Source organism: Crocodylus siamensis, chromosome 6 (assembly GCF_052110815.1).
Source record: "Crocodylus siamensis isolate JL-2025a chromosome 6, ASM5211081v1, whole genome shotgun sequence".
In the NCBI taxonomy this organism is placed as follows: domain Eukaryota; kingdom Metazoa; phylum Chordata; order Crocodylia; family Crocodylidae; genus Crocodylus; species Crocodylus siamensis.
Window position 1 is genome coordinate 42,695,984 of NC_143400.1, and position 71,450 is coordinate 42,767,433.

The 71,450-nt window shown below is 52.4% G+C and overlaps 1 protein-coding gene and 1 pseudogene across 1 annotated transcript; both read left to right on the forward strand.

Annotated features, from left to right (window-relative positions):
• The first annotated feature begins 442 nt into the window (after window positions 1-442).
• LOC149862393 (uncharacterized) lies at window positions 443-29,902 on the forward strand. Its single transcript, XM_090053917.1, has 6 exons — window positions 443-488; window positions 578-893; window positions 929-957; window positions 5,917-5,922; window positions 14,373-14,638; window positions 29,753-29,902. Exons 1-6 carry the CDS (start codon window positions 443-445, stop codon window positions 29,900-29,902), a joined length of 813 nt encoding a protein of 270 aa, XP_089910043.1.
• Window positions 29,903-59,456: 29,554 nt separating this feature from the next.
• On the forward strand, window positions 59,457-59,957 carry LOC149862394 (Ig heavy chain V region C3 pseudogene; annotated as a pseudogene).
• Window positions 59,958-71,450: the final 11,493 nt, after the last annotated feature.

Sequence of the window (71,450 nt, forward strand, 5' to 3'; positions counted from 1 at the left end):
GCTCTGTTGAAAACTGAGGCATAACTTACAGAGAAGAGAGACAAGTTATTTTCTCCACTGAGACTGTCATAGCTGAGACTTTATCTTCTCTAACCATATTTATCTTGAGGAATTCACAGGCCTAATGGAGTTCAGTGCTCAGTTCCCATGGTCTATTATGGACTTGGGTGTCTGAATCCCTTTGGTAGCCTCAGCAATCCCTTCCCATGCTGACCTCCCTGCCCTGCCTCATGGGGGTGTTTCTCCTTGCACAGACCTCCCAGTCTAGGCAAAAGTCAAATGCTTTCACCTCTCATTCCTGCAGGTGAGCCCACATGCAAATCCCTATCCCCAGGCTTCTGGTTAAATACAGACCCTGGCTCCAGGAGCCTCAGTCCCTGCCCAGACCCCTCCTGCCCCCTCCAGCTTCTTGGGGCATCTCACCCATCCCATGGCACTAGGAATGGAATTGCTTGGGCTTCTCCTACTTCTGGTTTCTGCCCCCACCTGTGAGTGCTGAGGGATCAGGGTGTGAAAGACGGGCAAAGAGATTGGTATAGTAGATAATGATTCCCTGACTTTGTTTTCCTGTTCACAGGTGTTCTCTCTGAAATTCAGCTGGTGGAATCTGGCCCAGGGGTGATGAAGCCTGGAGATACCCTCACCCTGACCTGCACTATTTCTGGTTACACCATCACTGGTGGTATCCCCTGGAACTGGATACGGAAGGCTCCTGGGAAAGGCCTGGAGTGGATGGAACGGAAATACTACAGCAACTCCACCTGGAAAACAGATTATGCCTCTTCTCTGAAAAGCCGAATCAGCATCTCTGCTGATTTCTCCAAGAATCAGGTCTCCCTACAGCTGCACTCCCTGACCGCCTCAGACACTGCTATATATTACTGTGCCAGGGGATACACAACGACACAGAGCAAACAAAGAGCTGGACAAAAAGGGGAAGCTCTTTCCACACTGACAGTCAGGGACTTTTCCCACTCTTCTTCTTGTGAATTAGTGTGAGCCCATCGCTCACAGAGTGGGAATTCAGGATTGGGAAAGGAGGGAAGAGAAAAGCACCTACCTCCCAGGGCTCTGCACAGAAATATGAAGAAACAACCTGGTCAGGTCTAATTCAAACAGGTGCAAGAAGAGAAGTGATGCCTGTGCATCACTGCCCATAACCACAGAGACATATATACACATGTACAGGTCTCTAAAACCTGGAGGCCTCAGGGTCCTCTAGTCTCACTTGCTCCTAACTAAAAGGCCAAAGAAGTGGAAAGCTTTAGTGCACTCTTACAGGGGAGCCTACCCACAGTGCAACAGACAGATCTTCAGCCTTAATGACACCAAGTCATTCAATGCCAGGAAGGAGGGGCACTTGGGTGGAAACCTTCATCACAGTATGTCCCCTGCCAGGTAATAAGGGAGACACCTATGAGTGACAGGGGATGGTGCACTGGCTAAGCTGGGTTAAAGGAGTCAGAGGCCCTAGTGTGGTGACTCAGAATGAGGTAATGGATTAAAGCAACCCTAACATGCAGGGGCACATCCAGCATTTCCCAAAGTGGGGTGCAGAAACAGCCTGCAGGGGCGTCTGTACCCCTTGATCCCAGCTTCCTCGGCCCCAGCAGTTCAGGCACACCAGGTTGAGGGAAACTGGGGTTTTTTTCACATGCTGAAGCAGGAAAAATACCCCCACCTTTCCCTTGCTGCACAGAGGTGGCCCTTTCCCTTCCACCCACCGCCCACTCCCCTGCATGCCCCTGTTGCATTCCCCATAGTTGGGGGGCAGAGAACTTTGGGGCAGAGATCAAGGGGGGCAGGGTGGGGGGCTGAGCTCAGCTGGGGAGGGGAAAGTAGCAGCAAGGCAATTGAAGTGTTCCCCCCCACCCTGCCCATCACAGCACAGGGAAGGGGAGCCCCTGCAACCCTCTGCCCTTGCCCCCAGCCTCAGCTGAGTCCAGCACCTGTGCAGCATACAGAAATGGTTCCAATGCTTCTATGCCCTCACAGGAGGGAGAGGCAGGTAGGAGATGGGAAGGAAGGGTGAAGATGCAGCCTTTCTTTGAGCAGGACAGGGAAGCAAGAGAGGATTTTCAACAGCTTCAGGAATTTAAGAAGACAAGGTCTTTTCTCCATTGCTAACAATTTCTTCCTTATGATAGCAATTATCTTGAGAAATTCACATACCTTTCAAGGAGATGGTGCACCATTTCCATATTTCATGATGGGTTTGGAGTGTCTGAATCCTTTGGGCAGTCTCAGCAATCCCCTCCCCCTGCTGAGCTCCCTGCCCTGCTCAGGAGAACATGCCTTATTCTCTCAAATTCCCCACTGCCATTTTTAGCCACATCTGATAGAAGTAGATGCAAGGACTTTGGACACAGGTAGAGAGACAAGTGCTGTGAGAACTCAGACCAATTACATCACCTGAAAAACCTGCCTGGGGCATTACGGAAAGACAGAGAGACAGACTCACACCCTGAAAAATTAGTTTCATGCAGGCATTTCAAACACATGGGTAGAGACACAGGAAGTGATGGGAGAGGTCAAATGGTGGAGCCTTTCCTGTGCCCACTCCAGATTTGCAGATATAATCATAGAACCAATGAGTCGGAAGGGACCAGACAGATCATCTAGTCTGACCCCCTGCCATGGGCAGGAAGGAGCACTGGGGGTGGGAGGGGTCATAAGACTCCAGCCAGGTACCTATCCAATCTCCTCTTGAAGATCCCCAGGGACGGTGAGAGCACCACCTCTCTGGGAAGCCTATTCCAGGCTCTGGCCACCCTTACCGTGAAGTAGTTCTTCCTAATATCTAACCTAAATCTGTCCTCCCTCAGCTTGTGGCCATTGTTCCTGGTGACTCCAAGGGGGGCCCTGGTGAACAGACTTTCCCTGAGTCCCTGCTGGTGGCCCCTGATAAGGTTGTAGCAGCCACAAGATCCCCCCTCAGTCTCCTCTTGTGGAGACTGAAGAGATTCAGGTCCCTCAGCCTCTCTTCACAGGGCTGGCCATGGAGGCCCTCAACCATATAAGCAGCCTCCTCTGAACCTTCTCCAGGCTCTCCACATCCCTCTTGAAGTGCAGCACCCAGAACTGGACACAGTACTCCAGCTGTGGCCTGACCAGCGCCACATAGAGGGGCAGCAAGACCTCTCTGGACCTGTGAGTGATGCCCCTGTTGATGCAGGACAGAGTGTGGTTGGCTCTGCCTATAGCTTCATCGCATTGGCAACTCGTATCCATCCTGGAGTCAATCCTGACTCCAAGATCCCTCTCTGCCTCTGTGCTGCTGTGAGGGTCAGCCCCTAACCTATAAGCATAATGCTGGTTCCCTCTCCCCAGGTGCAGCACCCTGCACTTCTCCTTGTTGAACTGCATCCTGTTCAGATCCGCCCACTTCTCCAACCTATCCAGGTCTGCCTGAATGCGGTCCCTGCCTGCCGGTGTATTCACTTTGCCCCACAGCTTGGTGTCATCAGTGAACTTGAACAGGGTGCTCTCCACCCCGTCATCCAGGCTGCTAATGAAGATGTTCAACAGCACCGGCCCAAGGACCGAGCCCTGGGGGACTCCGCTGCCCACAGCCTCCCACATCAACATCGACCCGTCCACTACCACCCACTGGGTGCGCCCTTGGAGCCAGTTTGCCACCAATGTGACCATGCATTCGTCAATGCCGCAGTCCCTCAGCTTGCTCACCAGAATTGGGTGGGACACTGTGTCGAAGGCCTTCTGGAAGTCCAAGAAGATGACATTGACTTCCTCCTTCCCATCTAAGCTGTTACCTGTCATAGAAAGAGACCAGGTTAGTCAGGCAGGATCAACCTGGCACAAACCCATGTTGGTTACCCCTCAGCATCACTTCCCCTGCAGGGCTCTCACAAATGTGGCCCTTGATAATTTTTTCAAAGACCTTCCCCAGGATAGAAGTGATGCTGACTGGCCTGTAGTTGCCAGGCTCTTCCTTCCACCCCTTCGTGAAAATAGGGACCACATTGGCCCTTTTCCAGTCCTCAGGGACTTGGCCCAAGCACCAGGAGTCCTTGAACAGCCGTGCCAATGGCTCCGCAATGACACCAGCCAATTCCCTCAGCACCCGTGGATGAAGGTCATCCGGGCCCGCTGACTTGGACACATCTAAGCCCTCCAGGTAGTCCTTAACTAGGTCTGAACTAACAGTCGGGGGACTCGCATCCTCCCCGGGCCTCTCTACGCTGTCACCCAAGAGCACCCCATTGTCAGCGGACAGGGACATGGAGGCAAAGATCTTGTTGAAGAGTTCTGCCTTCTCTCGCGTGTCTGTCACTAACTGCCCTGCCTCGTAGAGGTCCAGTGTTACCCTGAGACGACTTCTTGCTACCTATATACTTGAAGAAGGACTTTTTGTTATCCTTAATCCCAGAAGCTAATCTAAGCTCCAGTGCTGCTTTCGCCTTCCTCACTAAATCCCTACAAGCTTGGGTCAGGGAGGTGTACTCCTCCTTTGTCCCTGCCCCCTGCTTCCACTGCCAGTACACTTTTTTCTTTGCGCTCAGGCCAGCCTGGATATCTGCACTCAGCCATGAAGGTTTCTTGGACCCTTTTCCCGCCTTCCTGCTCAGAGGAATTGCATCCTGCTGCGCCCCAAGGATAGCCTCCTTGAGGAAGGACCACCTTTCCTGGACCCCCATACTAGCTACCCCCTGGGCTCCGAGTGCCTCCCTGACTACTGCCCTGAGCACATCGAAGTTCCCTTTCCTAAAGTCAAGCATTTGCGCTGTGCTAGTTACCCTCCCCACATTTCTCTGAATAGCAAACTGAATCTTTTCATGATCATAGAATCATAGAATCATAGAAGCGGGGTTGGAAGGAAACTTATAAATCTTCAAGTCCGACCCCCTGCCTGGGCAGGAGAAAAAACTGGGCTCAAATGATCCCAGCTAGGTAGGCATCAAGCCTCCTCTTAAAGACCCTCAGAGTAGGAGCCAGCACCACTTCCCTTGGAAGTTGGTTCCAGATCCTAGCCGCCCTGACAGTGAAGTAGTTCTTGCAGATATCAAATCTAAACCTACTTTCCAACAACTTGTGGCCGTTATTCCTTGTTACACCAGGGGGCACTAGGGGAAACAAGGTCTCTCCCAAACCCTTCTGGTCCCCCGTAGTGAGTTTATAGACAGTCACCAGGTCCCCCCTCAGCCTTCTCTTGTGAAGGCTGAACAGTTTCAGGTCCCGCAGTCTCTCATTGTAGGGTCTGCCCTGTTGTCCCCGGATCATGCGGGTGGCCCTCCTCTGGACCCTTTCAATGTTGTCCACATTCCTCCTGAAGTGGGGCGCACAGAACTAGATGCAGTACTCCAGCTGTGGCCTGACCAGTGTTGCATAGAGGGGGAGGATCATCTCCTTGGCCCTACTTGAGATGCACCTGTGGATGCACGACAAGGTCCAGTTAGCCCTGCCAACCGTGACCTCTCATTGTCAGCCCATGTTCATCTTGGAGTCAATAATGACTCCAATATCCCTTTCTGCCTCCCTGCTCTCAAGAAGGGAGTTTCCCATCTTATAAGCATGCTGCTGGTTACTACTGCCCAAGTGCAGCACCCTGCACTTGTCAGTACTGAAATGCATCCTGTTTTTGCTAGACCATCCCTGTAACCTATCCAAGTATTGCTGCAGTCTTTCCCTCCCAACTAGTGTGCTCACCTCATCCCAAATTTTGATATCATCAGCAAATTAAAACAGGATGCTTTTCACCCCATCGGCCAAATTGCTGATAAAGAGATAGAACAGCGTGGGCCCAAGGACCGAGCCCTGGGGGACTCCGCTGCCCACTTCTCTCCAGGTTGAATACGACCTGTCCACCACCATCCTCTGAGCACAACCCTTCAGCCAATATGCAATCCATCTGACTGTGTAGGCATCAGTGCCACAGTCACCCAGTTTCTTAATGAGGATGGGGTGGGAGACAATGTCAAAGGCCTTGCTGAAGGCCAGAAAGTCTACATCCACAGCAACATCTGCATCCAAGGCTTTTGTGATCTGGTCATAAAAGGCAATCAGGTTGGCCTGACATGACTTGCCCCTAATGAAACCGTGCTGGTTGCTCTTGAGCATCATCTCTGAGGCCGGCCCACCACAGATGTGCTCCATGATGATCTTCTTAAAGAGTTTCCCTAGGACTGAGGTAAGACTGATGGGCCTATAGTTGCCTGACTCCTCCCTCCTCCCTTTTTTAAAGATGGGGACCACGTTGGCTACCTTCCAATCATCTGGCACCTGGCCCGAGCACCATGAGTGCTCATAAAGCCATGCCAAGGGCCCTGCAATAACCCCTGCTAGCTCCCTCAACACCCTGGGGTGGAGAGCATCTGGACCCGCTGATTTGAACATGTCCAGCCCCTCCAGAAGCTCTCTAACCCGGTCCTCCCCAACTTGAGGTCTGGAGGAGTTCCCCTCGAGTCCGTCTTGCATCACGGTGGGGAAGTCCTGGTCCCTGCACAAGAAAACGGAGGTGAAGAATTGGTTAAAGAGGTCTGCTTTCTCCTCTGGCACAACCACCATATTGCCCAGAGGATCTTGCAAGGGCCCCACATTTCCCGGTGCTTTCTTCGTCTTCCCTATATATTTGAAAAAGGACTTTTTGTTATCTTTGATTTTGGACGCAAGTCCTAGCTCTATGTCTGCCTTAGCTTTCCTGATCACTATCCCCTAGCTTCCCTTGTACTAGCACCTCCCCCGCCGGGTCGTCCCCAGAGGCTAACACCAGATTCAGTATGGCATTTCCCCTAGTGGGGACAAGTACCTCCTGTATGAGGTTTAGGTCCGGTATGCACATCAGGAACCTTCGTGAGTGGCTAGACCTGGCCGACTGCTCCTCCCAGTTGATGTCAGGGTAATTCATATCCCCCATGACCACAACATCCTTTGCATGCTCGGCCTCCCCCAGCTGCCTGGAGAATTCCAGATCCAGCTCTTCCTCCTGATGTGGTGGCCTGTAGTAAACCCCTACCACCAGATCCCTCTCCCCCCTGCCCTCATTGGAGCTTGACCCACAGGGTCTCAGTTGAGCCTTCCTCTGGTCCCATCTGGCAGGTAGAACTGGTATACTGTTCCCTAACATAGAGCACAACCCCCCAGCTTTTTTCCCTTTCCTATCTCTTCTAAACAACCTATAGCCCTCTATGTCTATTGCCCAGTCAAAAGTTTTATCCCACCATGTCTCCACTAGGCCAACCAGGTCGATTTTACTACTTGCAAGCAGGAGAGCAAGCTCCTCCTGCTTGTTCCCCGTGCTTCTTGCATTAGTGAAGAGACACCTTAATCCCCCCATGGGAGCCCTGGGCACCCCCCTTCCTGAGAGACAGCTGGTCCTTTAGTATATACCTGAGCTCTTACCTGGGCAGGTCCTACACCTGGTTGAGTTATCTCTTGCACCTGTGGATCCCCATCCCCCGATGAACTTAATTTAAAGCCCGTCGGAGGAGGTCAACTAGCCTGTAAGAAAACAAACTCTTACCTTTGGGGGAGAGATGGAGACCATCATGCCCCAGGATGCCCTCTGCTCTGAAGTGTGGGTCGTGGTCCAGGAAGCCAAATCTGGCGTGATGACACCAACTCTGGAGGTGCTGGTGCTAAACAACAGCTCCCTGCAACTTGCTGCTGAATAGTGCAAGGCAGAGGCACCCTGGTTTTCCTTCCTAGGGGAAAGCATCACCCACAGAGGACACAAAGAAGTGGAGACAGCACAGGAAATGCCCATTGATGAACAGCTCCAGGCTGTACCCATAAGGCAAGGAGGTCACACCAGCCCCAGAACCATATGGCCATGACCGTATATCCCCTGTGGCCTCCCCCAGCTTCTCAGCCTGCACTTTCCCTCTTCCTGCTCACACCACTGTTCAGAGGGAACTTGGCCTGAGCCCTATGGACCTCCAGTCAACCAGGCCCCTTCTGGGATACAATCATTCTCTCTGGCTGTGCAGAGACACCGAGAAGCTTCTAATGAGTGGACCTCCATAGTGCTGTGGTGTCATAGCGCAGGGAAGGCATGGGAACACCTAAGTCTCCCATGAACAGGAACTCTGATCGGGTTGAGCCCCAGCCAAGGGCTCAAGTGACCATCCTTGCTGCTGAACAAAGGCCAGGGGGCTGCCACGCACACACATACACCCCACCATGTATTATTGCTCTGAGCACACAGTTACATGGAGCAGAGCAGAGACAGCCTAAAATGTAAAAACAGAGTCTGAAAAGATATGCAACAAGCATTTCAGCCTCCTTCCCTGCACTTTCTCCCTGTTCACCATTAACAAAGGGCAGGAGCTGAGCCCAGCCCAGGCCCCAACCCCCACAGGCCCGGCTGTCCCTCCAGTGCTGCACAGCTCCAACTCCAAGCGGACAGCCCAAGCTTGTGACCCATCCCCACAACCATCCTGGCTGGGAAAGGGCGGGGAGAAAGTCCCCTGGAGTCAGCAGACAAGACCCCTTAACATGAAGCCCATCAGGGCTCAGCTGCTAGGGCCTCTTATTGCCCCAGGGGGAGAACAATGCCCCTGCCCAGTGCTCAGGAAGGACAAACAGGGGGAACCTCCAGTCTCAGGCAGAGGGTGCCTGGCTCCTCCACAAGGCTTTACCTCTGAGGCCCTAACCTGAAGTCCAGGGCAGGGAGTGCAGGCACTTCTCCCTTCAGCTTCCTCTCCCAACTGCAGGGCAGGAGCCTGCCAGGAGCAGCCAACAACCTCTCTGCAGCCTGCTGCAGCAGCTGGGGCTGATGGGGCTGAGTGCAGCTGGGGAGCAGATTTGGGCCTTTGTCAATGATTCCTGGGCTCCTGCCCTCTACCCTGCCCCTTTCCTATCACAGATAGACCTGGATGGGGAAGGTTTCTCCATACAAGCTACTTCCCTACATCTCTCCAGCACCCAGACAACACCTTGCAGCCCTGCCTAGCCTGCTCTGGAGGATTAGATCTATAACTGCTCTATGTCCTGGTTCTCCTGCCACTTATGGACCTACCTAACTTGTGGAAGAAGTTTGTGGCGCAGCAGTGCCTTTAATCTCACTCTTTGTTTCACACCCCCACCCCGCACTGCCACTGAGTAGCCAAGAGTCAAATAATGCTGCAGTTAGAGGGGCACAGTGAAAAGAGTGAGATTTAAGGCAATGCTGTACCACAAATTTATCCCTTCATATGGGTAGACCCTTCCTGCCAGGAAGATGCCTGATGTGAATGGACTGGGGACAGCTGCCCTGCACCCAAATGGACACGAGGCTGACATTTCTCCCCAACAGGGAGTGTTGAATGGGGCCATTCTGAGCTCCATGTACTAGGTAAAATTCCCTAGGGCCAGTCATAACAGGATACTTGAATTTAAGACTGATCAATAACACCTGCTATGATGATAATTATACTAGTGAAGAGTCAAGTGTCCGTGTATTTGACTTTAACAGCAAGGAAGAGAAGGATGTCTAATAAGAGCAGGAAGCTTGAATGAACATGGAACCAGAAGTGATTGCAGTCAATGGGATTGCTCTCCACAAAGTGAAATTTGTGAGGGCCAAATGGAGTTGGGACTTGGCACTTCTTGGCACTTCTACATCAATGCTTATGTTCAATAATCTCATTCATCTGCCCTCACACAAGTTGGGGTCACCAATCTAACTGAACCCATAACTGAACTGGTATCACCTCAGTGCTTTTGGAAACCCACCCAGGAGAACTCAGGCCCAGGATTGTGGCTGGGTGCCTCCCAGCAGGGGCTCAGCATATTCAGCAACCATAGAATCATAGAAGTGGGGTCAGAAGGGACCTTGTAAATCTTCAAGTCTGACCCCCTGCCTGGGCAGGAGAAAAACTGGGCTCAAATGATTCCAATCAGGTAGGCATCAAGCCTCTTCTTAAAGACCCCCAGGGTAGGAGCCAGCGCCACTTCCCTTGGAAGTTGGTTCCAGATCCTAGCCGTCCTAACTGTGAAATAGTTCTTGCAGATGTCTAATCTAAACCTACTTTCCAACAACTTGCGGCCGTTATTCCTTGTTATGCTAGGGGGTACTAGGGGAAACAAGGTCTCTCCCAAACCCTTCTGGTCCCCTGTAGTGAGTTTATAGACAGTCACCAGGTCCCCCCTCAGCCTTCTCTTGTGAAGGCTGAACAGTTTCAGGTCCCGCAGTCTCTCATTGTAGGGTCTGCCCTGTTGTCCCCGGATCATGCGGGTGGCCCTCCTCTGGACCCTTTCAATGTTGTCCACATCCCTCCTGAAGTGGGGCACACAGAACTGGACACACTACTCCAGCTGTGGCCTGACCAGTGTTGCATAGAGGGGGAGGATCACTTCCTTGGCCCTACTTCAGATGCACCTGTGGATGCACGACAAGGTCCAGTTAGCCCTGCCAACCGTGACCTCTCATTGTCGGCCCATGTTCATCTTAGAGTCAATAATGACTCCAATATCCCTTTCTGCCTCCCTGCTCACAAGAAGGGAGTTTCCCATCTTATAAGCGTGCTGCTGGTTACTACTGCCCAAGTATATCACCGTGCACTTGTCAGTGTTGAAACGCATCCTGTTTTTGTTAGCCCACCCCTGTAACCTATCCACGTCTTGCTGCAGTTTTTCCCTCCCTACTAGCGTGCTCACCTCACCTCGCCTCAAATTTTGGTATCATCAGCGAATTTAAACAGGTTGCTTTTCACCCCATTGTCCAAATCACTGATAAAGAAATTGAACAGCACGGGCCCAAGAACCATGCCCTGGGGGACTCCACTGCCCACTTCTCCCCAGGTCAAATATGACCCATCCACCACCACCCTCTGAGTATGACCCTTCAGCCAATCTCCAATCCATCTGACTGTGTAGGCATCAATCATGGCAGATCTTCTCTGTTCAAGACAGCCTGCAGCAGTTGGAAGCATCTCGATTTCATAAGGGAATCAAAAGAGACAGAAATTTATAGAAAAGCATTAAATATCTACCTGCAGGGTCACAGAGACAAGAACATATGAGTACTTGGCAATATAGAAATAATTTAAATAGATGAAGGATACATACAGGATGTGTCAGGAGGAGGAAGAAAGACAAGAGAGACAAGACAGAAGGAGGGAAGGAGAAGAGGCTGTATGGCAGAAATGCCACCATATGTGTCTCTCACTAGGAATATGTCTCTCTCAGCTTGGGATACTGGGGTCAAATTCCTAAGGGAGGGGGGATTTTCCTCCCTACCTATGGTGACAAAAGCCTGGTGCCTAGGGTGTGGTCCCTCTGGTCACCTGAGTGGGGGGAGGGAGAAGCCCCTGCTCATCTGCCCAGTTAACCAGTGATGTTTTTTAAATTGGTTGGCTAGTTGCCAACACTGCTGGCTTCTATTGGACTGGGATGCTGAGGTCAGAAAGGTGATACAAGGACCTGGTTCAAGAAGAAAAAGGAGAGAAGCCATTTTACCAACATGGCACAAGCATCAGGAAACAGGGAGAGAGTCTGATCCATCTGAAACGCCCTCTCTGGAAATCTCTGAGCCAGATCTCTACCATCTTCTGAATGATACTTGTAAGTGTTTCTAGACAGCTAGTCAGCTCACAGTGATGCACTGGCATATCAAACGGCTACCTCAGCCAGATTGTTTTGCTCAATGATAATCCCTTGATAGTGCTCTATCTCTTACCTGATTCTACCTCATCCTGTCAGGAGCAATAAAATTCTCCTTTGTGACTGGTGTAGGAGACTTATTGAGGGGTGAGTTTAAATATGCCTAGGAGGCCCCCTGGGTCTGCAGACTAAGGGAGACTTTCTTATTTTTTTGCCCCCGACTTGGGGAGGTGCCCCAAGTTCTAATATTGGGTCGAGTACCCATAGGACTATTAGGCCTGTGTTTCCCCAAGGAAACAGAACCTAGCCAGTCCCTTTTCGGGGTGGTGGCAGCATGCATTACCCCGGACTCTGTGGTGGGGCTCAAAAGCGGGTCTGCCATGGCTTAGGCACCCCTGGAGAGATACGTGGAGTCTGGAAGGTGGATGGGCATAGTGAGTTGGGACGCTTAATGTAGGAGCTCCCCCTACTGGCCTGCCACAGGCTGCACAGGTCAGAAGCAGCAGAGAGCAGACTATGTGACCCTGAGTCCCCAGGTCTCTACTCCATGCTTTATCAGGTCAGAGAAACCCCAGGCCAGCTCCCCCTGAGTTCAACAGAGGAGCCTGGTCATGAACAGACCTCTGGGAATTTCCTCCCTGCTACACAAGCCATCTTGGTCCCAAGGTGACTTCCCTCAATAGGTTGACTCCTCCCTGCCAGCAGCGCTCATCCACCTCTTGTACCTGCCCTGAGATACATGACAGCCTGTGACAAAACTACACGGCCCATTGCCCCAAAATACCAGGAGCATCCAGTTACCACAGGTAAAATTGTGGAACAAGGGCTGGCACTGTTCCACCATGGCAAGGGCTGTTAAAATGGCCTTGAGAGATGCAGGGCAGAGGCTGTGCTCCCTGCTACAGAACCAGGGAGAAAAGGAGTTTGTACCAAATGAACCGTGGAGTAAACTTCCTTCTGGACCCCAACCTAAGGATCAGTCTGACCCTGGCCAGAGGGGCAGAACCACTAGCCAGGAACCGCTTGTCCCAACGAGAATAATGGCAAGGCCCAGTCACAATCTGCAGCCATCATTACAGGGCTGACCTGGATGGGGAAGGTTTCTCCATACAAGCTACTTCCCTACATCTCTCCAGCACCCAGACAACACCTTGCAGCCCTGCCTAGCCTGCTCTGGAGGATTAGGAGATCTGTAACCGCTCTATGTCCTGGTTCTCCTGCCACTTATGGACCTACCTAACTTGTGGAAGAAGTTTGTGGTGCAGCAGTGCCCTTTTCTCACTCTTTGTTTTACATCCCCACCCCCGCACTGCCACTGAGTAGCCGAGAGTCAAATAATGCTGCAGTTAGAGGGGCACAGTGAAAGAGTGAGATTTAAGGCAATGCTGTATCACAAACGTATCCCTTTATATGGATACGTCCTTCCTGACAAGCAGATGTGTGATGTGGATGGACAGGGGACAGCTGCCCTGCACCCAAATGGACACGATGCTGACATTTCTCCCCAACAGGGAGTGTTGAATGGGGCCATTCTGAGCTCCATGTACTAGGTAAAATACCCTAGGTCCAGTTGAAATAGGATACTTTAATTTAAGACTGACCAGTAACACCTGCTATGATGATAATTATGCCAGTGAAGGGTCAAGCATCCAGGTATTTGACTGTAACAGCAAGGAAGAGAAAGATGTATAACAAGAGCAGGAAGCAGGAATGAAAATTGACTGCAACCAGAAGTGATTGCAGTCAATGGAACTGCTCCCCACAAGGTGAAATCTGTGAGGGCCAAATGGAGTTGGGCACACAGCTGACTTGGCACTTCTATATCAAAGCTCTTGTTCCTGTACCCTTCTGTGCTCAATAATCTCATTCCTCTGCCCTCACACAAGCTGGGGTCACCAATCTAACTGAACCCATAACTGAACTGGTATCACCTCAGTGCTTTTGGAAACCCACCCAGGAGAACTCAGGCCCAGGATTGTGGCTGGGTGCCTCCCAGCAGGGGCTCAGCATATTCAGCAAGCACTGTCTTCTCTGTCCAAGACAGTGTGCACCAGTTGCAAGCATCTCAATTTCATAAGGGAATCTAAAAGAGACAGAAATTTATAGAAAAGCATTAAATATATACCTGCAGGGCCTGAGAGACAAGAAAATATGAGCACTTGGCAATACAGGAATAATTTAAATAGATGAGGAAAAATACAGGACATGTCAGTTGGAGAAAGAAAGACAAGAGAGACAAGGCAGGAGGGAAGGAGAAGAGGCTGAACAGGTCAGGAGCAGCTGAGAGCAGCTGATGTGACCCTGAGTCCCCAGGTCTCTACTCCATGCTGTATCAGGTCACAGTAACCCCAGGCCAGCTCTCCCTGAGCTCAACAGAGGAGCCTGGTCATGAACAGACCTCTGGGAATTTCCTCCCTGCTACACAAGCCATCTCGTTCCCAGGGTGACTTCCCTCAATATGTCGACTCCTCCCTGCCAGCCCCGCTCATCCTCCTCTTGTACCCGCCTTGAGACACCCCATGGAAATCCTGCTTGAGGGTCCCTTGTTAAATACCAGCCTATGAACTGCTCCACTCTCAGGCCCAGGGCTGGCAGTGGCATCTGACTAAATCCTGTCCAAGATGCCATGAAGCTCCTGTTGACCTTTGGGTTCCTGCTCTCTGCCGTGCCTGGTAAGGAAGTTTGGGGCTTGTAAGGACAAACACTCAGCCTGAATCCAAAGCAGGAAAGCCTGTGGGGAGACCACAGCCTGTAACAATGTTACCTCTTCCCAGGTGCCTTCTGCCAGCTGCAGCTGGCGACATCAGGCCCAGGGGTGGTAAAGTCTGGAGAGACCCTCACCCTGACCTGCACCATGACTGGTGATTCTGACAAGATCATCTCCAGTGGCTGTTGCTGGTGGGATTGGATCTGGCAGAGCCCTGGCAAAGGCCTGGAGTGGATGGGAGATATGAATAATGGTGGGAGTGCATCCTATCCCCCATCCCTGGAAAGCAGGATCTCCTTCACAATGGATTCCTCTGGGAACCAGTACACCCTGCAGCTGCACTCCTTGACAGCCACCAACACTGCCACGTATTACTTTGCCAGGTGCACAGTGACACACAGCAGGACAGGGGCAGTGCAAAAAGGGGAAGCAGGCTGAGTAGCACAGAGAGAGCAATGCATCTCACAAACAAGCCCTCTCTGACAGAAACCTGTATAAATGGGGATACAATTGAAAGAGGAGCATGGGGGCAGAAGGGGAGAAGGTAATGTGTGACCTGTAGAGGCTGGGCACTGAGGTTCCCAACAAAGGAGGAGTATACCTCCCTGATCCAAGATTGTAAGGATTTGGTGAGGAAGACTAAAGCAGCACTAGAGCTTAGATTAGCTTCTGGGATTAAGGATAACAAAAAGTCCTTCTTCAAGTATATAGCTAGCAAGAAAAAGTCTCAGGGTAACATTGGACCCCTACGAGGCAGGGCAGGGCAGTTGGTGATGGACGCGCGAGAGAAGGCAGAACTCTTCAACAAGTTCCTTGCCTCCGTGTCCCTGTCTGCTGACAATGGGGCACTCCCAGGTGATAGTGTAGAGAGGCCCGGGAAGGATGCAAGTCCCCTGACTGTTAGTTCAGACCTAGTTAAGGACTACCTGGAGGGCTTAGATGTGTCCAAGTCGGCAGGCCCGGATGACCTTCATCCGCAGGTGCTGAGGGAATTGGCTGGTGTCATCATGGAGCCATTGGCATGGCTGTTCGAGGACTCCTGGTGCTCGGGCCAAATCCCTGAGGACTGGAAAAGGGCTAATGTGGTCTCTATTTTCACGAAGGGGAGGAAGGAAGAGCCTGGCAACTACAGGTCAGTCAGCCTCACTTCTATCCTGGGGAGGGTCTTTGAAAAAATGATCAAGGGCCACATTTGTGAGAGCCCTGCAGGGGAAGCGATGTTGAGGGGTAACCAACATGGGTTCATGCCAGGCTGATCCTGCCTGACTAACCTGGTCTATTTCTATGACAGGTAACAAAGAGCTTAGATGGGAAGGAGGAAGTCGATGTCATCTTCTTGGACTTCCAGAAGGCCTTTGACACAGTGTCCCACCCAATTCTGGTGAGCAAGCTGAGGGATGGCGGCATTGATGAATGCACAGTTACATGGGTGGCAAACTGGCTTCAGGGGCGCACCCAGTGGGTGGTGGTGGATGGGTCAATGTTGACCTGGGAGGCTGTGGGCAGCGGAGTCCCCCAGGGCTCGGTCCTTGGGCCGGTGCTGTTCAACATCTTCATTAGCGACCTGGACGAGGGTGTGGAGAGCACCCTGTTCAAGTTCACTGATGACACCAAGCTGTGGGGCAAAGTGAATACACCGACAGGCAGGGACCACATCCAGGCAGACCTGGATAGGTTGGAGAAGTGGGCGGATCTGAACAGGATGCGGTTCAACAAGGACAAGTGCAGGGTGCTGCACTTGGGGAGAAGGAACCAGCATTAAGGTTATAGGTTGGGGCTGACCCTCTCAGCAGCACAGAGGCAGAGAGGGATCTTGGAGTCAGGATTGACTCCAGGATGAATACAAGTTGCCAATGCGACGAAGCAATAGGCAGAGCCAACCGCACCCTGTCCTGCATCAACAGGGGCATCACTCACAGGTCCAGAGAGGTCTTGCTGCCCCTCTATGAGGCTCTGGTCAGGCCACAGCTGGAGTACTGTGTCCAGTTCTGGGCACCGCACTTCAAGAGGGACGTGGAGAGCCTGGAGAGAGTCCAGAGGAGGCCGCTTATATGGCTGGGGGCCTCCATGGCCAGTTCTATGAGGAGAGGCTGAGGGACCTGAATCTCTTCAGTATCCGCAAGAGGAGACTGAGGCGGGGATCTTGTGGCTGCCTACAACCTTATCAGGGGCCACCAGCAGGGACTCAGGGAAAGTCTGTTCACCAGGGCCCCCCTTGGAGTCACCAGGAACAATGGCCACAAGCTGAGGGAGGACAGATTTAGGTTAGATATTAGGAAGAACTACTTCACGGTAAGGGTGGCCAGAGCCTGGAATAGGCTTCCCAGAGAGGTGGTGCTCTCACCGTCCCTGGGGATCTTCAAGAGGAGACTGGATAGGTACCTGGCTGGGGTCTTATGACCCCTCCCACCCCCAGTGCTCCTTCCTGCCCATGGCAGGGGGTCAGACTAGATGATCTGTCTGGTCCCTTCCGACTCATTGAATCTATGATTCTATGACAGAGAAGAGGGGAAGACACCAGAAAAGAAGAGAGGTGTAATAAAGACTGAGCGGATGCATGGGGATAAATGAATACAAGGGGCATGAGGACAGGCAGGAAGGAACAAGGAGTAATAAGGGCACGTGCTTATCTTCAAATTCTCCCAGAAGCAGTTCTGGAAACACCAGCTGTAACTGCTGACCTCTGAAGAGGCACACTTACCCCAAACCAGATCCCTATGCCAAGCCCTGCCCATAACTACAAGGCCCATTGCCTCAAAATACCAGAAGCACCCAGAGTTACCACAGGTAAAATTGTGGAACAAGGGCTGGCAGTATCTCACCACGGCAAGGGCTGTTAAAATATCCTTGAGAGATGCAAGACAGAGGCTGTGCTCCCTGCTACAGAACCAGGGAGAAAAGGAGTTCGTACCAAATGAACCGTGGAGTAAACTTCCTTCTGGACCCCAACCTAAGGATCAGTCTGACCCTGGCGAGAGGGGCAGGACCGCTAGCCAGGAACCGCTTGCCCAACGAGAATAATGGCAAGGCCCAGTCACAATCCGCAGCCATCGTTACAGCCTGTGTGTCTGAGGAAGGTGTAATAAATAAATGATCCTGGCACTGTGGCAGAAAGCCACCTTGGTTTCTCCCCAAAAATCTCTGCCCTGTGACACTGTGACTAAAATCTCTGGGCTGCAACCATTTGATTAGGGTGGGCCCTGCACACAGGGGACCGCACCCTCAGCCTGTCTATTTAGGTAACTTAAGCTGGCTGCATTCATGAGGGAGGGGGGAAACCTATCCCTATCTGTAAGAGATAGGGGCCAGGGTAATGCTGGGACTAGGGGGTCAGTACACACACCCACAGGAGGCCTCAAATGCCTCTACACAAACGCTCGTAGTATGGGCAACAAGCAGGAGGAACTCACCCTCCTGCTAGCTGACACCAGCCCAGACATAGTAGGGATTAGGGAAACGTGGTGGGATGCAATGCATGATTGGGCGGTGAATGTCAAGCTATAGGCTGTACAGGAGGGACAGGATAGGTAAGAGAGGTGGGGGCATGGCGCTCTATATTAAGGAGGAATACACATCCTCATTAATTAGCAAGGAGTCAGGGGAGGGGCACTCTGAAGAGCTTTGGGTTAGAGTACAAGGCAGTCGAGGGGAAAGGGACTTAACGGTGGGAGTCTACTACAGACCTCCCAACCAGGGAGAAGAGCTTGATGAGGAATTTTTGGGTCAGCTCACAGAGCTAGTGAAGACTAAGGACGTGGTAGTCATGGGGGACCTGAACTTCCCAGACATCTTCTGGGAGGAGCAGTCAGCCAGGTCTGAAAACTCACGTAGGTTCTTGGCCAGAGTGCAGGACCTCCATCTAACCCAGGAGGTGCATAGCCCCACCAGGGGAGACGCCTTGTTGGACCTAGTGCTGGCCACAGGTGATGACCTGGTGAGGGGGCTGCGGGTGCTCGACGGCCTGGGCGACAGCGATCATCACCTGCTGGAATTCACTATCCAGCGCAAGGTGGCAAAGGCAGGCAGTAAGGCAGCGGCCCTAGATTTTAGGAGGGCAGACTTCAACGAGCTAAGGAGGATAGTTGGAGAAGCGCTGAGGTCCCAGAGGGGAGGGGAGCCAGGTGTCCAAGGAGAGTGGTCGCTCCTTAAGGAAACGATCCTCCAAGCCCAAAGGAAGGTAATCCCAATGAGGAACAAGGGAAGCAGGAGAGCACACAAGCCTCCGTGGCTCACCAAAAGCATCCGGGAATGTCTCCTTGCTAAAAAGGAGGCTTACACCCAATGGAAAGAAGGGGTCATTACCAGGGAGGACTATTCTGTAGTTGCTCGGGGATGTAGGGGGGTAGTTAGGAAAGCCAAGGCACAGATGGAACTCGGGCTAGCTTCCCAGTTTAAGGACAATAAGAAGTCCTTTTTTAAATATGTAGGGTGTAAAAAGAAGGTCCCGGGTAATGTGGGGCCCTTGCAGGACGCGATGGGAAACTTGGTTGTCACACCAGACGGCAAAGCTAACATGTTTAACGATTTCTTTGCCTCCGTCTTCCTAAGTAGGGACCAGAACAGCCACCTCCCTGCTGGGCCCCCCTCGGGCCCCAGGGAAGGCACACCTGGGCCACAGGTTAGCAAGGATTTAGTTAGGTAGCTTCTGGAGGGGTTGGACGTATTCAAGTCAACCGGCCCGGATGATCTCCACCCTAGAGTTCTAAAGGAACTGGCCGAGGTCATTGCAGGACCCCTGGCACAACTTTACAAGCACTCGTGGTGCTCTGGTGAGGTACTGGAGGACTAGAAGAGGGCCAACGTGGTCCCATTCTTCAAAAAAGTGAGGAAGGAGGACCCGGGAAACTATAGGCTGGTTAGTCTTACCTCGAACCTAGGCAAGCTGTTCGAGAAAATTATGCTGGCACACATCCAGGAGGGGCCAGCAAGGGACTGCATGCTTAGGGGCAACCAACATGGGTTCATCAGTGGCAGGTCCTGTCAGACCAGCTTGGTGGCCTTTTACGATCACATCACCAGATCATTAGATGCAGGGGTAGCAGCGGACATAGTCTTCCTGGACTTCCGGAAGGCTTTTGACACTGTCTCTCACCCCATTCTCATTAAGAAACTGGGGGACTGTGGTGTTGACGCCCACACAGTCAATTGGGTGGCCAACTGGCTGGTGGGCCACACCCAGAGGGTGGTAGTGGATGGGTCCTTCTCAACTTGGAAGGACTTTGGCAGTGGGGTCCCCCAAGGCTCGGTCCTCGGGCCCGCACTGTTCAACATCTTCATCAGTGATTTGGATGAGGGGGTAAAAAGCACCCTGTTCAAATTTGCTGATGACACTAAGATGTGGGGGGACGTGGGCAAACGTAAAGGATGCAACAGGCTACAATCAGACCTCGACAGGTTACAAGGGTGGGCGGATGAGAATAGGATGGGTTTCAACACAGACAAGTGCAAGGTGATGCACCTCGGGAGGAACAACCGACACCATATCTACAGGTTAGGGAACTCCCCTCTTGTCAGCATGGAGGCGGAAAGGGATCTGGGGTTCATCATTGACTCCAAGACAAACATGGGCCGGCAGTGTGGGGATGCAGTTAGGAAGGCCAACCACACCTTGGCATGCATCCACAGATGTATCTCGAGCAGGTCCAAAGAGGTGATCCTCCCCCTCTATGTGGCACTGGTCAGGCCACAGCTGGAGTATTGCATCCAGTTCTGGGTGCCACACTTCAAGAGGGATGTCGACAGCATGGAGAGGGTCCAGATGAGGCCACTCGTATGATCAGGGGACAACAGGGCAAGCCCTATGAGGAGAGGCTGTGGGACCTGAATTTGTTCAGCCTCCAAAAGAGAAGGCTGAGCAGGGGGATCTTGTGACCTGTTATAAACTAGTCAGGGGGGACCAGCAGGCATTGGGGGAGTCCCTGTTCCCCCGAGCACTGCCTGGAGTGACCAGGAATAACAGTCACAAGCTGGGAGAGGGTAGGTCTAGGTTAGATATCAGGAGGCGCTACTTCCCGGTCAGGGTGGCTAGGATCTGGAACCAACTTCCAAGCGAAGTGGTGCTGACTCCTTCCCTGGGGGTCTTTAAGAGGAGGTTAGATGAACATCTTGCTGGGGTCATTTGACCCCAGTATTCTTTCCTGCCATGGCAGGGGGTCGGACTAGGTGATCTGCTCAGGTCCCTTCCGACCCTAGAAACTACAAAACCTACTCCCTCTGCCTACGTGACTTGCATCAGTTACCTGGGTAAGGGGCTTCTACCTGGGGAGTTGGAATCTGTCCGGTAACAGGTGATGTATTTCAAATTGGTTGGCTGACAGCCAACTGGGGCTGACCTCCACTGGACCAGTTGAATGAGGTCACAGGGGCTATATAAGTTATGGGGGGAAAGAGGCGGGCTCTCTCTCCGGCCATGAGGTGAAGCAGCAGCCGTGCTGGGGGACACAGAGAAGCCTTACCATCTGAAACTGCCTCTCTCTCACCCCAAAACTCATGAGCAAGGAACTGCCTGCCTCCAAAGGGAAACTTCACCAGCCTTTGGAAGATGCTTGTGAGTAAGCTACTCAATCTGATTAGATATCTAGCTGGCAGTAACACAGATGCATAATCAAAAGCCTACCTCAGCCACACTGTTTGCTCTTTAGGATTTCTAAGATATTGCTCAATCCTGGACCCTAGTTTCCCCTACCCCTTGTAATCAATAAAGTTCTCCTTTTTGACTGGTGTGGGAGACTTATTGAGGGGTGGGTCTAAATTATGCCTAAGAGACCCCTTAGGTCTGCGGACTAAGGGAGACTTTACTTTTTGCCCCCTTGACTTGGGGAAGTGCCCCAAGTGCCTGTACTGGGTCGAGTACCCATCGGACTATTAGGCCTGTGTTTCCTCAAGGACACAGGGCCAAGACAGTCCCTTCTAGGGGTGGTGGCACGACGTTACCCCCAGACTAGCGAGTGTGCTCCAGGAGAAGGGTCGGCCGAGCATAAGGCGCCCCTAGGGAGGCATTCAGAGCCTGGAAGGTGGTCAGGCGAAGGGAGGTGGGTGGCTCAACACAGGAACGCCCCCTACTGGCCCGCCACAGGCACCTGTAGCCAGAGGATTGGGAAAATCCCTTTCCACCCCACACAGCCACCACCAAGCCCAGAAGTCCGGGAAAACCAGATACACTTCATTGTGCCCTGCAACCAGGGGACAGCGAACAAGTCCACGTCTCACACCCACTTTCTGTCACAGGAGCTCACAATCAGTCCAGGCCCCTGCCTGCAGGAGGATCAGACCCATCCAAAATATGTCAGACACGTCTTTGTCTAACCAATTCCTGAAACTACACACTGACCCAGTCACACAGCTATGGGTCTGGTTGCCCAAAGACACCAAGAGCCCTCAACCTGCCCCAGGTTCACCAGGGGAATGTGGGCTGCTGGTGTTCTGCTGCTACTAGGGATGGTAAATGCACTAGAGAGACCCAAGGCAGAGGCTATGCTCCCCCCATGTCTCATTTTCAACAAAAGCATCATTTCTCCAAGCGATTTGGGTTGGAGAAATCCCTCATACCCCCAGTCCTGTCTTTATAACTCACCCCAGGACCAGCAAGGCTGTCTGGCACCCAAAGCCAAGAGCTCTGGGAGTGCATCTCAAGAGACTCCTTGCAGACTCTCTACACATCACTAAAGATATGTTTCAGGGAACTGGCATCAGAACCTGTTCAGTTACTTTAAACCATGTCATTGCCCAAAGGCTCCACTCCTCCACAGACCACACTTCCACCAAACCAGCAGTGATGAGGAGCCCTGGCACAGATAATGCAACCCATGCCTGGCTCCTACCGCACCGAGGCACCTGGTCTGGTTCTTCTTTTTTAGATACAGACCCATCACACATCAGGGCTGCATACACGAGTGCTCCTTACACTTGGCTCTGGGGCCTAGATTTCAGTCACTCTCTGTCCTGGGCCCCTGAGGATGCAGGCAGGAACCAGAAGAGGTTTCAGAAAAGCCAGGGATCCACCTGCTCCAATTTGAAGGAGGTGTGGGTGAGGGTCTCCCCTGACCTGCCTGCACCTGGCCCTCATGCCAGTGACCTATCTCCGGTGTGGTTTTCATTGACAACAACTCTAGTCATCTCAGAGCCTGACTAGGACCTGGGAAGTGGCTAAATGAGACTGAATGAATGGGAATGTATCTTGGATCATCAGCCCCCAACCCATTATTCCTGAGACAAAGCACCATCTCTGCAGGTACCTCCCAGAACCAGCTCAGCCCAGGGACCATGCCCTGGTTTAATTCCCATGGACAGTAAGGTCAGCTCCATGGCCTGGACACATGTGAAGACTGAAGGAGGATGGCAGCAGCTCACCAAGTCATAGTGGACCAACGGAGGGGCTGGGGGGGCATGGTCCCCCGGGGCACAGCCCCCCGGGGCACCCTCATGGGGGGGTGCTGACTGTGCCCTTCAGAGCTCTTATCACATGGGTCATGGCCGTGTTTGTTGTTTAACTCACCAACCTGTTCTGTGGGTTGGCATTTTATGACCTGTTCCAGCCAGGAATACCAGTCACCACTCCTCCCCCGATGTCCAGTGTGCTGGGTCTTTCATTTCCTTCCCAGCCAAAACAGGTAACTAACAGGGCCGGGGTGCCGGGAATGGCAAGGCCAGGAATTTCCCAGGGCAAAGGACAGGGGCAGGATGCAAATGGCCCCAGGTGCCAGAGACCCATGGTATGTGACTGTTACCAACCTTCCTTGGCATTTTTTGTGCCAGGAGGGATTCAACCTTGAGCCAAGAGCAATGCACTGGATCAGCCCAGGTAAGCACTAAGGTGAGCACTAAGGGGCCTGATAGACATCAGGCTGGGGGGCCCTTTTGAGGCAAGGGCACCTATGGTAGTGCTTAAATGCCTGTAAACTATTGCTGGGAACATGGGGAACAAGCAGGAGGAACTTGTACTCCTGCTTGCAAGCAAAAACTTTGAACTGGTTGGACTAACTGAAACCTGGTGGGGCCCTGCTCACGATTGGGCAGTGGGCATGGAGGGTTACAGGTTGTACAGATGGGATAGAGTGAGGAAAAAGGGTGGTAACGTTGGTCTCTATGTTAAGGAACAATATACATCCTCTCTAATCAAGATGGGATCAGAGGAGGGCCCAACCAAGGTACTGTGTGTCAGGATACAAGGGACTTGGGCAGGGGTGGGACTTGGTAGTGGGGGACTACTATAGAAAACTCTGGACAAAATCATTAAGGGTCACATTTGGGAAATAATGCTGAAAGGAAATCAGCATGGATTCAGTGCAGACCCTGCCTGACTAACCTTGTTTCTTTTTATGACCAGGTCACAAAATGATTAGATGCAGGAGGTGAGGTAGATGTCATCTACGTAGATTTTAAGGCCATTGATATGGTATCTCATTCTGTTCTCATAAATAAACTGACAAGCTGTGATATAGACAATTACATGGTGAGGCGGGTGCAACACTGTGCCCCCTCCAAAAGGGATGGGGGGCAGCAGCGGGGGAGACTTCTATGGAGTCAGCACCTACGAACCTGCAGGCACTGACTGCATAGCACCAGACACCAACAGTGACTGTCTAGATGCTGGGACCAACACCTGGACAACCGATCCCACACATCCCTGTCTCCTTCCTGCCAGCAAAGGCAGCATCAGACACGCTAGCGTCCTCCTCCTTATAAACCCTGAAGGTGCTTGACCCATTGCAAAATCATGGGGTGCTTCCTTTAACCTAAAGCACAGAAAGTAGCTTCCCTTAGTCAGCTGAACAAAGAGAGCATAAAGGCATGCCCAATCCCTCCCAAGCATGTACCACAAAGCTTGTTTAGCATATAGCTTTATTGGGTAGAGAGGATAGGCATGGGGAGGGATATAAATCAGAGAAAGATTAAAAGAATAGGCTTGAGCAGAATTGGACTGGCATCCATTTAATGCACTTCTAAATTACTGTAAGCTACCTTTCTAGTTAAGTTTCTAGTAATTTACTCACTTCAGCATCCTGGAAGAGAGCGAGTTGCAGAGGTTCCCAACCCTTCTTCCTGGAGAGCCTCTCTCTTAAATAGCCCTCCTGACCTCACCTTCTAGACCCAATCAGGGACAGGTGTTGTTTGAAGCTGAGCAACCAGTTTGAAAAGCATCACAGTTACCTACAGGAATGTATTGGGCTTAAGCCCCTGCCCCCAGGTCGTGAGGTCACAGCTGCAGAAAACAGAGAGGTTAAAGTCACACCGTCTTATCTGAAGTCCCATACACAGTAACCTGGAATAACCATGTTGACAGACATGTAAGAGGACAAAGGAAGAGGAAAGGAAAGAAACAAAAACCAAAAGAGGAAGCTGGGAATGGAGTTCTTTCACACTGTAACAGGGGCATCATTGTTCCTGCTCTGGCTTTGCTGTCCCTGCTGGCAGCCTCCCCCCCCGCACCCCGCAGGTGAGTGTCTCTTTGGGTTGCAGAGCAGGGAGGAGGCCTCCACTAGCTAACACCATGTCCCATTTCTTCCCTAGGTTCGTTGTCCCAGTTCACCCTGTAGCAGCCCATCTTGGAGCTGGGGAGGGCTGGACAGATCCTTATGCTGACCTGTGCTGACTCCGCAGATGCCATCACTAACAACTATTGGCAGTGGGTGCAGCAGGCTCCGGCAAAAAGGGCTGGAGTGGGTGGGGCAGATTAACTAGAGCAGCTCCAACTGGTGCAGGCACTATGGGCAGCCTTTCCAGAGCTGCACCACCTTCTCTGCAGACCCCACCAGGAACCAGTTCTCCCTGCAGCTGCACTCCCTGACAGCCACAGACACCGCCACATAACTGCTTAGGATACAGACACATCCAGTGCCACAGAACAAGGCAGGGGATGTGCATAAAGAGGAAGTGCAGGCTGAGCAGCTGTAAAGCCCATTGATCCTGGTCCCCTCCACAAGGCAGAGGAAGGAGAAGAAAGAAGAGAAAGCAGTAGGTGGGGGTCAAACTGCAAGGACATTTTGCCTACTTCAGCAGTGTCAAACATACTGCCCATGGGTGGATCCAGACCACGGAGTCACTTTATCCAGCCCACTCCACTAAGTGCAAGCCCCCAGGGTGTGGCCAAGGAGAGTGGCCTGCTGGAATGAATGTAGTGATCAGAAGCAGGAAGGAGAACAAGGCTTGACACAGCCTTCTTCACTCTCCAGCATCTTTGCCTGTCATTAATGCTGCAGCTCTTCCTGCCCAGCTGCTGCCCCACTGTGTCCCCCATGCTGGAGCTGGAGGTGCTGCTGTAGCACCAGAGGCATAGCGACAGCTCCTCTGGCTCCTGCACAGGACATGTGGTAGTGGTAGCAATGAGTGCAGCACAGAGTTAGGGTCATAGTGGTTGCTACTTCCACCTGTCCAGACACACCATGAAAGGGCAGAAAGTGAGTTTGCATCCCCAGGTTAAATGATAAGAGACAAGGCCACCTGGTTTCCATCCATCCACACTCACCCATGTGAATCTAGGAAAACGTACATTTAAATTAGCACTTACCACCTCTATCTTACTCTGAACAGAGGCTGCTTCCCAGGAGACTTGCTGTTATCAGGAGATTCTTATAGCTCTGGGGGTCATAGGGGCAAATTCCCTGGTGACCCATGGGCACCATGTGGCACATGACCTGCCTGAGCAAGAGATGGGAAACCTGTCAGCACATCCCCACTGCCCACAACCAGCCCCTCACAGCCACTACCAGAGCCCATGGAGCAGATGTCTAAGTGTTAGGAAGTGGGGTCCTCAGACTGTGGTATCTCCCCTACACTGCACCAAAAGCTCCCATGGAAACCGTCTAGGGGAAACTGGACTGAGGCCTGTCAGCACCAGAATGAACCAGCACAGGCAAGAGTTAAAGGTCAGAGACCCCCAAACCCGGGCAGGAGAACACTTAGCACAGAGCAGCCACTGCCTTCCCGATCTCACTGCTCCGGCTGCAGGGCAACTCTACAGAGCCTGCAGCAAACGGCACTGGGGGCAGAAATCCATCACTTTGCTGGGCACAGAACACCAGGGACTGAACACAGACACTGGCTTTAGGGCTCATTACATCCACCTGCTCCCTCTGCACTGCCCAGGCAATCAGGCTCCTGTTCCCCTGTGAAGGGCCTCACTCTTCCACAGACTTTCATTCTTGTCTTACAGATATTCCTTATCACCTCTCTCTGCTCCAGCTTCACATCCATCCTCTATTTTAAATGACTTTTTATATGCATGGAGTTAAACAAACTATGTATCTTTACAGGCAGATGTATCCTCACACTGACAGTCCCAGCTCATCTCTCCTCTTTCTCCAGTGTCCTGCACTCTGGGTTTCACTGTGAGATCACCCTGGTGTCTTAGCCAGAACCAGGCCACGCATTGAAGACCTGACACTGCAGCCTGGGCTGGGCTGTCTGGATCCTCCTACATCCCCAGACCAGGCCCTTCCAGTCCCAACACTCCCCTTACTGCTCCAAGAGGCCCCTCCCAAAGATTTCCAGGACAAAGGGCTCCATGCAGGGAGCATTCCCAGCCCAGGAAGGGGAGAGGATGAATGGTAGTGCCCGCATTGGCTTCTCCATAACCCTCAGTACCAGGCAGGGCCAGGAGTTGGTAACTTTGGCTCTGTGTCCTACAGCCAGACACTGGGCATGATCTTCCTGGGAGCAAGACAGGGCATCCAGCCCTGAGCCTGGGAATGCTCCCTGACCCCCACAGCCTGGATAGAAGCAGGCCAGAGTCCAGTTGTAGGGTCTGGAGGGAACAGGACTCCCAGAGGCTGGGGGAAGCAGACATACAGGAGAGAGAGAGCGAGAGAGAAAGGGCTGGTTACAAAACAGAATGGGAAACTGAGAGGAAGTAGGGAGGCAATAGGGTGCAACCACAGCATATAGAGTATAGCAGAAAGCCACCTTTGTTTCTCCCCAAAATCTCTGCTCTGTGACAATTTGATTAGTATGGGCCCAGCAGAGGAGATGCACCCTTACCATATCTCTTTAGGTAATCTGAGCTGGCTACATTCCTGAGGGAGGGGAGAAACCTGCTCCCTCTGCCTACACAACTGGTATCTGCTACCTGGGTGGGGGGCATCTACCTGGGGGGCTAGTCTGCCCAGCAACTAGTGATGTATTTCAAATTGGTTGGCTGACAGCCAACTGGAGCTGGCCTCCACTGGACCAGGTGAATGAGGTCACAGGAGCTATACAAGTTAAGATTGCCCAGGAAGAGGGCAGCAGCCATGCGGAGGACTCAGAGGAGCTTTACCATCTGAAACTGCCTCTCTCCCCCAAAACCCATGAGGCAGGAACGGCCTGCCTCTAGAGGGGATCTCCACCACCTCTGGATGATGCTTGTGAGTAAGCTACTCGAGATCTGGTTAAATATCTAGCTGGTGGTAACTTAGATGCATGATCAAAAGGCTACCTCAGCCAGACTGTTTGCTCTTTAGGATTTCTATTATATTCTCAACCTTGTACCCTATTTTCACCCTACCCCTGTAATCAATAAAGTTCTCCTTTGTGACCGGTGTAGGAGATTTATTGAGGGGTGGATCTAAATTATGCCCAAGAGGCCCCTTAGGTCTGTGGACTAAGGGAGACTTACATTTTTGGCCCCCAACTTGGGGAAGTGCCCCAAGTGCCTGTATTGAGTCAAGTACCCGTAGGACTTTAGGCCTGTGTTTCCCCAAGGACACAGGGCTGAGACAGTCCCTTCTCGGGGTGGTGGCAGTTACGTTACCCCCAGGCTAGCGAGTGTGCTCCAGGAAGGGGGTCAGCCAGACGTGCGGCACCCCTAGGGAGGCACTCGGAGCCTGGAAGGTGGTTGGGGGCAGGGAGGTGGGCAGCTCAATGCAGGAGCGTCCCCTACTGGCCTGCCACATAGACCAGGTCTCCTTGGCAGCCCTGGGCATGACTGTGTTCATGAGTGGCAGCACTGATGCAAATCCTAGCCTCCAGCTTCCTAATTAAATCCTGGCTCCTGTAGGATTTTGGCACCAGCCCAAGGAGACCATTACAGGCTTTGCACCATATGGCTAAGCAGCAGCTCTTCAGAAAAGGACCCAGGATTACATTGGGCAATACGCTCAATGAGTCAGCAGTGTGCCTTTATTGCTAAGAAAACTAATGGCAGAAGGGGAGGGGAAGCAAACTGCAGAGGCCTGTTGTCTACTTCAGCAGCCAATCTGGCCCAGGGGTGGTGAAGCCTGAAGAGACCCTCACCCTGACCTGCACCATCACTGGAGAATTCATCACTACAAGCAGCAGATGGTAGCACTGGATCCGGCAGCCTCAAGCAACAGGGCTGGAGTGGATGGGGATTATTAGCTACAGTGATGGCACCAACTACAGTCCTTCCCTGCAGAGCTGAATCTCCATCTCCAGAGACACTTCTAAGAACCAGTTCTCCCTGCAGCTGCGTTCCCTGACAGCTGCAGACACTGCCATGTATTACTATACCAGAGAGTCACAGTGACTTAGAGCAGGGCAGGGCCTGTGCAAAAAGGGGAAGTGGATTCTGTACAGCAAATCAAGCCAGCTTTGGGCTAACAAGTCCCTTCACACACACACATCCCTTCTGAAGGCTCCCCCATTTCCGTGCCCACCATTTACATCTGGACTCTCCACCAGAAGCCTCTCACCCACCCAGAGTTGCTGAAAGAGGGACAGACTCTCACTTTGCATTTCATAGTCACTGGTGTCCCTTTTACTAGCAAAACGGGCTGATTCTGACAGGTGCCTTGGAAGGAGCTGGGGTGGATGAAGCTTCAATATACAAAGACCAGCATCACACATTATGCCCCTTCTCTGCGGAGCCTGATCACCTTCCCCACAGGCTCCTTCAGCAACCAAGTCCCCCTGGAGCTGCACTCCCCAATGACCACAAAAACCATCATGTAGCACTGGGTCTATGACAGTGTCATGGGGACACAGAGCAGAATCAGGCTTAGCACAAAGGGAAGGGGAACTGGCATGATCAGATTTCTCTCTGAGTAGATACCTGGACAAGGCTAGGTGCCATTCCCTGCTCCTCCATCCTGCCACAGCCCCTCCCAGGGGAAGGTCAGGGCCATGCCAGGGCAGACTGGAGCCACCACACCTGGGTCTGAGCCACATCTGGGGGAGGTAATTCATCCTTTTATTAACCCTCCATGACCTGCTCCCAGTGGGGTGGGCCTGCCACATCTCAGCCTGCAATGGGCAGGACTGGTTTAAACATGGGAGGAGGACAAAGTGCTTTGCCTCCTGCATTTCCAAGGTCCAACCCCCAGCTCTGCAGATATGTTCCAGGATGGGGCAGAGGCTGCCAAATGGGACTGGGGTAGGTCACAGTCCAGCAGGGACTCAGAGCTGGAACCACTTTCCCTGAAGTTCTTCACTGCAAGAGGCAGCCCCCTCCCTCCCAGTGTGAGATTATCTGCTCCCACATGTCCATCCTTCTCCATGTTTCTTTCCTGGCTTTGTTTCTCCATGTCTGACTCTCTCATAGAATCACTCTTCCCACATGTCCTCTTTCAGGTGCAGATGATCAAGCCTGGCCAAGGTGTGGTGAACCCTGAAGACGTCTTCATCCTAACCAGTGCTGTATCTGGTTACTCCACCATCCGTAGTTTGGATTCGTTCTGGATTCGTCAGCCTTCTCTGAAGTGGCCAGAGGATAATGATTAATTATACAGCTCTGCTGAGAGCCCTGTTTCTCTAAGTTCACCCTACCATCACCAAGGATGACTCCAGGAACCAACTCTCCCTGCAGCTGCACTCCCTGACAGCCACAAACACCACAACATATTACTGTACCACAGGCAACACAGTGACACAGATAAGGGCAGAGGACCTGCCATGAGCCCTTCAAGCGTGGTGGGGGCTGGTCTCCATGGCAACCCCAAGACTTGCAAGTGCAGCCAGGGTCTCCTTGGGAACCAGCCCCAGCCATACGGGTAGGGGCTGCTGGAAAATAGAGTCCAACTGCCACTCTGATCTTCCATTTTTCCCACCCCTGCCCTAATCCATGGCAGGCATCCTTATGTGCAATCCCCAAGCCTCGAGGCCTTAGGGTTCAGATGCCCCCTAGTCTCACTTCTGCCAACCAAAGGCCATGGGAGTAACCTACAGGAAAAGCCCAAGAATAATCTGCCATTGCCATAAAATGTGTAACCAAGATCCCTGCATTGGGAAGCTATACTGGACTCTTATCAGGGTGTCTGCCCACGATGCAGTGGACAGGTCTCCACCCTTAACTACACCAAGCCATTCAAGGCTGGAAAGAAGGGGATCTTCCCTTCCAGGTACAGTATAACCACCTTTGCCAACACCATCATCATGGTGTCAACACTGTATGGGATAACCACTGCAGTTATCGTGGCATTTCCCTTGCCAGGTAAAAAAAGGCAGATCCTTGCCAGCATATTCCCTGGCTGGCCTAAGTGAGGCAAGAGGGACAGCAATGAAGTCCTTTGATTACCCCAGGCTCTTGCCACTCACTGAAATACCCCAAACTCCAGGCTGCTTCCCAGGCTCACCAGACAGCCCCAGCACTGGCCCTGCTGGGCTCCAAGCTCTCTCTCACCTCCTGCATGGCCTCCCCTTTGACTTGTGCTGCACACAGCAATGCCTGATGCCACTGACCCTCCTCACACAGCAGATGCTCCTTGGGGAAGGACTGGGCTGTCTGCTCTGGGCTTAAGCAACACCATGCACAGCAGGGGCTGGGCCAGAGCTGGAGCTACTCAGGGCTACAAAGGCAAGGGAGGAGGCAGCATCAGAAGGAGGATAACCCTGAGAGCAGGGACTGACAAGGGCCACTGCACTGGACTTGGAGGACAAACACACACACATGCATAGACACCCTCATACATGCACACATTGGCTGATTCCCCTGAACTGTTACCTCTCAGCTCCATGTTCTTGGGGAACCCTGACACAGGACGCAGACTGTCTGACTCACAAAGAATCACCCTTCTTCCCTCCTCTACCTAAACAGAAACTGATTAAGATGCAGTTGGAGATACACCTAAAACCCTCCAGATAAGGGTGACAGGAGTGAAACAACTGCCGTAGGTCTCATTTGCATCTGAGATGGAACCAGATGACCATTCATTTACATGAGAGATGGAGAACAGGAAGCCTGAAGCAGAGACCGCAGTGAATTCTGGGATCAGAGAAGCAGGGAAGCACTGCATGATGGGGAATCTGTGCTCCAAATGCTAATCAAGCCACATTTACACACACCCAGCTCAGCATTTATCAGACCAGTTCTAACCTTGATTTACAAAGGACTTCCCCCCACCACACACACACACCTCAAAGCAGAAGTAAAGTTTACTAGACATCTCGGACCATACATTCCCCAGTCCCACTATGGGAGGCCTATTTAAACTTGATTGACTAAAACTTGGTTGCCAGGTTAGTGAATGCTGAGGCAAGAGACTGAGTCAGAGGGGGTATGGGCAACATTTGAACAATGGTAAAGGGTTCATTACAGCGTCCAGCCCGGTGGAGCCCTGACCACAAGAGTTGTCATACTTTTCCCGGGACAACTGGTGGAAGTCCACTCCCCGCAAAGGTTATGAACACTCCAATAATTGCCTTAAGTCTGTTAAAAGACTATAGTAAGATCTGGAAAAGTTATGCTAAGCTGAGGCTTGTTCACAAGTAAAAAATCCATAACCTTGATGCTGCAAGCTATCTATTGTTTCTGAAGAAACCAGGAGATATCCCATCAGTATAGCTGCTGTCCACAGGAATTTCAAGCTGGCTCCCAATTGTCTGGTTACTCCTTATCCTTATGTGTTTCCTGATTATCAGTTTCCTGAGATGATCCAAACCAGATAACCCCTTGTCAATAGAAAAGACTTTTTTTTTTTATACTATTGAGAATGCTTGAAAGAAGCTGAACTGAGGGTATAAAAATCTGCAAAAAGCAGCAGTGTGTGTGCTGACACCACCCACTTTCTTCTCAAGAGGCCAAAGGAAGCAGATCATCTCCCTTCAAGGATTGTGCTGAGAACTTTAACCTGTCAGCATTGCAACCCCAGTGCCTTGGACTGCTGAAATCCCAGCTCTCTTTCTCTTTAGGCATAAATTTCTAAACCTGAACTGTATTAGTTAAGCTTGAGTTAAGTTTCCCCAAATACTTAGTGAAACCAGGGTAATACTGTAATTGTTTGTTTTTACTTTTTCTTTGCATGTCTATTACTACTAGTGCCATTATACACTTCATATACTTAGCAATAAATAACTTTTGACACACTCAGGTAGGCTCTGGAGCAGTGAGACATGTGCGGGTGAAGCCCGCTGCACCCCGACTCCCCCGAAGCCCCCCAGACACCCCCTCAGCAGCCGCCGAGCCCCCTGCCGACCCCCAGCACAGCTGGAGGTAAGCGGGCTCGTGGTGGAAAGGGGTTAACTCCTTGCTTGCTGGGAGGAGGCCGCTGCCTGGTGCCGGGTCGGGTCAAGCCCCCGCCCAGGACCCTACTTGGCCCAGCCCCCCCAGGGAGCCACGCCACCGGAGCCGCGCGAACAGGCTGCGTAAACAGGCGCTTGAGTTAGCGCGGAGTTTGCGGAGGGGAGGGCGTGGGAGGGCACGAGACCCTGCCTGCGACCCCCCCAGAGTAGCCAGCCCCAGCCGTAGCCAGCCTACCAGAGGCATGACACGGATGGGCACGCGCCGCACCCCAAGGGTCCCCTCGGGCTCTACGGCCCCTCCACTGGGCACCTTAGAGACGGCCGCCCAGACGGAGCCCATGGTTCCGGGCTCCACGCAGACAGAGCCCCTGGCTCTTGGCTGCGGGGGCTGCCTGTCCCTTTTTCAGGCTCTGGGGCCCGGGAGCATGGCCCCCTCCCCTTGCGGGGTCTGCTCCCTACTGGGGTCTCTGGCGCGCCAGCTGGAGGAGCTCCAGGCCACAGTCCAGAGACTGCGTGCCATCAGGGACTGTGAGCAGGAGATAGACTCCTACTGCCAGGCCCTTCTCCCCCGGGAGCCGCAGGGGAGAGCTCCGTCTCCCTCCGTGACTAAGGAGGACTCTGGGACCTCCCGCTCTGCCCAGTCAGGGGCAAGGACCAAGGTGGTCAAGGGCCCTAAGGCCCGCCGCACCAAGGCCCCTGCCCCGCCGGAGCTTAGCAACAGGTTCGCACCTCTTGCAGCCCCAGCAGAGCCCACGCAGTTGCCAGCTCCCGCAGGCAACCCAGGCTCAACCGCAGCTACTGGCCCCGCTCTCCCCAAGACAACGCGTAAGGTGTTTGTTGTGGGAGACTCCATCCTGCGGGGCACTGAGGGGGCAATCTGCCGCCCCGACCCCTTAGCCCAGAAAGTCTGCTGCTTCCCGGGGGCCCGCATCCGAGACATTGCGGAGAGGATCCCGCAGCTCCTCCGGCCCACAGACCACTACCCCATGGTCCTCATTCATGTGGGCACCAATGACACGGCTCAGAGCACCCCCAGCCAGGTCATGAGGCGCTACATGGAGTTGGGAGCGGGGCTTAGGGGTCTGGGAGCTCAGGTGGTGTTTTTGTCGATCCTCCCAGTCTCGGGCTATGGGCTGAGGAGGGAGAGGAGGATCCACGCAGTGAACCAAAGACTGTGGCGCTGGTGTTATCGGGAAGGCTTTGGCTTCCATGACCACAGCCCGCTCTTTGGAGAGAGAGGCAGCGAGCTGCTGGGAAGAGATGGCCTCCACCTCTCTCCCCTGGGGAGGAGGCTCTTCTCAGCCAGGCTGGCTGACCTGCTCCACTGGGCTTTAAACTAAGCCTGCTGGGGGATGGGGGGACTACTGCCCCTGCTGGCCCGCTGAACGGCCCTTGCAAAGCCAGCGGACCAAGGCACTTAAAGGGGCACTTAAGGGAGCCCACCCCTGCCCCAGCCCTGGCACAATCTGTGGGCAAGGCAAGAGCCCCCAAGGGCACACTTGCCTGCCTGTACACTAATGCCAGGAGCCTGGGCAACAAGCAGGATGAGCTCATCCTCCTGCTCAGTGCAAAGAAATATGATGTCATTGGGATAACGGAGACCTGGTGGGACTCCACCCATGACTGGACCACGGGTATAGAGGGCTATACCCTGTACAAGAGGGATCGTGTTGACAAAAGGGGTGGGGGTGTAGCTCTCTATGTGAAGGAAAGCTGCATGTCCCTGCAAGCTGATGTTGGTGACCAGCACGGACAGCTAGAGACCCTCTGGGTAAAAATTCGTGGGGAATTCGGCACAAGGAACACAATGGTGGGAGTCTACTACAGACCTCACACTCAAAGTCCCGAGCTTGACCAGGAGTTAGCCCAGGAACTGACTGAGGCCGCTTGCTCCAGGGCCTTGGTTGTCATGGGTGACTTCAATTACCCAGACATCTCGTGGGAAGATCACTCAGCTAAATCTGAGTGGGCGCAAAGCTTTCTCTCGTGTGTGGATGACCTCTACCTGACTCAAGAAGTCTATGGGCCAACGAGAGGCAAAGCGCTGCTTGACCTGGTACTGGCTACGGGGGACGACCTAATCGGTGACCTAGTGATTGATGGGAAGTTGGGTGACAGCGACCACGAGCTGATCACCTTCACCATCCGCCGTAAAGCTGGCAAGTCAGTCAGCAACACAGAAGTCCTTGACTTCAGAAAAGCTGACTTTGACAGGCTCAAGAGGCTAGTCAGTCAGGCCCTCAGGGACCATGACCCCAGGGGGATGGGAGTTCAAGAAGAGTGGTTGCTTCTCAAGGAAGCGATCCTCAGTGCACAAGCTAAATCTATTCCAACACGGAGGAAAGGCAGCAAGAAGGCACAGCAGTCTTCCTGGCTCTCCAGGGACCTAGCGGACCTCGTACAGCTAAAAAGGAAAGCCTACAAAGGATGGAGGATGGGATTCACCTCCAAGGAGGATTACTCCGCGCTGGTCTGGTCCTGCAGGGAGCAAACCAGGAAAGCCAAGGCTGCAACTGAACTCCAACTAGCTTCAGGCATCAAGGACAACAAAAAGTCCTTTTTCAGATACGTGGGGAGCCGGAGGAAAAGCAAGGGCAATGTTGGACCCCTGCTAAACCAGATGGGGCAACTGACAACTGAAGCCCAGGAAAAAGCCAACCTATTAAATAGGTACTTTGCGTCAGTCTTTCATCAGTCACACGGGATGCCCATGCCTGCTATGGGACAGTGAAATCTGGGTGAGGGGGATCCCCTACCCTCCATCAATGCTGACCTCATGAAGGAACACCTTGAGAAGCTGGATACCTTCAAGTCAGCTGGCCCTGACAATCTGCACCCCAGGGTACTCAAGGAGCTGGCGAGCGTCATAGCCCAGCCCCTGGCACAGATCTTTGAAAACTCCTGGCGCTCTGGTGTAGTGCCCGAAGACTGGAAGAAGGCCAATGTGGTGCCGATCTTCAAGAAAGGGAGGAGAGTGGATCCGGCTAATTACAGGCCCATTAGCCTGACTTCTATCCTGGGGAAGATCTTAGAAAAGTTTATTAAGGAGGACATCCTTGAGGGACCGGCCCAGGCTAACATTCTAAGGGACAGCCAGCATGGGTTTGTTGCGGGTAGGTCTTGTTTGACCAATCTCATTTCCTTCTATGACCAGGTGACCTATCACCTGGATGAGGGAGAAGAGATTGATGTCATATATCTTGACTTCAAAAAAGCTTTTGATCTGGTATCCCATGATCACCTCTTGGCCAAACTGCCCAGTTGTGGCCTTGGCTCCACCACGATCCACTGGCTGGGAAATTGGCTTCGTGGTCGGACCCAGAGGGTTGTGATTGATGGCAGTCACTCATCGTGGTGCCCTGTGACCAGTGGGGTCCCTCAAGGCTCTGTCCTGGGACCCATACTGTTCAACATCTTCATTAATGATGTGGACATTGGAGTCAGGAGTGGACTGGCCAAGTTCGCCGATGACACCAAACTTTGGGGCAAAGCATCCACGCCAGAAGATAGGCGGGTGATCCAGGCTGACCTGGACAAGCTCAGCAAATGGGCAGATGAGAACCTTATGGTGTTTAACACCGAAAAATGCAAGGTTCTCCACCTTGGGAGGAAAAACCTGCAGCACCCTTATAGGCTCGGCAGTGCTACGTTGGTTAGCACTACAGAAGAAAGAGACTTGGGGGTCATCATTGACCACAAGATGAACATGAGCCTCCAATGCAATGCTGCGGCTAGTAAAGCGACCAAAACGCTGGCTTGCATCCATAGATGCTTCTCAAGCAAATCCCAGGACATCATTCTCCCCTTTTACTCGGCCTTGGTGGGTCCACAGCTGGAGTATTGCGTCCAGTTTTGGGCTCCACAATTCAGAAAGGATGTGGAGAAGTTTGAGAGAGTCCAGGGAAGAGCCACATGCATGATCAGAGGTCAGGAAATAGACCTTACAATGAGAGGCTGAGAGCTATAGGGCTCTTTAGCCTGAAAAAGCACAGGCTCAGGGGTGACCCGATGGCCACCTATAAGTTTATCAGGGGTGACCACTAGTACCTGGGGGAACATTTGTTCACCAGAGAGCCTCAAGGGATGACGAGGTCGAACGGTCATAAACTACTGCGAGACTATTTCAGGCTGGACATAAGGAAGAATTTCTTTACTGTCCGCGCCCCCAAAGTCTGGAACAGCCTGCCAGTGGAGGTGGTTCAAGCACCTACATTGAACACCTTCAAAAGCAAATTGGATGCTTATCTTGCTGGGATCGTATGACCCCAGCTGACTTCCTGCCCTTTGGGCAGGGGGCTGGACTCAATGATCTTCCAAGGTTCCTTCCAGCCCTAATGTCTATGAAATCTATGAAATCATACATAAAAGGCTATTCCAAGTTCATTTACTTATGTTTCATAGTTTCTAGGGTTGGAAGGGACCTGAGCAGATCACCTAGTCCAACCTCCTGCCATGGCAGGAAAGAATACTGGGGTCAAATGACCCCAGCAAGATGTTCATCTAACCTCCTCTTAAACACCCCCAGGGTAGGAGCCTGCACCACTTCTCTTGGAAGTTGGTTCCAGACCCTAGCCGCCCTGACCGTGAAGTAGCGCCTCCTGATATCTAACCTAAACCTACCCTCTGCCGGCTTGTGACCATTATTCCTGGTCACTCCTGGCGGTACTCGGGGCAACACTAACTCCCCCAATGCCTGCTGCTCCCCCTGACTAGTTTATAACAGGCCACTAGATCCCCCCTCAGCCTTCTCTTGTGGAGGCTGAACAGGTTCAGATCCCGTAGCCTCTCCTCGTAGGGCCTGCCCTGCTGTCCCCTGATCATACGAGAGGCCCTCCTCTGGACCCTCTCCATGCTGTCGACATCCCTCTTGAAGTGCGGCGCCCAGAATTGGACACAGTACTCCAGCTGTGGCCTGACCAGTGCCGCAGAGAGGGGGAGGATCACCTCCTTGGACCTGCTCGAGATGCATCTGTGGATGCGTGCCAAGGTGCAGTTGGCCTTCCTTACTGCCTCTTCACACTGCCGGCCCATGTTCATCTTGGAGTCAATGATGACCCCAAGATCCCTTTCCGCCTCCATGCTGACAAGAGGGGAGTTCCCTAACCTGTAGGTATGGTGCCGGTTGTTCCTCCCGAGGTGCATCACCTTGCACTTCTCTGTGTTGAAACCCATCCTATTCTCATCCGCCCACCCTTGTAACCTGTCGAGGTCTGATTGTAGCCTGTTGCATCCTTTACGTTTGCCCACGTCCCCCCACATCTTAGTGTCATCAGCAAATTTGAACAGGGTGCTTTTTACCCCTTCATCCAAATCACTGATGAAGATGTTGAACAGTGAGGGCCCTGTGGATCCCCACTGCCCACGTCCTTCCAGGTTGAGAAGGACCCATCCACTACCACCCTCTGGGTGCGGCCCACCAGCCAGTTGGCAACCCATTTGACTGTGTGGGCGTCTACACCACAGCCCCCCAGTTTCTTAATGAGAACAGGGTGAGAGACAGTGTCAAAAGCCTTCCGGAAGTCCAGGAAGACTATGTCCGCTGCTACCCCTGCATCTAATGATCTGGTGATCTGATCGTAAAAGGCCACCAAGCTGGTCTGACAGGACCTTCCACTGATGAACCCGTGTTGGTTGCCCCTAAGCATGCTGTCCCCTGCTGGCCCTTCCTGGATGTGTGCCAGCATAATTTTCTCTAACAGCTTGCCTAGGATCGAGGTAAGACTAACCGGCCTATAGTTTCCCGGGTCCTCCTTCTTGCCTTTTTTGAAGATGGGGACCACGTTGGCCCTCTTCCAGTCTTCTGGTACCTCACCAGAGCACCACGAGTGCTCATAAAGTTGTGCCAGGGGACTTGCAATGACCTCGGCCAGTTCCTTTAGAACTCTAGGGTGGAGATCATCCGGGCCGACTGACTTGAATGTCAAGCAGAAGGATACAAAATGGAGTTTTTAAGTTGCTTATAGGACAAAACTAACATGGTTACATATTGCTACTATTACACTCTATGTTAACATCAACTACATTAGTTCAGTTCATGCTACGCCTTCACTAACCCTTCTCACCCCACTCCCCTGGGGCAGGGGAGGGGAGGGGAGAAATGTCTGGATTTCAGCTTCCCAGGCCTCTCTGTGGATGAACCAGCTCCTGGACAGGTGTAAGGCCCCTAGGAACTCAGAGCCAAGCTAAGAGACGAACCTAGAGCCAAGCTTACCCACCTTAGGGATTCAGTTAGGATCCATAGCTGGTTTGGCTCCATTTTTGACCCTGCTACCCAGAGCAGATGCAGATATTGAGGACTCTGGGAGGGAAAAAGCAGCTGTGAGATCTCACACCAGTTACATCACCTGAGAGACCTTCCCAGGGTGTGACGGACAGACAGAGACAGACAGGCAGGCAGAGCCCCTGTGGTAGTTAGTGTCTCACATGGGAACAGACAGTGTTCAGAGGCCTTTAAGGGGGTTTAGAACAGAATCCTAATGGTCTAGCATTGTTCTGAAGTGTCTGAATCTCTCGGGCATATGCACCAATCCCCTCCCCCTTGCTGAACTCCTTGCCATGCCGCAGCGGGATATGTCTCCTTCACATAGACCTCCCCAGTGCAGACAGGAGTCAAGTGCTGCTAGCCCTTATCCCTGAAGGGGAGACCACATGCAAATCCCTGCCTGGGGGCTCCTATGTAAATAAAGGCCCTAGGTCCCTGAGCTACAGTCCCTACCCAGTCCCACCCTGCACCTCCTGCTTGCTAGAGCATCTCCCCCATCCCATGAAAAAAGAAAGGAATCTCTCAGACTTCTCTTGCTCCTGGCTTTTGTCCTACTAGGAAGTAGCTTAGTGGATAATTGTTCTTTGCCTCATTTCCTTCTTCTCAGGTGTCCTCACTCAGATCCAGCTGGTCCAGCCCAAGGGTGGTGAAGCCTGGAGAGACTCTTACCATGACTTGCTCCGTCTCAGATTTATTTCTTAAGAGTCGCTATTACATGCACTGGATCCAGAAGCCTCCTGGGAAAGACATGGAGAGGATGGGCTGGGTGCATACAACTAGGAAGAACACAAACAGCAACCCATCCTTCCACAGCAGAATCATTATCACTGCAGACATCTCAAGTTGCCAGCTCTCCCTGCACCTGGGCTCCCTGACAAATAAAGGCACTACCAAGCATTACTGTGCTGGATATATACAGTGCCACAGAGCAAGGCCCCAGTCTGCACACAGAGGGGGAGCAGGTTCTCCCAGGCATCCAGGCCTCTGCTGGGATGGAATTGCTCTCTCCAGCCCTGCACAGACACCCAGGAGCTTCCCACAAGCAGGAGACAAGTGAAAGCCTCTGCTCTCAGAGTCGCTCCCTCTTCTGCACCAAGCAGCCATGACAAGGGGGCAATTCCTACAGCAAGAACTAGAACCAACACACCAAAAAATAGGTCAATTGTCAGGCAGTCAAGAACCCATTAAGTACAGGAAGACCCTGTCCTCTACACCCCCAAGATCACCTCCTCCAGATAATGTCAGAAAGGCTTTCCACTGGGTACAGGGTGAGAAAGATAGAGAAGAAGAGAGAGAGCACCCTGTGGCACTGACACTGCCTAGAGCCAAGGGAGTGAGGAGCCTGAAATCCAATCCCTGAAAGTGTTTTGAGCATGTGACAGCCTGAATCACAATTAATAGGAATTTGGCACCTTATTGCTGAAGGTTCTTCTGTATGGAGCTCTCTGATCCCAGCTCCCCCAGGCCTCGGGAATGCTCTCCCGGCTCTCCATGGCTGTGTCTGCAGCCGTGCAAGGGCTGCAGCACTTGGGCCTCAGTTCAGCAGATGTCACCCTCTTTGACCCCTCCAAGGAGAATCCAGCCCCAGGGTGAAATCCAGGTCTCAGGGCAGGGGAAGGAGGAAACCAAGGTACAGCTCATCTGTCTTGGGACAGAATCTATCTGCATCTGAGAATGTTTTGGCCTTATGTGGTAGAAGCAGATACAAGCACTGAGGACACAGGGCTGGAGACAAGGATCAGGGGATTCTGCTTCCAAAGGACACATTAAATACTCTTAGAAAACACCCATGGGCCTTAGAGACAGATGCAGGTAGACTCTCACCAACCTCAGGAAAATGGAAGTTTAAAGAGGAACCCAGTGAGATGTGCTCCAGCACCCTTTTCCTCCAAACAGCCCTTAATACAGCCAAGGCCAAAATCCTCCTCTCCCCTCACTCAAGTGTCTGCCCCTCTGCTGAGGCTTTTTGGCTCCTTCTGGGCCCTGAAGACTCTGTCCAAGACCAGACAATGAACCTTAATCTCCTGCCCTCTCAGATCTGCTCACAGGGGTGCGGATAGGACTGAGGAGTGCCACTGGTCAGCATGTTCCCCAGGTATCACATATCCAAGAGAGGCAGAGTTGATGACTTCAGCAAGCTCTGGGGCACAGCCATAGATCCAAGGTTATGGTACATCCCAATCTTGAGACACGTTTTCCCGGCAGATCATCTCTGGAGAGGGGAGAACCTCCCATCTCCTCAGCCATAGGAAATGTGTAGAGGGTACATGGGAGGGGGGCAGGAAGGGGGGTCCCCTGCAATTGGCTACCACCAAAGTCTCTACTGGCTTCTTTGGGCAGTCACCACTCGCACTCCCCACACCCTCCTGCTGCTGACACAGTCACTGGAGTCTGTGGGTGGTCTCCACTCACCATTCACCAGCCCCCACCCCCTGCTGCTGACGCAGCCGATGGCAGCTGCAGGCAGGCCTCCCTTGCTGCCATGGTGCCCCCTCCAGTCTTGGGAGGCACCAGTCATTCATGGCAAAGACACAGAGGGAACTGAAAGAATGAGGAAGGAGCAGGGAGGATTCTTCCAACAAGCAGTGAGTATCTTTTTGGAGACTGTATGGACAGGACCCCATAGATAGGACTTGCACGCAGCCCTTCTGGCCCAACCCTGCATTGCACTGGACCCTCTGCCGCCCAGAGACAGTGCTGGAGGGCTGGAGTTAGTGTGAGACCATGAGGGGAGAGAGGTGCAACTCCAGTGCTGCAGAGGCCTCATAAATGCTGGAAGCCTCTGGCCCCGCAGGGTTAGGGTGAGCAGAGTGTGTTCAGGTGTCTGTGACATCCCAGTAGCCCAACAACATGCTGTCCTGGAGATCTCTCCTCTTCCCCCTCCCTGTCTTGCCAGGTGAGCCCCCGCCTCCCTCCCACACCTCACAGTACAGCCCCAGGGAACAACAAATAATAGTCCTCACCTGATCCAAAGGCCAATGGAAAATTTGCAGTGAGTGATGCTCTGGCTTCATGGGCATTGACACAGGCTAGCAGGGGCATGATCTTAAATCATCTTTTCTCCCTAAGTGCCCAGCCCTCAATGCAGCTGGTGGAGATGTGAGGAAGCCTGGAGACTCTCTGTGCCTCTCCTGCAAAACCTCCAAGTTCATTTTCCATGACTTCTATATGATCTGGGCCCACCAGGCTTCTGGGAAGGGGGGATAAAATGGGTTGCAAATATAAATTCTGCTACTGGTAATCTCGCCACATACTACAATGCTGCAGTGAAGGGGCGATTCACCATCTCCAGAGACAACTCCAGAAGCACATTATACCTGCAGATGAACAGCCTGAGGGTGGAGGACACGGCCCCCTATCACTGTGCAAAAGGCTACAGTGATCAGAAGCCTGCTGTGACCAATACAAAAACCTCTGTGCAAAGCTCCTGCCAGCTCTGGCCAGCAGAGGGCATCAAGTACTGCCTGAACAGAGCAGTTTAGGCAAAGCAGGACACCTGGGTCCCAGGCATACTACTGCCTGTGGGCTCCCGCCCCTGCCATGGGCACCCAGTCTCTTCTCAGCCAGGCAGCAGGAGCATGGCCAGAGCATCCACTTTCCGCCCTGCAGGAGCTAGCTCAGACACAGCCAGCCAGGAGACCCTGGGGAACCACCCAGGACCTTGCACAGTCAGGGTCAGGTTGCTTGTGCATGCCCCAGGAAGGCTGGGTGGGACTTCTCCAGCACTCCCACCCCTGGGAAACACCCACAAGCCATGACACAGGGAGAGGAAGCACTAGGCTACAGACTCTGGCTGGTGGGTGCTTGTAGTCAGAGCAGGATGGTCCCAGTTTTTAAGGAAATTTTTTCATGTCCTGGGTTAAGTTAGCCAGATCAGGCCCAAATCCATTTGAATCTTTCAAGAACCATATGTGGTCCTGATATCGGCAAGTATCCTCCACCCCAGCATGGGGCTTCAAATATGTCTAAGTCCTTTGGCCAGCATCATACATGCAAGCCCAGACCTGAAAACATGGAGTTCGGATGCCCCTGAGTTTTGCTTGCCCTGAGCACTAAGGCCATGGGAGCAAGCTAGGGGGGAGTCTCCCATTTCCATAAAGTCAGTATGTAGTTGAGATCTGCCAACTGGAAGCTGGCCAGTGGAAAGCTAACTATGAGGCTCTCATAGGGAGTCCTGTCCACAAGAAGACAAGGGTGCACTACACAGTGGGTCCACTACACAGTGCCATTTTAATTGCATTACCTTCACCTGGATATTTCCCCTGACACCATCGTGGTCATGGTATTTTCCCATGGTAAAGATGGTCCCAGATCCCCATAGCTGGGGCTGAGCATGACTGGGTAGGCCACATTCCTTTAAAGGAACATGCCATTCTTGCAGGGTATGCTACAAGGGGCATCAGCGACTCCACCCTGCAGATAGGGTGAGAATCCACCCCTAATTGGGCAGGACAGTCCCAGCATGGGATCATCAAGTCCTGGTCCCAGACTACACGACTCCAGGGCAGCATTTGTCCCAGATTCAAAGTATCATGCAAGGATCCAGGTTTCTGTTTTCAGGTGGGCGGCACTCCAGCCTGCAAGATGCTTCAGACTGTGAGGACCAGGACACAGGGGCACCACATGGAGAGCAGCTCCCTGCAGGTAAGTTTACAGGAGGTGGAGGGGGGTGTGTGGGGGATGCAGATTGAGGCCTCCATGGTGAGGGAGGAGTGAAGCAGGGGATGGGGCTGGCAGTGCTGCCCAGCCAGGGCAGTGCATGGGGCCCCAGGGCTGGGGCAGGGAGTGAGACAGAGTCACAGATGGCTCATACAGGGGGCACGGGGAAGGGTGGTTCCTTGGCACTGAACAGACACAACCCCACCAGTGAGAGGGGGATTGGGGGGCATTTGCCCACAGGATTTGTGCATGGGGTGGGGAAAGATGCGGGCTACCCACTGCTGGCTCAGGGCTCCTGGCCCTACTGCCTTTGCCCCAGAGCCCTGTGCCACCATGGTAACATGCCCCCTGCTGGCCAGCAGTAATGGGCTGGAGATAGCATGGAGTTGCACCTCTGGCAGGGGAGATGTGGGTGGTGGTATGTGTACCTTCTTTTAAAATTTAAAAAGGTGGTCACCCTACCTGCAGATCTCACCCCGCTGGGCTGCTAGGACTAGACCCAGCCCCAGCCTCCTGCTGTCTGCACACACACACACAGGGCAGGATGGGGCTCCACAGCCCTGGGCTCTGCTCTAGGAGATTCCCCATAACACAGCACTCAAGGGCACCTTTGCCACTGCCCATACCCTGCAGGTAGAGGGGAAAAGGCCTAAGGAAACCTGAGCTACTCAAGGAGACTTCCAGACACACAGGATGGTAATTTATGCAGCTGTGCAGGACCGAGCTCCAAAAAGTTAAGTACCCCAGGCCACTGGGGTTTTCCACAGAGGCCAGAAAGATTTAGATTTCCAGGGGTTGGGCTTCTTCCCCAACTCTGGGTCTGTGCCTGACTGGATGAATCCCTGACAGACCTGTCCCTTCTCCTATCCCAGACACCAGACATGTCCACATCCACTTTCTGCGATGCAGATGGACAGACTGGATCCATGCACGCATCATTGCCCGGCACACACAAGAACCACAGAGCAGAGACACTCAGTACACCTACATGGGCAGAGACAAACACAGAGTAACCACATAGGACCAACTGCCCTGTTAGGAAAAGAAGGAGTATTATTCTCTCTTTTCCACCATTTCCTTCATTTCTTCTATTCAAATGACAACCAGTTTCCCAGAAAGGAAAGAAATTCACAGCAATTAACCCTACCATATATTTGGACTTCAAAAAAGCCTTTGACCTGGTGTCTCATGATGTCCTCATGAGAAAATCGGGCAATTGCAGCCTCAACTACACTACAGTCCAATGGCTGGGCAACTAGCTCTAAAGTCAGACCCAGAGTGGTACTTGATGGAACTGAATCAACATGGCACTCAGTAACCAGTGGTGTTCCCCAAGGCGCTGTTCTTTGACACGTACTCTTTAATGTTTTGATAAACTATCTGGACTCTGGTGTCAAAAGCAGACTGGCCATGTTTGCTGATGACACCAAACTTTGGCAAAGAGTATCCATACCTGACGATAGGTTGCTGGTCCAGGACGACCTTGATAGGCTTGCAAGGTGGGCGAATAAAAACCTGATGGCATTCAATATGGAAAAATGCACGGTTCTCCACCTCGGGTGGGGTGGAACCCATGTCACGCTTATAGGCTCGGCAATGCTACACTCTCTAACACCAGGACTGAAAGAGACTTGGGGATCATAACTGACCACAAGATGAACATGATCCACCATTGTGATGCCACAGTTGGCAAAGGAAACAAAACTCTGGCTTGCATCTAGCGATGCATCTTGAGCAAGTCCCAGGATGTCATCTTCCCACTGTACTCGGCCTTGGTGAGGCAGCAGCTGGAGCACTGCATCCAATTCAGGGCTCCACAATTCAGGAACAATGTTGAGAAGCTTGAAAGAGTCCACAGAAGAGCCATGTGCATGATCAGAGGGCAAAAGAACAGGCCTTATGAAGAAAGGCTGAGAGCCATGGGAGTCTTCAGCCTGGAGAAGTGCAGACTCAGGGGTGACTTAGTGGCAGCCTATAAGTACATAAGGGTGTGCATCAGGACCTGGGGTTCACCAGATCACCCCAAGGGATGACAAGATCCAACAGTCACAAACTCCTTCAAAACAATTTTAGGCTGGACATAAGGAAAAACTTCTTTACTGTCCGAACCCCAAGGCCTGGAATAGACCACCCCCCCTCACCCAGAGGTGGTGCAAGCTTATGTAAAATGAATATAAGTAAACCATGAGACCCAATTTCCTTCTTAAAAACCACTGAGTGCGCTGAGCCTGTAGGTATTACATTAAGTTGGGACACTAGGACTGTTTATGTCACTGCCTGTCACCACCCTGGACATTTGGTCACCTCTCCTGGCCTCATCTCCGTGTCCCCAAATCCTCCTGCCCCCTTTCAGCCATCCATACCCTACATAGACCTCAGCAGGATGGAGGGGAGCTGCAGCAGCTCTGCTACCTCCTGCCAGTGTGGGGCCAGGCCTTGAGGGGTCTCAGAGTGAGGGGCCCAGATCCTCTGGCATTACAGTTTGAGTTGGGGATTTCAGCCCCCATGGGATCTGCTGGAAACCCAGGCAGCACTGACAGAAGTGGGACAAGTTCCTTTCTCTGCACACAACCAGTGTGCTAGAACATCTCCAGAGTCTGGCCAAGGGCAGGCGATGTGTTAAGGGGACAGTCTCACATCCAGACTCTGGGGAAGTCCCTCTCCCCTCTAACCCCTGCACCGGGAACTTGCATTCATTGAAAGCACAAGATTCACACCCCTTTTTATCAAGAATGACATGCAAATGCAGCCCCTCTCCTACCCTTTTAGCTCCTGCTGCCCTACCACCCCAGTAGCTCTCTCAGGGGGAGGCCCCAGGGTGGTGGTTTCGGGCAGTGACTGAGTTCATCTCCCTGAGATCCCCTGACCCTGGCAGACATGGGACTCTAGCCACAGCCCCCTGTCATTCTTGCAGTGCTTACAAGTAATTCCCTTCCCCTGGGTAACAGCAGTTCAAATGGGGTCCATCAAGTTTTGCTTATTGCTTATGTGTCTCACCTGTGTTTGTGGGTGTCTGGTCCCAGGCACAGCTGGTAGAGTATGAAGGGGCCATGAGGAAGCCTGAAGACTCCCTAAGCCTCTCCTGCAAAACTTCCGGGTTCACCTTCAGCAGCACTTGTATGCACTGGGTCCAACAGGCCCCTGAGAAAGAGCTGCATTGGGTGGTCTGGATTAACCCTGGTGGATCGATCCAGTAGCAATCAGCTGTGGATGTTCAGGGGCAATTCACCATCTCCAGGGACAATGCCCAGAACACACAGATGAGTAGCCTGAGCCACAGGGGCACTGCCCTGTATTAATGTGCCACAGAAGCAGAGTGAGGGGATCCTATTTGTACCAGTATAAAATACCAAAAATGCAGAGTCTTGCTCTGCCAGGAAAAACACAGCCAGAGACACAGCGCTGAGGACAAGGGTGGGAGGGAAGGAGGAAGGGATGTTAGGGTAGGCTGTCATATTTTATGCTTTAAATTTGTACCTGTTTATAGAGTGGTGAATTACAGTATTGTTTAGAGTTTGGGGTTTTTTTTCAAATATTCAGCCTCAAGTTCTGTATAGCCTTATTGTTATCTGACTTTTCCATTTTGCTGGTGTTTGCAATATCAGCTGACCATGCCTCTTACAAGTGGCTTAAGTCCTTGAGTTTGCTTACACCATGTTTCTTTCCTTTTCTATCACTATGAAAAGTTATTCTAACACGGCACAGTAATAGTTTTGTTACTGGCTCAGGTTAACTGAACTTGGCAATAGCCAGCTAAATCGGAGGAATGAAATGATTGCATATATTAACGCAAGGTGAAAGAGGAGACCAATGGACAATGCTCAAATAAGACGCCAGAAAAAGGCCAAATTAAGAGGTGTGCTTGCGATGGGTCTGTTTAAAAAAAAAGAAATATGCTGACAGGATAAAATATGCATATATGCTGACTGCAGAGACCAATCCAAAAGCAAGGAGTCAAAGGAGTTAAGTTAAAGAAAAGCATAAGGGGTGGGAGGGGCAAGAAAGTTAAGTGTGTGTTGTCATCATCGCCATCATTGTCATGATGAATCCAGGTTTCAACACCTGTCTGGACCGTCCCAGCCAACAACACACCCTTTGCTTCAGGAATGGAGTGGCCGTCTTTTCTGTGAAGCAAAGTAACATCTGGGATGGGGTGAGATCATTGTATTGAGTGCTTTTCTGTCTCTAAATATAGGAACTGCTAAGACAACACTTGTTGCACTAATAACATTTGACTTTGATTTTAGGCCACTGAGTTGTCTGTGGTCATATTCACATTCCATTTGAGGAATAATTGTGCTTTAACAATCCCTAAGTAGTGTCTGCTGCACAGTGGTGCTAACAGTTGGTGGAGAATGCAGGCATAAATCAGGATTAACCCTTTCATGAACACTGAGTACTGTTTGTATTTCCAAAAGTTCTGTCTCATCATCTTTTCCTTTGAAAGGGTTGCAACCTTTACATATTAGGGCACTGAGAAACTAGAAACTACTGTTGCTGTTTTTCCTGTAGAAAGTGAAAACACAGGGGCATGCTTCTGAAAGAGAGAGAGAGAGAGAGAGAGAGAGAGAGAGAGATTCATCGTGGAATTAAAAAGGACACTTACCTTTTGTAAAATGACAACACCCAGCATATGGCTGGATGAAAAAAAGAAGCAGGGTAGTTGTTGTTTCAGTGGGTGAAAAGGAAGGGGGTTGGTCCATGGAAGCCTAGGGCTTTTCGCAAAGTGGATTGATTGAAAAATGTATGTAAGGCAGACATATTGTATGTTACTCATAGTAAGTCCCAGCCAGGAAAATGGGAAAAAAAGAAAGATGCAGCAACTAGGTGGGCTGTATGGAAGGCTGCAGAGGGAGCTTGAGAAATGGCTATTCAGTCTCAAGAGGAGGTACAGACATTGAGAGGCCAGGTTAGAGATCTTGAAGAACAGGTTAAGCAGTTGAAAAATCATCACTGCCAAATGACTGCAGAAGCTTTGCAGGCAGATGTTGTACAGAAGGCAATAGTACAGGAGAAACATGCATTAAAAAGATTGAAGAGTGAACTTCAGCTGTATAAAGAGAATCTTGCTGAAGCAAGGGCAGGGATGCAAGCAATTATAAGGGATGCTAAGGAACAGAATGAGTCAGAGGTAGACCACCAGCATCGTCAAGAGTTGATTTATACGCTTCAAGCTCAGTTGCAGGGGAACTGGCTAAGAACCGACGTGAGCGATCAGACTTGGCTGACTGCTCCTCCCAGCAGATGTCTGGGAAGTTCAGGTCCCCCATGATGACCACATCCTTAGCCCTCACTGCCTCTGTAAGCTGACCTAAGAATTCCAGGTCGAGCTCTTCTCCCTGGTTGGGAGGTCTATAGTAGACTCCCACCGTTAAGTCTCTCTCCCCTGGACTGCCTTTTACTCTAACCCAGAGCACCTCAGAGTGCCCCCCCTCTACCCCCATGCTAATTAACGAGGAAGTATATTCCTCCTTGATGTAGAGTGCTACTCCTCCACCTTTCCTTCCTATCCTGTCCTTCCTGTATAGCCTATAGCCCTTGACACTCACCGCCCAGTCATGCGATGAGTCCCACCACGTTTCTGTGATCCCTACTATGTCAGGGCTGGTGACAGCTAGGAGGAGGGCGAGTTCCTCCTGCTTCTTCCCCATACTTCGAGCATTCGTGTAGAGGCATTTGAGGCCTTCAGCGGTTGTGCCCACTGACCCCCTAGTCTCAGCAATGCCCCGTCCCCCATCGCTTACCTGTTTCTCCCTTTTGACCATTGGTCTGGGCTCGCTGGCTGTTGCTGGGCCTGGTATCTCATCGTCTCCTCCGCCCTCATCTTCCCCCTCCCCCGACGAGCCTAGTTTAAAGCCCGCCGAAGGAGGTTCACCAACCTGGAAGAGAACACACGCTTACCTTTAGGGGAAAGGTGGAGCCCATCCCATCCCAGCATGTCTCTCATCACGATGTGCCGGTCATGGCTGAGGAAGCCAAAGCCCGCCTCGAAGCACCATTCCTGTAGCCTCCAGTTGGTCTCCGCAATGCACATCTCGTGACGTCTGCCGCGTCCGCTCACTGGCAGGATGGAAGAGAAGACCGCCTGTGCGCCCATCTCCCTCAGCACGCCTCCCAGAGCATGGTAGTCCTCCATCAGGCGATCAGGGGCTCTCCTGGCCGCATCGTTAGTACCCACATGGACAAGGACCATGGGGTAATAATCGGAGGGCTGGATGATGGACTGGAGCATCCCCTTCACATCCTGAATCTTCGCTCCGGGCAGGCAGTAGACCTCACGTGCTGAGGGATCCTGGCGACAGATGGGGCCCTCCGTACCTCTCAGGATGGAGTCACCAATCACGATGACGCGACGCTTCCTCCTCTTAGGCCTCTTGACTCCCGCCGCCCGCACAGGACATTGTGTGCACAAAGTCTCCTCCCTGGAATCTTCCACTGCTCCCTCCTCCTCCAGGGCTGCCAGGACCTCATATCTGTTCTCCAGATGGACAGGAGGAACTGGTGCCGCAACATGGTTAATAGCTCTGGCGCGGGAGACTGTCTGCCACTCAGCAGTGGAGGGCTCATCCCGGGCTGCCCTCTCCTCTGTTGTATCACCCTGCAGAGAAAGAAAATACCTATCAATTTCCTCCTCTGCCTCACGGATTCCCCTCAGCCTACGTGTTCAAGTCCTCTGGTCCGGACGATCTTCACCCTAGGGTTCTACAGGAACTGGCTGAGGTCATTGCGGGACCCCTGGCACGGCTCTATGAGCACTCGTGGTGCTCTGGCGAGGTGCCGGAGGACTGGAAGAGGGCCAATGTGGTCCCTATCTTCAAAAAGGGAAAAAAAGAGGACCCGGGAAATTACAGGCCAGTTAGTCTGACCTCAATCCCGGGTAAGCTCTTTGAAAAAATTATCCTGGCACACATCCAGGAGGGCCTTGCGGGGGAATGCATGCTCAGGGGCAACCAACATGGGTTTATCAGTGGCAGGTCTTGTCAGACCAACCTGGTGGCCTTTTACGATCAGGTCACCAAATCATTAGACGCAGGGGTTGCTGTGGATGTAGTCTTTTTGGACTTCCGGAAGGCTTTCGACACTGTCTCTCACCCTGTCCTCATCAAAAAGCTGGGAGACTGTGGTGTCGATGCCCACACGGTCAAATGGGTCGCCAGCTGGTTGGAGGGCCGCACCCAGAGGGTGGTAGTGGATGGGTTCTTCTCGACCTGGAAGGATGTGGGCAGTGGGGTTCCGCAGGGCTCGGTCCTCGGGCCTGCACTGTTCAACATCTTCATCAGTGACTTGGATGAGGGGGTAGAAAGCACCCTGTTCAAGTTTGCTGATGACACTAAGATGTGGGGGGATGTGGGTGCACTAGAAGGGTGCAATAGGCTACAAGCTGACCTTGACAGGTTGCAACGGTGGGCGGATGAGAATAGGATGGGGTTTAACACTGATAAGTGCAAGGTGTTGCACATGGGGAGGAAGAACCGGCACCACACTTACAGGTTGGGGAACTCCCCTCTTGCCAGCACGGAGACGGAAAAGGATCTTGGAGTCGTCATTGACTCCACGATGAACATGGGCCGGCAGTGTGGGGAGGCAGTCAAGAAGGCCAACCGTACCCTGTCATGCATCCACAGATGCATCTCGAGCAGGTCCAGGGAGGTGATCCTCCCCCTCTATGCGGCACTGGTCAGGCCGCAGCTGGAGTACTGCGTCCAGTTCTGGGCGCCACACTTCAAGAGGGACGTGGACAATATGGAAAGAGTTCAGAGGAGGGCCACTCGTATGATCAGGGGTCAGCAGGGCAGGCCTTATGAGGATAGGCTACGGGACCTGAACCTGTTTAGCCTCCACAAGAGAAGGTTAAGGGGGGACCTTGTGGCCTGCTACAAACTGGTCAGGGGGGATCAGCAGGTATTGGGGGAGTCCCTGTTCCCCCGTGCGCTCCCAGGAGTGACCAGGAATAACGGTCACAAACTGGCGGAGGGTAAGTTTAGATTAGATATTAGGAGGCGCTACTTCACAGTCAGGGTGGCTAGGGCCTGGAACCGGCTTCCAGGGGAAGTGGTGCAGGCTCCTAGCCTGGGGATTTTTAAAAGGAAGTTAGATGAGCACCTTGCCGGGGTCATCTGACCCCGGTGCTCTTTCCTGCTAAGGCAGGGGGTCGGACTAGATGATCTACCTAGGTCCCTTCCGACTCTAGCTACTATGAAACTATGAAACTATGGAAGCAGAGAGTTGTGGCAGCTGTCGCAGCTGGTTTAAAGCAGCCTGGTAACTGGCATGAAAACATTTGGTTGCATCCAGATTTCTTGGACCCTAGGGGATGTAAGGATCTACCTGAAGATGCAAAAGCTTTAAGACCTTATGTTTCTTTGAGGCAGGAGTTGCATGATGCAAAGGAAAAGATGGAACAGTGTCCTATGGCTCCAGTAGTGACACAGCAGATTTTAAGGATGGAACAAGCTCCAGCTGGAGGGGGAGTAGGAGGTGGTAATGCACAGGTTCAGCTGTAGCACAGGGTAGAAAAGACTGTCACTGTTACTGCTTCATTAGCACCAGAGCAGGTGAGAGCAGCAGCTTTGAATTTAGGTTTGTTGAACAAGGATACAGTGATTCAGTGGCTTGCAGTGTTTGGATTAGAGAGGATGGACGGTTCCTGATTGTCAAGCTGTAGCTTGAGCTAGTTGTAAGTCAGAGGACTGGTTGGTGATTAAGGCAGCCTTAGGTGATAGACAGCCAGTTGGAGATGACTTATACAGGTGGACTAGAAGAATTTTGTCTGCATTTTTAGGTGCTTGGATTATGTCCTGGTTTTAGTTTATGGAAATGCAGAACACCAAGGAAAGCCCTGAAGCAGATATCCATAGGAAACAGCTGTTAGGGTGTGCATCAGGTTTGATTCCTCAGCTGGGAAATGGAAATTATAACTGATTTGGAATTTAAAACCACCCTAATAAAAGGGTTGGCTTCACCAGTGAAAATTATATTATAACCTGTTAATGATGCTATGCAATGGCCTGAGTTGAGGACTCAAATTCAAAAGGTAGGAACAATATACAGTGAAAACAATCCTAAAATGGAGGTTTGGAATAAGGTCAAATATGAACTTTCATTTCTACCCAGGAGAACTTCTACAATCTTTTATCTGAAGCCTGATGAAGGGTGTTTTTGCCTGAAAGCTTGCAATTAAAGACTCCATCCCCCCCCCCCCCCCCCAATAAAAAATCTTGTTGGTCTACTGAAAAAATACCACCTCTTTCCATGAGCCCCAATTTCTGACCCCCGTTGAATTGCTTTGTCTGCACTAACAGTGCTCTAATGAAGTTGCTTTTTGGCTGGGGTCCTAAATAAGGACACCACCAGCATTGGGATGAGAGGCACCCCAAAGCATGACAAATCAGTGACCACTCTCTTTTTGAGTTTTTTTGGGTTTTTTTTTAAATTATTTTCATACAGAGTCAGACATGGTTTTGTTGTGTTATGCCACAGAGTCCAAGGACCCCAGGTCTGCTTTTTGGCAGGAGACTTGAAATCTGACAGCGCACTGTCCTATCAGCATTTCACAATAACCCTATTTGCCTGTTAATGCTGTTTCCCCCACAACTCAAGTTACAGCTCCCTCATCAGTCTGTGCCTTGAGGCAGACCTCCGAACCTGGCTTTCCAGGAGTCTGAACAGACACTATCCCAGTTCAATAAACCATATAGTTTCCTCTTCTAGAAGCAGACTTTTGTGATGCAACTGTTCTAGGGCCAGCAATATTATTATTTTCTTGTTGCTTACTCCATTAGGAATAGAGGAAGCCATGCCCTAGCAAGCACAGAGACAAATCCTCATCCCTGCATAACCTTCTAGTATGCTAAAGGCCTATTCCATGATTAATTACACAGACCTACCCGACCTATACCACAGGCACCCAATGCTACATGTTAGGGTTCTCTCCCCAAATTGGCAAAAGCCTGCTTAGCTGTGACTTGCACTTGGCAAGCCATGCACTTTATTTCCTCTGTTCATCAGTCAGCAACCCCCCTCCCCTATTTCTGAGATCCCAGGAACATTTCACTTGCAAAATTCCCTGCCAGTCCCTCCTCTGCCCAGGCTGGGGCCTGTGGGGGACACCCTGCTCACAGTGAGTGGCCTGCTCTCACCATTCATTGTTTTGGGGGTGCCCCAGGACACATGCTAGGATTTGCTCCCCATTTTCAATCTGTCCAACCCTCTGCTCCACCCCTGAGAAACTCCCTTCCTTCATCTCACCCCTAAAACACCCTGGCTAGGAACTGACCTTTGATCTCTAGTATGGCAGGTAAGAGCCCTACCACTGAGCCATCCAGGCCTGGGCTATTCCCTACAGCTACAGCCTCTAGTGCCTCCAGATCTCTCCCCATTTGGTCTGCACTCCAAGGCAAGGCTGGGGCTTTCTGTGCTAGGAATTTATATATATATCTGTACAATACAGGCTTGTGTGTTCTTGCTGGAACTGAAAAAAAATTCTGGAGAGGTGCGGAAGAGGCTTGTGGTTGGTGGCCGGAGCAGGAAAAAACATCGAGGGGCTGGGGGGAATGACAGAGGCTGAGGCTTACAGGCTCTGATAAGTGGCAGCAGCAGTGGGGAAAAGGACAGCCAGAAGCTAAATGCGTGCAAGAAGGCAGACTTTTTTTTCCCTTTGGAAATTCCATGTTTCTTTAATATGAAAAAAAAAACCAACAGTAAAATAATCAGTAACATTTTTCAAGATTAGCACCTGGTGTCCAGTGGAATCATTACAAGAGAAATTTGATGGATTTCCATGGTTTTATGAGTGAACCCAAGTGCCACCTGATGTTGAAATTGTTGCAAAGCAGGGGGGTGGGAAATCACATTTCTGAGCATGTTGAAAATGTAAAATGATAAAAAAAAAAACCCTCATGGAAGAAATTTAGGGGCTAAAAATAAAACGTAACAGAGGTGTTTTAAATTACTAGGAAAACCAAACAAAAGTAAACTGATAAAATCAGCTGATAATGTGGATCTGTAGGAGTGATTTAGCTAGCTTAATGATGATTTTTGCCAGGTGGACACAGGAAAAGTGTAACATGGAAACAGGAGATGTGTAATGCGGACAAGTGCCCACTGAGCCAGGCACAATCTTCCAGCAAGGGGCAGCAAGCCCCCCACCCCCTCCTCACCCAACTGCACCAGCACACACAGACCCTGTCTCCTTCCTGCTAGAGGGACAGCACCGCACACCCCACAATGCATTTCCACCCCCCTAAACAAACACCCACTGCCCCAGTCCCCGGGAAGGTCCACAGCAGAGCCAGGCTGGAACTGGCTCTAGAACAAAATCCAAGAGACAGAGATGAAGGGCAGAGACCCCCAAGCGCCCAGATCAGAGCACTAGTCACAAAGTATCCTGCACTGCTGAACTCCCAGCTGTGCACTCTGAGGAGACACACAAACCCCTTAGCAGGTGGGATCCCCATCACCTTGCTGGGCACCAAACCCCATGGATATAAAAGACACAAGCTCAACCTGGCCCACCTGGGGTCTCTTCTCACCTCCCAGGGCTTCATGGGGAACATGGTCCCTGCTCCCTTCTGCATGATCTTGTTCTGAGATATTCTCCTTTTGACATCTTTAACATGATGCATCTGAGCTAATTGGGGATCCTAAGTCCCTTGGCTTTCCACAAACACAATGCAATCACAAAGGATCCCTTTCTTAATGTTCTATTAGTTTGAGAAGCTCAAGGGCTGGTTAGAAGACTAGGGACAAATAAACAGAGTTTCTGATTTATTTGGGGTGTCTCAATTGCTTGGGCAACCTAAGCAATCCATAGCCATTGATGAAATCCCTGCCCTGCCTCCTTCACACAGACCCCTTAGTGCAGGCAGGAGTCAAATATTATTATTAGCTCCTTATCCCCTTCCATGGGGTCCCAGGGCCTCAGTTCCTACTTAGCATTCATCCTGTCTCCTCCTACCTGCTGGGAGCTGCCTCACCTCACAGCAAGATGGATTTGCTCTTGCTCTTCTTCACACTGCACCTTGCCCCCATGGATAAGTCCCTGGAGCAGAGCAGGAGTGATGGGGGGCCAGGCCCTGGGCTGGGCAGGCAGCTAATTCTACCCTGGTCTTGTCTCTTCATTCCCAGGAGCTGTAGAGGAGATGAGGCTGCTCCAGTGTTGCCCAGATGCAGTGAGACTTGGAGACACCTTCACACTGCGCTGCACTGTCTCCTGCATGTCCATTACTGGCCACAGATACACTTGGATATGGGTCTGTCAGGGACACAGGAAAGGCCTGAATGAGGTGGAACAGGCAGGAGGTGTTTTTGCACAGACTGGAGAAGCCCCCAACCAACAACTCCAGGGCCCCTGGCTTCTCCTCAGCACCCGCTGCTGCTCTGGGCCAAGGCTGGACAGGCAAGGCTCAGCACAGCAGTGGCCACAGCCTTGATGTAAAAATCACAGTTCGTTTCTTTGGAGGCTCATGAATAATAATCCTTTAGGCACACACTGTTGGTAACACAAAAGTATATATTTGCAAATAGGGTCAGAGAGAGAAGACAAAAGACCACACTCTCTGCCCCCGGGGAACACTTCTCAGCAGGTTTTATCCCCTTTCTCCTGAGCACGTGTGCAGAAGCAGGAACTCTTACAACTCATTTCCGGTTCATACAAACATGTACGTAAATACGTCACGTCATCCGTCGCATGTGTATTATAATTAACTACTTAAGTATGCGGGGCGGATAGGCTTATATGCATTAGCTAATTACGCTTGCTCAGAAAGTACTTTAGGTTACAAAAAGTTCAAACCTTCTCTGCCTTCAAGGACAGAACCAAGAAATTGTAATTTACTCTTATCTGCATGAGAACGCTAAGGAGTATATGCTTTACTGTAACAAAGAGATAGTAAATTTGCAAAACAAAGAGAGAGTGATACTTTAATACAAAGAGTCCTTAGTAGCTTCTCCTCCAACCTCTTTCTCCCACCAGGGAGAGCTGACAGCTGTGCTGTTCTAACAACACTATTGATGAGAGCTGGCAGCTGTGCTGTTCTAACAACACTATTGATAATGCATTTTCAATAATATTTCTAACAGCCTCATTACAGTTTGCTCTTGTGTAACTGTGCTGGGAGACAGGCCAAGCCAGTGTCCCAGGATCAGGGAGGGACCGGCATCAGGGAGGGGAAGCTGGTTCTGTGGAGATCCAGGGGATGGTGGGAAAGAGCTTCCTCCTACAGCAGCCCAGGAGGGGCATTGACAGCAAGGGATGTAAAGTGATTCCTGTGCCCTCCCTGTGCCTTGGGTACTGGCACTTGAACCCATTTCACTGCTGCAGCAGCAGGCAGAGCCAGCCACGTGCAGGCTTATGGGAGACTTTGCACCAGTGCAGACGCCCACTAACTCCAGCATGACAGGAGAGTGCTCGGACAGGGATGGGCTGCATGGGTGACCCACCACAGGCCAGTGACAGGGCTCAGCCAGACTGGACCCACCCATTGCAAATTACACTTCACGAGTGTCCTGGTGCAGGGCTGGATCCCTGGCCCTTCTTCCTGCAGCCAGACAGACCCCATCTGGTGACCATCTGGGCCATGGAAGAGACACTGTCCCCAAGAGCCGTCACCTTTTCCTAGCAGCTCTCCGTTTGCTACTGCGTGTACCTGTCCTAGGACACCACATGCAAATGTCTGCTGGTTAAATGCAGCCCCTGGGTCCTGGAGCCTCAGACCCTTCCAAACCCTTTCCTGCCTGCTGGGGAATCTTCCCCAGCCCCTATGAACAGCAATGAAGCTCTCCTTGCCCTCTCTCTGTCTCCTGTCTGTCTCCACCTGTAAGTGTCTTGGAAAAGACCCTGGAATCCCTGGCTATGATCCTACATGTGTCTCCTTCTTGGCTTCACTTTTTTCCCCTGTGTGTCCGCTCTCAGGTGCAGCTGATCCAATCTGGCCAAGGCATGGTGAAGCCTGGAGAGACCCTCGCCCTCATTTCCACTGTTTCTGATTATTCTGGCAGAAGCAATTTTGAATGGTTCTGTATCCTGCAGCCTCCCCTGAAATGTCTGTGAAATGTCTTCCCTGAAAATCTCTGTAGTTACATGGCCCTCCTGAAAGCACTATATATGCCTCATCTCTCCAAGGCTGCACTATCTTCTCTACGGACAACTCCAGGAACCAGTTCTCCCTAGAGCTGCACTCCCTGCCACTCACAGACACCACCATGTAGTACTGTGTCATGGGCAACACAATGACACAGAGAAGGCCAGGGGCTCCACAGAAAGGGGAGGGAGGTTCCCCCAGTCAGTCAGACCTTTTTGGGCTGGAATTGCTCTCTCCAGCCCTGCAGAGATACCCAGGAGCTTCCCACTAGTGGAAGCCAAGGGGAAGCCTCTGCTCTTGGTGTCAATCCCTCATGCACTGATCAGCCATGACAAGGTGGACATTGCAGCCCTTGCTAGAGTATGCATTAGCACAACCACTGATCAGTGCCTGTACAGCTGACACAAGGGCACAGCTAAGAGCACAAACCAAAGTGACCTCACAGGAATGGAACTAGGTCTGCCATTTGTAACTTGCAAGGACATAGCTCATTTTTCCTTAGGGGCCCTTCACAAGGCCAACAGATAATGAGCAAATTAATAAGATGAGAGCAGGACACCAAGGCCCAGACTACAGTGACCTGGAAACAGGAGTCCCTCTCTGCTGGGAAGAGCATACCTATCAGTGAAATTCAGGATGTGAAGGATGCCACATGGAGACAATTTAGTGCTTGCCTTGTCTCCTTCTGGTAATAATGGGGTTGTCAGGGGAAGCATCACAGACAGGATCCAGGCAGCGCATGCACAGAGCATCAACATAGAGAGGCCAATACGAGTGGTAATGCATCATAACCCCTAATAATGCTAATGGACTCAGACAGCAACATGGGCAGAGCCTGCCAAGACAATGTTGGTCCTAAAGAGATAACAGACCAAGGCAGCTGCCAGCAGTCAGGCCTCCAGCGCCCCCCCACTTCTACCCCACCCACCACAGCTGCTTTTAGAAGATCATGCACAACTCACTGCACCCCTAACACCTACCTGTGCCCAGCACTGATATCTCAGCAGAAATAGAGCCCAGCTGGGAAACAACCTTAACCCCAGTGACTGACTGCAACACAAACAGAAACCCCCAGCCCATAGCCCTTGGCTGTCACCCACTCTCCCCCATGGACACTAAGAACAAGGGTCAGGAGCACTCACAGCCTGTGCATGCAAAGGGTCTGGAATGGAGGGAAATATCCCCAGTCCCTATGTAGGGCTCTCTCAGGTATGGACTAATAAACTTATTGATTAGTGCACAGAGTCAGAAATAGACCCCAGCAACATCTTGAACAACATAACTTAATAAGCATGAACCAGACCATATATGGCTTCAGTGGTACAGCTTGGAGGTATTAGGTGCAACTAGCACTGCCCACAACTGGCCCCCTCAGGCCTCCATCCTCTGGCCAAGCTCCACCAAGTGTGCCGTGTCCCTGCAGGCTCTTAGCAGGACCAGCCCTGACTCTCTGCTGCTCTGCAACCCACAATGGGTACTGGGCATCGTCCTTCTGACTTCAGGCTGCAGCACTCTGCCAGAGATGGGGCCAGTCCTTTCAGTAAAGAGGCCATCAAGACTGAGGCCCGGCACTGGAGTTGCCCAGACACGCAGGATAGGAGGGTCCTGTGCCTGTTGTCTGTGCACAGCACAACAGAACCCCACCCCAAGGGAAAGCAGCAGAGGCTGGGATAAGGCAGGGGAGATGCAAATCAGGGGCAGGCTGCCCTATATAAATTGCTCTGCCTTGCTGCCCAAGCAGAGCTTGCACAGACAACCCACAGTCCTGCAGAGAAGAACAGTCAACACCTGAGAGCTTTCCCCAGCACCAGGCAAGATGGGACTTGGGCTCCATCTCCTTATCCTGGCACTTGCTCTGAAAGGTATTTCATCCTCCCATGCTTTGGGAAGGGAAGGGGTTTTGCTGCATGGTTGCTATCTGGGTTCTAACCACTCTTCTATCCTACCCTGGTTTTCAGATGCCTGGTGCGAGATCCAGCTGGTGGAGTCTGGAGGGGATGTGAGGAAACCTGGAGCATCTCTGCACCTCTCCTGCAAGGGTTCTGGGTACACCTTCAGTAGCTACCAGATGGTCTGGGTGCGACAGGCCCCTGGGAAAGGGCTGGAGTGGATTGCCTTTATTGATGTCACCACCATATATTATGCTGACTCCGTGAAGGGGCGATTCACCATCTCCAGGGACAACCCCAGCAGCCTGCTGCACCTGCAAATGACCAGCCTGAAGCCTGAGGATACAGCCCTGTACTACTGTGCAAGACAACACAATGAGACAAAGCCTATTACTACCAATACACAAACCCCAGGATTGACTCTCTAGTCCCTGCTTGCTGCAGGGGGGCAGCATTTACTCAGTAATGGAAACCTAGGCACGGGAAAGGGAGCAGCTGTTAAGATCACAGCTCTCATAGGATTGGCTTTGTCACACAACAGGCACCAATTATTTCTGGTTAGAGCATGGGACCTTTCAGTGTCCACACAGCTGATGGGCCCTGTGGACTGAGAGCAGGCAAGGCCCCAGGGTCAGCCCCACCCTGTCTGAGAGGTCAGAAAGTCCTGCTCCCAGGGAGGTCTTGGTTTATCTGCCCATTCACTTGCCCACCCAACTGTATCAGCTCTGCACCAGGACATGGGGGAGAATCACACGGGCTCAGGGGACTGGAGCACCAAACCCTCCCCAGTCATGTCCTTCCCACCTTCCCTTTGTCTGTCTCTCACCACAGAGGAGCTGCCACACAAGCACCAGTCTCTGAAACCATGGGGCTCAGAGCTGAAATCCTCCTATACCTGACTGTGGTAGGAACAAAAGGAGGGCAGGAAGGATGGATGGATGAATGAAGAAAGAAAGGAACCATGAATAAAAAAGGAGAGAAGAGATAACAATGAATAAAATCCCACCCCCTACCCCACTTGAGCAGTGACCTCTGGGAAAGTCAAAGGGATTTGACACCTAGTTGTCTTGGCTCTTCATCAACCCCATATGCTCTGGTATTATATTGCCCATTGTATGACTCCATACCATATTCAATCGGCCCTGGGACTGCTGGATTTCTGGAAGAGGAATGACCCCAACAAAACTTGGAAAAGCCAAAGCAGTACAAGCTTAGCTCTTGGCCTGCAAAACTTCTGACTCATGCACAGGCGTAACTGCAGGGTCCAAGACATGTGACAACCAGGGTAGGTCCTCTCCTGGTCATCTGGCCTTGGGAAACCAGGGTTACTTCTGCAGATTCATAGATGCTAGGGTCAGAAAGGGACCTCAACAGATCATCGAGTCCGACCCCCCGCCTGGGCAGAAGAGTGCTGCGGTCAGATGACTCAGCCAGATGCCCACCCAGCCTTCTCTTAAAGACCCCCAAGGCAGGGGAGAGCACCACGAAGGACAGCAATGTACTCCCTCCATGTCCCTGTGTCTGCAAGACACTGATGAGACAGGAGAGGCAGTACCTTGCCTGAGAGAAGCTGATGAAGAACAACAGCCTCTCAGGGAGGCTGTCACCTGCAGCTGCAGCCGGGGAGCAAAGCAACCCTCGTCTCATCTCAGCTGGGCATAAACAGAAAGGAAACAGGCACACGCATGCACAAGCTCCTCTGCATCAGTCCCAAGCCACATCCCGGCGAACTCCCTCTATGCAAATCCCAGAGTATCTCTTTGCTCAGATAGCTGGCCCTGGTGCTCAGGACCACTGCCCCCAGGATCTGAGCTTCCCTCCCAGGCTGTAGCTCCCCTTCTGTAGCACCATGTGCGCCATGCTCTACCCCCTGCTCTTCCTGGCCGTGGTCCCACATGAGTGCCTGCGGGAGTCAGGGGCTTCGAGAAGGTGGGGGCAAGGTGTGGCATTGAATCTGTGCTTTCCAGAGATACAGTCCCAGATCCAGCTTGTCCATTCTGGGCCCAGTGTGGTGAAGCCTGGGGAGACCCTCAGCCTCACCTGCACTGTGTCTGGATCCACCATCACCAGCAGCTACTATTGGCACTGGCAATGGCAGGCTCCTGGCAAAGGCCTCTAGTGGATGGAGAGGTGGACCAGGAACCTCGTATATAGGCTGGCGTTCCACGACGTTCACCGTCCCTGTGGACCATCCATGTGGAAGTCCAAGTACTACTTTGGGCTTATCTTTGGGGAAAGGGATGGAGAGGGCAGGGGAGGTAGACTGCAGCACTTACTACAGCCCGACCCTGCAGAGCAAAGCCACCACATCTGAAGACAAATCCCACAACCAGATTCTCCCTGCAGATGTGTCCCTGACAGCTGCAGACACCACCGTGTATTATTGTGCCACGGTGCACACAGTGACACAGAGCAGCGCAGGGGAGGCACAGAAAAGGTTAGCAGATGACTTATGAAAAGGCTTCTTTTTTTTTTGTTTTGTTTTAAGTTTGTCTTTCAGGCCAAGTTAGGCTTCTCAGGCATCTATACAGATGTCTGCTCTGATGTACTGGCATCAGAGAACACTCAATTAATCAAGTCCGTGGAGCGTGCAAGTTGACACGCCTGGTGCTGTGTTGCGCACAGGTGCCTAAATGCCAAAATACACTTCAGCACTGAGAAAACGGTGGCAGTGCACTTTGCAACTAAAACACCTTCAATGTGTTTTAGTTTCAAAGCACACTGCCACCATTTGCTCAGTGCTCACGGTGTATTTTGCCATTTAGACACCTGTGTGCAACGCAGCATCAGGGGGACAGGAGTAGGTAGAGGTGGTACACCCAGGGAAGGGCAGGACAGCACAGGGGATGCCAGGCAAGGGAGACACTCCTGGCATTGACACAGCCAGGACCAGATCTCCTGCTGCAGACATGCGTAGCACGGGCATCATGGCACATCGCAGGAGCTCATGTAGGCCATTGTATCCAGCTCCCAGGGAATCCGCAGCACTTGGGGCTCAGGACCCAAACCCTCAGGCATCCAGAGGTGTCCCTGGTTCCTCAGCAGATTTCCAGGTGTCCACGGTGCTCTCCTACAGACACCCACACCCCTCCCCTCTGGTCCCCCAGGGGATACTGCTCTCCTAGCCTTGCAACTTATGTACCCACTTAAGGACCCATATGCAAATCTCTCCTCCCAGGCTGCCTGCTTAAATACAGCCCCTGGGCCCCAGAACCTTAGTCCCTGCCTTTCCCTTATCCTGCCCACTCCTGCCTGCTCGGAGCCTCATTTCTTACGACACTCATGATGGGGATGCCCCTGCTGCTCCTTGCCCTGTTCTCCTCTCTCACCTGTGAGTGTCTCTGGGGCAGGGGGCAGTGATCCCTGCAGGGGAATGGATGCATTCAGTGGCTAACTCACGCTTGGCCTTATTATTCTTCCCAGGTGCCGCCTCTGCAGTGACACTGGTGGAGTCCGGCCCAGGGGTGGTGAAGCCTGGAGAGACCCTCGCCCTGACCTGCGCTGTCTCTGGCGCCTCCATCGCTGATGGCAGCTATGCTTGGAACTGGATCCGACAGCCTCCTGGGAAAGGGCTGGAGTGGGTGGCATATATATATCCATATGGTGGGAGCACAAGCTACAACCCATCTCTCCAGAGCCGAACCACCATCTCTGCAGACAAGTCCAAGAGCCAGTTCTCCCTGCAGCTGCGCTCCCTGACAGCCGCCGACACCGCCACGTATTACTGTGCCAGGGACACAGTGACACAGAGCAGCACAGGGCCTGCACAAAAAGGGGAAGCTGTTCTCTTACACACATTTCAGGCCTTTTGAGAGAAAATTCTCTATTAGATCCTGAAACAAATATTGTCTGTGGAGGAGACAGAGATATCTTAGGGGAATCAGGAGTTCGAAATCCCTCCTACACGCAGGTCTTTCACCTTACACCACTGAGTTAAAAAAGGCAGGAGGAGCGGGGCATGAGTGGATTTTTAAAGAAACTTTCACAGCTCGGAAGTTTAAAAATCAATGGAAATAAAGGAGTTGTCACTGATCCTGGGGAGCTCAATTTACAGCCCAGCTACCAGTCGGACCTTGACGTTCCTCCAGGCAACAGCCTTCCCATGAACCCGAACCGGACCAGAGGCTAAGACGGCTCTGATTTGCCATGCATGACTTCACTGACATCCACGGCACCAGCTACCAGCCCACCTAGCTCACCCAGGCAGCTGCCAGCTCCAGCCAGATCCTCCAACTCCTTTGTGGCCGTGCTGAGGACAACACATGACACCCATGACACCTGCCTGTGCCCGGCACAGCAGAGACAGCTGGAAAGGAGCCCCAGCACCCTGCAGGCACCAAGTGCAACAAAGAGAAACCTCTCAGGCCTGAATTATTTGGCTGTCATCCACCCTGCCACACCGCGTCCAGAATTAGAAGCAGCAGCACTCACAGCCTGGGCTTAAAGCCAGTCTGAGCCAAAAGAAACATCCCAAAGTCTGCTCCTGCTTTCCAAACAGCTTCCAGACCTTGCCCAGATCTGCCACAGAAGCACACTCCCCGCTGAGCCACAGGCATGGCCTGCCTGAGAGATGGATGCAAAACCTGTCAGCACATCTCCACCACCCACAGCAGCCCTCAGAGTTGCACAGGTCTGCTGCAGGTGAAGACCAAAATTGAGGAGATCTCACAGTTTACAGCCATGAGACTTCCACATTGGAGTTACACTGGGAATCCTAACTCCCTTTGCCTCTTCTTTTATGGCCATAAAAATCATAAAAAAGAAACTTAATATTGAGGAATCCACAGGCCTTCGAGGTGTTGGTGAGCAATATAGGTAGTAATGGATGTAGAGTGCCAGAATCCTTTGGGCAGCCTCATCAGCCCCGCTTCCCTTGCTCAGCTCCCTGCCCTGTCTCAAGGGCACAGGTCTCCTTTGCACAGACCCCCAGTGCAGGGAGGAGAGAAATACCGGGGGCTCTTGTCCCCCCCAAAACCCACATGGAAATCCCTGCCTGTCCCACTTGGATAAATACAGTCCCTTTGTCCCATAGCCTCAGGCCCTCATGAACAAGGCTCTGCTCATGCCTCAGGAAACATCATCCTACAGCCCCCAAACCACCAGCCTACGGATGCTCCCCCTGCTCCTGCTGGCAGCCTCTGCAGGTGAATGGGGAAGGTGTGGCGGCTGTCCTGCTGCAGGATCCCAGGGCTGACATTTCCCAGGAGACCAGGCCCAGTGGGATTCAGAAGAGCTTGGTGCCTAAGTCCTCACTTCCTCAGCCAGTGACCTGGTCCCTGTGCTCCCTTCCCCAGGGCTCAGGCCTAGTCACCGACTCAGGACCGTGCACTTCCAGGAGCCTACGCACAGGTGCAGCTGCAGCACTTGGGTTCTGGGCTGGCGAAACCCAGGGACACCCTCACACTCGCCTGCACCAGCTCTGAAATCTCCATTTCCAGCACTAGCACCACCTGGAAATGGGTCTGGCAACCCTCCGGACAAGGCCTGGAGTTGATGGGGCATGTTCAGTACATCTCCACATGGCACGCAGCCTATACCAGCTCCTTGCAAAACAGACTGGCCACATCTGCAGACCACACCATGAACCGGCTCTCCCTCCAGCTGCACTCCTTGTCATTCACAGACACAGCCATCTCTTGCTGTGTCTGGGGAGGCCCAGTGTCACAGAGCAGGGCAGGGGCTCAAAAAAAAGGGGGGAAAGTTTCTAAGCAGGATGCTGACCTGAATGCTACTAACCCAGGGCCCTGCAGAGATTCACAGGCTTGCTTTCACTGCCCTACTGCCTTTTTAAGTCTTGGCAAATGGCAACAGCCCCATTCTTCACCCCCTGTGTGACCCATCTCCAAGTCAGGAAATGGATGTAAAACCTGTGGGATCCAAACATGAGCACAGAAGCAAGGCACAGAGGGCATAAGGCAAACCTACTCCATGACCCTATTGTGTAATAGGGCAGGAAAGACCAAGTCTCCTATGAACAGGAGCTCAGACCAGGGTGCTGTCAGGTGCAAACCTCTGTAGGGACCATTCCCTGATGGAGACATCATTAAATCCTAGTCCTCTCCTGCACGCGCTCTGGGAATAAACATGCAAAAAGGACCTATTCTTTTCCATATGAAATGAAACACAAGGCCTGTTTTTTTCCCAGTGTTTCGCTCAGGCTTCACTGGCTCCTTCCATGGATCTGCAAAATGCCTTGTGCCAAAAGCTGCCGAACATGTCTCCCAACTGCATGGCTGGGCTGACATAACAGCTTACCATATAACCCTTACTTCTGGGAGTGCTGGACTACACTAAGAGAAGTGGTCCAAACAAAACCTGGGAAGACTGAACCAGGACAAGCTCAGCTCCTACCCTGTAATACGAGTGACACAGGCACAGACATGACTGCAGGGCCCAAAACATCCAATGATCAGGTCCGGTCCTCTCCTTGCCGCCTGAACATGGCAAAGCAGGGCCACCTCTGCAGATGTGGGGCACTCCAGAGAAGCCAGTGGGTCTAGGGCAGGGCTTGAACCCAGCCCCTGACATCCGCCTGGGAAAGGAGAACATACATCCAAGGGAACAGATGACAGGGAGCCAAGCTCTTTGGTAAAGAGGATGGAGGGAAGGAATGGGGGAAGGAGAAGCCCAAGGAAGAAAAGGGAGAGGTGAGACCCCAGAGGTTTGTACAGCCCAGCTGAGCTGCTTGCTGTGTGGTGTCTGCACTGTGCCAGGACAGCTCAGATGGACCTCCCAAGGAGGGAGGACTGGAGCCACAAGCTGGCCTCTGGGCATTGCCTCCCTGCCATGTGACACAGTTGGGTCTTGGGGGAAGTCCCCTCAATAGGTTGACTCCTCCCTGCCAGCTGCACTCACCACTTGTCCCTCTCTAAGACACCACATGCAAAGCTGGTCCTGGGGTCCCTGGTTAAATGCAACCCTCATCCTGGCCAGCACCCGACACCTGGGGCTAGTGGTGGGCTACCGCTGACTCCTGCCTCACACACCATGAAGCTGCTGCTGCTCTGCAGCCTCCTGCTCTCCACCCTGCCTGGTAAGGAGCTTTGAGGATTGTAACAGACACTGCGCCCTATCCTCAGCTGCAACCCGGCGGAGGAGCCTGCAGGGACAGCAGCCAAGCTCACAACCGAATTCTCTGTCCCCAGGTGCCCTCTGCCAGGTGCAGCTGGTGCCATCAGGCCCAGGGCTGGTGCAGCTGGGGGAGACCCTCACCCTGACCTGTGCTATCACTGGCAATTCTGACCAAATCATCTCCAGTGGCTGTTGTATATGGAGCTGGATCCGGCAGAAGCCAGGCAAAGGCCTGGAGTGGGTGGGCTACGTCATCAAGAGTGGAAGCACGACCTATGCTTCACTCTTGCGAAGCAGGGTCAGCATCACTGCGGATTCCTCCAGGAACCAGGTCTCCCTGCAGCTGGGCTCCCTGACACCTGCAGACACTGCCATGTATTACTGCGTGAGGCAATGCACCGTGGCACAGAGCAGGGCAGGGGCTGTACAAAAAGGGAAACCAGATTTCCCCAGGCTGCCCGGCCCCTGCTGGGCTAGAATCATTCTCCTCAGCCCTGTGGAGAAACCCAGGGGCTTCCCATTAGAGGGAGGCAAAGGGAAGCCTTTGCTCTCAGCATCACTCTTCTTGTACCCTGAGCAGTTGTGACAAGGGGACAAATTCTAGGCCCCACAGCCCAGTGCTTCCCAACAGCTTCCCCACGCACTGGAGCAGCCCTGAGGCCCCTCAGAGGCTTCAGCTGGACCAGGGCAGGGCTGGTCCTGGAAGGGGGTCTCAAGGGCGGTGCTGGGGCAAGGCAGGGACAGGGTCTTTGCCCTGGGGCAGGAAAAGGGAAGGCAGAACCCCCTTGGCACAGCCCTGCTCTGTCCTGACACCAGGCCCCAGCCCGGGCAGTGCTAGTTCTGGGCGGCAGCTGAGGCAGGGCAGTAGCCTTGGCCGGCAGTAGGGCAGGAGCCTTGGGTGAGGAATAGATGGACATAGACACACGACCCAGGGGTGCAGGGCTTTGATCCAGCCCCATGGCTTCAGGCTCCTCTGGGACCACAAACCAAAACTCTGTTGTGAGGCACAAAAATGGAGGTGCCCACAGCCACGGAGAAGGAAGGGGACCCTCCCACTTTCATATTGTGCTCACTGTGGGGAGCTAATGCCATAGATTTAGTTATAGGGAATAATGAAACCCCATGCCTTAGAGCAAAGCTGGGATGCAGCAGAAAGCTGGACATCCTTGTGCATGCAGGAGGGTCGGTGCGACTGCGACTAGGGATGGAATTACTCAAATGTCTGCTCCTCGTTTCTGCCTCTCCTGTGAGTATCCGAGGGGCAAGCGGGGAGGGGCAAGGGGCATAGCCAAGGATTGGTCCAGTGGGTAATGGTTTCCTTTCTTCTTTTACCTGTTCTCAGGTGTCCTCTCCCAGGTGCAGCTGGTGGAGTCTGGCCCAGGGGTGGTGAGGCCTAGAGAGACCCTCACCCTGACATGCACCATCACTGGTGACTCCATCACGAGAGCTGGATATTGGAGCTGGATCCAGCAACCTCCCGGAAAAGGGATGCACTGGATGGGAGGGATAGGTGGAAGTGGTGGGCCCACAAAAGATGCCTCCTCTTTCCAAAGCCGAATCACCATCTCCAGGGACACTTCCAGCAACCAGTTTTTCCTGCAGCTGCACTCCCTGCCACATATTACTGTGCCAGTCCTGGAGTGACACAGTGACTCAGAAAAGTGCTGGGGCTGCACACATAGAGGAAGCAGGCTCTCTCCAGGTGCCAGGCCTCCGCTGGGCTGGAACTGCTCTCCCCAGCTCCTCAGAGTCACCCAAGAGCTTCCCACAAGCTGGAGCCAAGGGGAAGGCTCTGCTCTCAGTATTTCTCCCTCTCCAGCCCCAAGCAGCTGTGACAAGGGGGCACATCCCAGGGAACTAGAACCAGCAAACCAGGAAGGAGCTAGGACCACTTGTCAAACACACAGGAGAGAGGTACATATCCTGCCCTATCCAACTCCCAAGTCTCCTCCTTCTCACTGTGACAATTTTTTTTGCCACAAGAACAAGGGAGTGTGCAAGAGTGGGAACCGCCCATTGCGTGGATTGAGAGATGCATGATGCTGCTCTGGGAAACACTGCAAAAGGCCCAAGGGCATGAGGAGCTTGTAATCCCATTCCTGAAAGCGCACAGGAGCTAGAGAGCTGAAGCTACCCTCAGCTCCATGGGGCTCGGCTGTGCACTGGGGATGGCCCTTCATGGGAGAGAGCCAATCTAAGCCAGACTGGGTCCCACAGGGGCAGCACAGGCCACAGCCCAGTTCTGCAGGTCCCAGTTCGTCCCAAGACACTCGCCATGGCCTTGGTCTCCCTGCTCTGCAGTGCTGGGGGAGGGACTGGGGGGCACCACAGGTACCCGCATCCGGGAGCTCCGGGTGTCTTGTCCCAGGGGAACGTTGTCTGCCCAGCCCCTTCCCTGCCATGTCTTGCCTGGCTCCCTCTCTTCATCCATCTCTCTGCCACCATGGATATGCCAGCAAAGAAGCGCTAGTCCCTGGGAACACAGAACAGCCAGTCTCACAGGCTGGGGCGGGGGTCTGGACCACAGGGAGAGGGGGATGGAAATAATGTACGAAGGACAGCAATGTACTCCCTCCATGTCCCTGTGTCTGCAAGACACTGATGAGGCATGAGAGGCAGTACCTTGCCTGAGAGAAGCTGATGAAGAACAACAGCCTCTCAGGGAGGCTGTCACCTGCAGCTGCAGCCGGGGAGCAAAGCAACCCTCGTCTCATCTCAGCTGGGCATAAACAGAAAGGAAACAGGCACACACACGCACAAGCTCCTCTGCATCAGTCCCAAGCCACATCCCGGCGAACTCCCTCTATGCAAATCCCAGAGTATCTCTTTGCTCAGATAGCTGGCCCTGGTGCTCAGAACCACTGCCCCCAGGATCTGAGCTTCCCTCCCAGGCTGTAGCTCCCCTTCTGTAGCACCATGTGCGCCATGCTCTACCCCCTGCTCTTCCTGGCCGTGGTCCCACATGAGTGCCTGCGGGAGTCAGGGGCTTCGAGAAGGTGGGGGCAAGGTGTGGCATTGAATCTGTGCTTTCCAGAGATACAGTCCCAGATCCAGCTTGTCCATTCTGGGCCCAGTGTGGCGAAGCCCGGGGAGACCCTCAGCCTCACCTGCACTGTGTCTGGATCCACCATCACCAGCAGCTACTATTGGCACTGGCAATGGCAGGCTCCTGGCAAAGGCCTCTAGTGGATGGAGAGGTGGACCAGGAACCTCGTATATAGGCTGGCGTTCCACGACGTTCACCGTCCCTGTGGACCATCCATGTGGAAGTCCAAGTACTACTTTGGGCTTATCTTTGGGGAAAGGGATGAGTGGGCAGGGGAGATAGACTGCAGCACTTACTACAGCCCGACCCTGCAGAGCAAAGCCACCACATCTGAAGACAAATCCCACAACCAGATTCTCCCTGCAGATGTGTCCCTGACACCTGCAGACACCTCCATGTATTATTGTGCCACGGCGCACACAGTGACACAGAGCAGCACAGGGGAAGCACAGAAAAGGTTAGCAGATGCCTTATGAAAAGGCTTCTTCTTTTTTTTTTTTTTTAAAGTTTGTCTTTCAGGCCAAGTTAGGCTTCTCAAGCATCTATACAGATGTCTGCTCTGATGTTCTGGCATCAGAGAACACTCAATTAATCAAGTCCGTGGAGCGTGCAAGTTGACACGCCTGGTGCTGTGTTGCGCACAGGTGCCTAAATCCCAAAATGCATATCAGCACTGACAAAATGGTGGCAGTGCACTTTGCAACTAAAACACCTTCAATGTGTTTGGACCTGCATGCAAATGTCTCCTCTCAGGCTGCCTGCTTAAATACAGCCCCAGGTCCCGGAGCTTCAGTCACGGCACAGCCCTGCCCCCTCCTGCCTCCTGGGATCTTCATTTCTTCTGAGACCCAGGATGGAGACTCCCCTTCTCCTCCTTGCTCTTTTCTCTTTTCTCACCTGTGAGTGACTCTGGAACAGGGACAACAGTCACGCCAGGGAAATGAATGTGTTCAGGAGCTAACTCATTCCCTACCTTAATATATTTTTCTCAGGTGCGGTCTCTGAAGTGACACTGGTCGAGTCTGGCCCAGGGGTGGTGAAACCTGGAAAGACCCTCACCCTGACCTGTGCTGTCTCTGGTGTCTCCATCACTGGCAGCAGCTACAGCTGGGCCTGGATCCGGCAGCCTCCTGGGAAAGGGCTGGAGTGGGTAGCACGAATCTATCCTTATGGTGGGAGCACGTGGTTCAATCCTGCACTCCAGAGCCGAACAAGCATCTCTGCAGACAAACCCAAGAACCAGTTCTCCTTGCAGCTGCACTCCCTGGCAGCGGCAGACACCTCTATATATTTCTGTGCTAGGGACACTGACACAGGGCAGAGCAGGGGCTGCATAAAAAGGGGAAGCTTCTCCCACACACATTTCAGGCCTTTTGAAAACAGATTTGCCATTAGATCCTGAGAGAAATATTGTCTGTGAAGGTGGCAGAGTTATCTAAGGGGAATCAGGAGGAATAAATCCTTTCTATGCCTAATTCTTCTGTCTTACACCAACAGGTTTGACATGGCAGGAGAAGAGAGGAGCACGAATGGATTTTCAAAAGCATCTTCACAGTTCAGATGCCTAAAACCAATGGAAATCAAAGTGAGTGGGAGCTGATCCTGGCCAGCTCCATTTAAAGCCTACCTACCAGACTCTCCTCTAGGCACCAGCCTTCCCATGAACCCAATGGGAACCAGGGCTGAGCCAACTTGGATTTGCCACAGACCACTGAAATGACATTCACTGCACCAGCCCAGATGCACAAAAGCAGCTACCAACCTCAACAAAGTGCCAAACCCCTTCACAGCCTTGCTAACAAAA

Coding starts and splice junctions, on each gene's coding strand:
- LOC149862393 (XM_090053917.1), top strand. CDS start 443: ATGGAATTGCTTGGGCTTCTCCTACTTCTGGTTTCTGCCCCCACCT. Junction 894..928: donor ATATATTACTGTGCCAGGGG/ATACACAACGAC, acceptor AAAGAGCTGGAC/AAAAAGGGGAAGCTCTTTCC. Junction 14,639..29,752: donor ATTACTTTGCCAGGTGCACA/GTGACACACAGC, acceptor GTCCTCTTTCAG/GTGCAGATGATCAAGCCTGG.